The following is a 71,398-nucleotide window of genomic DNA, read 5'->3' on the forward strand; positions in this document are numbered from 1 at the left end:
AATGATTTAAAAAATAATAAAAATCAAATTCTGCCAAACTTAATAAGGATCACACTTAAGTCAGTGTTTCCTCATACACTCCTGTGCCCTCACTCTTGCATAAGAGCATATGTACAAGAGGCATCAGACTACTGCTTAGTGCAGAGGACTATGTTCAGTAGTTAACCTCTCCTGGAACCATGTGTAGTTTCTACTTTCATTTACCACTCTAGTATGTGTGGACAGGCAGGGGGAAAGCCCAGTTAGTGCTGTTCCAGCTCTGCATCACCTCTAAGATGCACCAAGTACATCTCACAAAGGAGTGAATTCAGCTTAAAAAAAGTTTTAGGCCTAGGGTACCACAGATTTGGACTGCTGCCTTGAGCTTAGCTAAAACATAAGATGTTATTCCACCCTTTCGGTGTTATAACTAATGAGAAGCAGCCTCCTCAGATGTGAAGCCTCTATGGAGATGGATGTATTTCTACATATTGTACAGGGCCTGTAGGACCAAAACGACTCCACAAAATATTCCTTCTGAACAGCATGAAGTACTTATACAGCTCCTAGGATGTAGTGCACATACTAGGAAATGTGATGGGTCCAGTGGTGATTAAAGGGCTTAATTCTGCAAAGTGATGAGCAATTTGGCCTCAGACCAGCACCGCACTTAAGGACCTGCTTAACTTTAAGCACCTAAGTAGTCCCACTCACTTCAGTGGGGCTTCTCATATGTTTATAGCTAAGCATGTGGTTGAGTGGTCAGTACCTTGCGGGTCCAGTCCCATGAGAACCAAGAGACCTAAGTGTTCAGAGATCACTCAAGTACCTTTCTTTGCAGGAGAGAATCGCTGAAGAACATTTCAGTGAATAGCCTTCTAGAAATGTGTTCTTAAAACATATTTTAGTTGGATTGAAGACTATGAAGCCAATAAATCCTGTGTAGACAAAGAGAACTTTTTTTTTAACCACAGTTCATTTCTTCCAAATGAAGTTTCAATCAGCTGGGGTTAATTTTAAGATGCCTGTCAATCTCTTTACATCTATGGACAGTGTATGGCAGAAACCCACCTAATGAGCTAATTTCTTCAGCATGAAGCTTGTAGAAAAGTAAACAGTATAACTGAGAAAAGAGGAACTAGATATGTGCTCATCTGAAAGATTTCACCATCTTGGATTTAACTGAAAAAAACTGAGGCAAGCATAATGCGGAGTAGGCTAATTGTTGTCTGTCTGCACAGCACCTTGCTTAATGAGGCTCTGGCCCTAACCTAATAATAATAATGAAATGTGTTAACAAAAAAAAAGCTGATGGGAAAGCTGAATAATTTAATGGAATGGAGATGGAATTATTGTGGCTTGAAGCTAGGGGCTTTAAAAGCAATAAGTTAATATAACAGTGTACCCATAGGTTATGAGTCTGCTTTTTCAGAAGTGGCTAGTGATTTGGGGAACTTTAATTTGTAGGTGACGAGCTTGAGACAACTTAAAATGCTGAGCACCTGCTCTCTGAAAAGTAGGCCTCTATAAATTGTCTGAAATTGGGGCACCTAAAAACAGAGGCATGTGAAATCACTGGTCACTCTTGAAAATTCAGGTCATGTGTACCACTAGGAAACTATGGAGCCAAAAGTTTGATTACATATGGAAAAAAAAAAATAAAGGATCAACTATAAGAAGGGACTGGAAAAGCTTCAAAATAGAACTAAAGAAGTAAAACTCACCCTAAAACTAAGGTGGAGAACGAAAGGTGACACTTTTAATAAGCTATTACATTTGTAAAATATCCCCAAATACTGAAAAAATAGATCTGTCTCCAGAACAAATGCGGAGGGTAATTCTGAAAGACAAGCTCTGTTGGAGCAGCTCGGAGAAAAAGGATACTATGAACAAATATTCTAGAGTTGCCCAAGAACAAATACGTTATTGATATGATAATAAAAATCATACATTTCAATCCTATCTATCTAGAAAAATCAATGACTAGACAGTTCACATACAGAGGCTAAACAGGTCTTTGGCTGCAAAAGATTGTATTTAAGCATTCTAAGTAGTGGATATGTCAGGGCGATCAGGGAAAGAGTGGACATCAGATCTACTCTAATCGTGAGCTATTACTGAGACACAGAGGTGGTTGCCCCTGTAAAACGCTGTAAGCTGTTGCTGGAATGTCTAATGCTCACTTTCACACGTGTGATTGTTTTAGTACAATATGGGACAGATCTCTGGCTGGCGTAAAGTGGTATAGTTCCAGAGACTGCAGTGGAGTTACAATTTACACCAGCTCAAGATCTAGTCCTAGAATATAAATGTGTTGGAAATAAATTTTAAATGCTTGGGATCAGATTCTGCTCTCAGATAAGTATGTGGCACTCCTTAAAGTTAATGGAACCTTTGAAATGTGTCCCATAACAAATTTAAAATGCAGAGGAACTATGTGGTTTTTTTGTGCTGACCACTATCTTCAGTGCAGCTGTATTGTGAAAGCATTAGCTGCCAAAGGAAGGAAATAGTGGACAGATGTTAATTGTGATAGGTTGACATTTTTTCATATTGAGATGAAATTCTTCAATGCTTTCTTCCTTCTCGCCTTAGGGAAAACCAGAATCTAGACAGCAGTGGGTAAAAATTAGTCAGTCTATGGCAATGACCAACCTTCATTTTTCTCAAAATACATGTTGGGTAGGCAGACAGAGTTCCTACCAGCATCTCAACTACTGGTCTTGGTGTCCACCAAACATACAAGAAATCATCATGACTCCATGTAGCAAAATCAATAGACAACAGTGGATTAGATAGCTTGTTTCCTAGCTGCCAGTTCACCATTCTTATGCTGCACTTTTCTGGGGGTGTTAAGAAAGCTAGTGAATGCCTTGCAAGTGTCATTCTGACAAATACCAGTGTTAAAGACCATGAGGCAAAATATAATCTGTCATATCTTTGATCTTACTATAATCATCTTTACAACTAGTTTGTTACCCATACATTCACTTGGTTATTCAATATTAAAAAGCAAAAATTAGCTGTATGGACAATAATAAATTTAATAATCAATTTCAGAATGGCTGCCTACAGGTATCAGCCCCAGAAACTTGTGAGGATAAGGGACGAGGAGCCATTCAAAAAAGCTAAGAACTTAAGTTGAGAAAAAAATGACTCAAGGTGCCAGAAAGTTAAGGTACAAGTGGAGTATAAGGAATGCAGAGCTCATAGTTATCCTCACATTAAACTTTTCATGTGAACAGATTTCAAGAAAAAGAGTTTCAGGAGAACCAAAATGGAATTTGACAGATTCCTAGCTGCCTGCCTGGAAGACTCTTGTTAGTTTCATTTTCTGCCCCTCTGTCCCACTTCAGGATGAAAGTTTTTTCAAAAAATGCGAAATTTTTCTCAGGAGGGGACTTCAATTTTTCAGCCAGCTCCAATCACATTGTTTATTCACCCAAACTGCATGAGTAGTGAAACTCATAAGTGTTCCTACTACTGTAGACACAATAAGAAGCTTGCTGCAGGGACCACCTTTCCTGTGTGTCTTGGATGGAATTTACTCCTGGGCAGAGGGCCAGCACATGATATAGGCACTACTTAAATTCCATTTTGAGAATTGAAGCATTGTGTGTGTATCTTATACTAGGGCACTGCATAGGAATAAATTTCATCCCCAAGGCGTTTTGCAGCTAGGGAATGGAGATATACATGCAATCATTACTGTGGTATGTCTTAACTTGAATGCTGAACTGTGCAACCATGATAGCATCTTAATGTCTGTCACTTTTGGTACAGAATAATTTGTTTAGCACTCCTAATTCAGGCAAATTAATTGGGGTGGGGGTGGCAAATTATATTTTCAATGATGATCTGGTGGCTGGGTCTATAAAGTTAAGACAATATATTAGCCTACTTCACAGATCTCCTTGTAGAAAGGTTACTTACATCTTATGGGGGAATCTTTTTAATATTCTCATGCTCAAAATAACTGAACCATTTTTGCTCAAATTCATCTTCAGATAGAAAAAAATCATGGAAAAATTCAGCTCAAAAAGAGTTTCAGAAAACAAGCAAATTAAAATTGGGCTTGTCACTTACGAGCTCCCGCAAAATCCACACAACTCCTGGTTTCATGTATGTCTTTGATCACAAGAGATGACTGGGAAACTGTCTTCCCCTCCCACTAATATGTGAGAGTTTGATTACCCTCCCTCCCCCCCACATTTGAATGGGACAAAAATCAATCTCAAAAATATTTATGAACTAAACAAAATGAAATTTTGTTTTGGGTCAATAGAAACATTTTGTTTCAATTTTGATTTCAACTTTTTTCAGTCTATTTAGCTGAAAATTTCTAAACAATCATTTTGATCCAGAGAACGGAAATCTTTTATTTTGAAAATACCAAAACATTTCAACAATTTAAACTTTTTTCTCAACACTTTTTTATTTGGGAAATTTGTCTAACTGACCCGGTTTTATGAACAGTTTTGATTTGTGACTAATCAGTATTTTTCAATGAAAAATTACTCGTTTAAAAAAATCTGGACCAACTCTACTGGTCACCTACCTTTCAAAGGTGTTATATATACTATGGACTTGTCTCTGGAGAAGTCTGTCGTGAGGGTACTAAATGCAAATTTAACATGGCACATCGAGATTCATTTCAAGTCTATATAAAGCCTAACTTACACCTTCTTAGATAAACCCTCCCTAAGGTCTAATTCAGGTGCAGTTTTGTATTAAAAACAGAAAGTGGCCTGTTAATCATAAATAGGTAGAGTGGACATCCTGGCCTAGAAGGCAGTTAGAATCCTGATTACTTGTCGCACAAGTTCCTTTCGAATTCAGTCAATATACTTGTATTACTATGACTTTGGGGAACAGTCTTTATAATTTAAGTTCTATCTTAAATAATTAAGGTTGAGTTCTATCTTAAGGCTCCTTTTCTCAGTCACTCATAACTGCCCCAAAGATTCCTTTTGGGCTGAAATTTTCCAAGCTTGGTTTCAGGCAAAAGGCAAATGTTTCTGGAAAGTTTAACTAAAACTTATTCAGCTGTCTGTTATTTAGATACAAAAATACTTTCCCTCTATTTTCCTCCAGTTCAGCAGCTGAGCTTGGTAAATTCCTGAAGCTACAAAATGAACTATCTGTGCACACCAATCAATCTTAAAGTAGGCCGCTAAATTTTAACCTTTTCTTCTGTGCACACTTAACCCCCCATTTCCAAACCTTTGTTATATGTATATTTAAAAAAAAAAAATCTGTATTCAGACATTTACTGCTAGTGATCTATCATGTTAGAGGTTTTTAAGTTCAGCTTTTCTGAGGTACCCTCCTGGGGGAAGGGGGCAAGCGTGGTTTGAAGAGAAAAAAACCTGAACTCTCAAAAAAGTCTAAAAATCTCCCTTTGAGCAGGCAGGAAAGAAAGTGGAATTTCAGTCCTATGGGGTATGTGAAGCAGGGGGTTGGGTTTGGAACTGAACAGGGCAGCGAACCTGATAAGGGAGCCCTGCTGTTGGGCGAGGTACAGCGCCAAGCACCGGGCCCGTGCCCAGCCCGTAACTAGAAGCCAGGTTAGGTGGCTGAGCGCTGCGCTTAGCAGGAGCGATCATCAGCCTCAGCCAAGTCGCTGCATCCGATCCTGGTTGCTTCGCTGCCTCTGGTTTCATGGGCGAGGGCGCTGCCAGAGCCAGCGCGCGGGACGACTGTCCCGCCCCGCGCTGCTAACAGGGCGGGGGGCAGCTTTGCAGGACACAGCCCGTGCGCTGCACAGCTGGGGATCGGGGCCTTACTGGCTAATGGGCCACCGGCTCCGGGCCTCCAGGGGAAAAAAATGACACCTCCCCGTCGGGGAATCGAACCCCGGTCTCCCGCGTGACAGGCGGGGATACTTACCACTATACTAACGAGGAGCTATATAACACCCGCTGCGCGTTCAACCGCTAAATCCTTTTCTACTCACCCCTAGTGGGTGGAGCCCTTAAGTCGTCCCTAGTATCCAACCAAAACTTCCCCAGGAGGCGTTGGGCGCGGCTTCTCGCAAAGCACCACGGGCATTATTGTCCTCCAAGGCCCTTCCTCAGCCCCTTTTCCAGCAGTGCGGAACTACCCTTCCCAGGGGGCCTCGCGCAGCCCCTCGCCGGGCGCGGCCCCGCCCCTGACTCTACCCGCCAGCGCTGCCCCGCCGCCACAGCGAGTTCGAGCCTGAGCCATGGCGGAGTCGGATCCGAGCTCCTTCGCCTCCCCCGCCGACCATCTCACGCAGCACCTCTACCTGCGCTGCCGCGTGGACTTCGGCAGCCGGACGCTGCGGGGCACGGCGGCCCTCACCGTGCGGGCCGGGCGGGACGGGCTGCGGTGCCTGGTAACGGCCCGGCCTGGGGGCTGGGGTCCTGGCGCCGGGCGGGCTGCCCGGGAATGGCGGGGAATGGCATTGCCCCCCCCACCCCCCCCGATGGACGGCGCGGGGCTGGGAGCCTGGGGCGGGGGTTAACCCCCCCGGCTGGGCTGTGAGCGGAGGGTGAGGAGTCCGGGCAGTGCCCGCGCCCTGTGGGGCGGGGCCGCGGGCGGGCTGGATGCGAGAGGGTCCGCGTGTCCATCCCTCTCCCCCGCCCCCACGGCGGGGCCCCTCTGCGGGCAGCGCTTTGCCCCCCGCGCCCCGGTCTCCTGTCCGGCCTGGGCCGCCTCCAGGCGCCGGGCGGGGCCCGCGTTCCCTGGGCGCCCCCGGGGATCGCTCTCGCCGCGCCTGGTGCCTCCGGGACCGATGTGCTCTGGGCCCTTGGGAGGATAACGCTGGCCTCGGGCTGAGAAATCACCGCTAGGTGGGCAGGGCTCTCGATCCCGAGGTGAGACTGAGTGAATGTGCAGCGAGAACCAGGGGGGATAAAAATCAGATTTTTTTTTTTTAAAAAAAAATCAAAAAAAGCGGCTGTTGGGGTTTTTTGTTTAAATCGGATTTTTTGCATAAAAGGCTTTCTGAGGAAAAAGCCTGTCTAAAGGTAGTTTTAATTCAGATACGTTATAGCTCAAAGGTATCTCATTATGGAATAGGGATTATACATTATAATTCTGTAGCGTGAGGCAATATATTCGTGTCATGTTTAAGAAAAGTTGTGCAAATGAGTTCCGTAAAAGAGACCCAATTTAGGAATAGTACCATAGAATAACAACTATATTTTTTGCTCAAACATGAGAAATTCAAGAGTAGTCCAGAAGGAAGACAGGCAGTCCTTAAGAAAGAAGTATATGAAATAAAAAAGTTGACCAACCAAAAAAACCTGCCTGTGCAGACATGTTCCTTTCATCATTTTCAATGCAGCTTCCTCCTGAGAAGGAACACTTCTCATGATGATGTTTCATTCAGGCAGCCAGGCCTTGGATTTCTTTGTTGCGCTGTTTGCATTTTGTACGCATGCTGGTCTTAACCACAGGTAGAGGAACTTCATTAAAATACTCCCAAACTGGGTCTCTTTTGTGGCCTCCTACCATTCTAGGTTTTCTCTTCTTGTGAGCGAATGGTATGGTAGATCTCAAATCAATGAAGGCTACACTCAGAAAGACCTCAAGACTTCTGGAATATGCTGCTCAAACAGTTTAACTTTTGTTTCTGCTGCCTGTCTCTCCCGTCTCACATTTATCTCCAGACTTCTTTTCCTTGTCCAGATCTATTCCGCCCCCAACAATCTTCTATTCCTTGAACTTCTTGAAATTTTGCACTTTTAGAGAGAGGTAAGGGATTGACTGTGTGTACACAAATTTGCAGAGGGACAATAGGGTTGCGGTCTTTTCTATTTTTTTTTATTTACATTTTTGCTGTTAACAAGCATGTTATCTCTGGAGACACAAATCCACAGTTTCAGAACTGCAAAACTAAGCATCTCTGATGGTATCTTCTAGACTGAGCACTGAGTCCCATTGGATAGATAGAAAGATTAACCTAAATAATCTGTACAGAAGCTCCTGGAACCCCATAAAATTGGGTCCCTAATCCATGAACTATTGAAACTCATTTACAAATTTTTTCTTAAACATGACATGAATATATTGTCTCATACTATAGAATTAGAATTTATAATCTCTATTCCGTGATGAGATACATTATAGCTCAAAGGTATCTTAATTAAAACTATCTTTAGATAGGCTTTTTCCTCAAAAAAGCATTTTATCCAAAAAATCTGATTTCTTTTTTTTTAAAATCGGATTTTTAAAATTTAAATTTTTTAAAAAATCATTGATTTTTATCCACTGTGATCAAATTGATTTAAATCACTAGTCAGGAAGACTCAATTTACTTTAAATCAAATCCATCCTGATTGTTGGTGCACATTTTATGCAGTATAAGCCATACACTCATAGGTTAGCATCCCTTAACTAGCATATGATGGCAACCATTATTTCAGGCATTGTCTTTGAGTGCATTAAGAACAAGATAAAGGAAAATGTAGGTCCTAGAATGGAAGGTGAGCTGATGACCTCAATATATGGCTGAGGTGTTTAATGCCTATTTTCTTTCAGTCTTCCCTAAAGAGGTTAATAGTGACCAAATACTCAACATTATTAATATTAACAAGGGGGGAGGGTAAGAAATGCAAGCCAAAACAGGCAAAGAACAGGTTATAGACTATTTAGATAACCTAGGGATGTCTCTAAATCTAGCTTACGGCAAATTGGGGCCCCCCTACCAACATCTCCCCCCCCACATGCCTCCTGCCTTGCCGATCAGTGCCTTCCCTTTCCTCCCAGTGCCTACCGCTTCAATGTGTCTGGAGGTCCTGGGAGGAAGGAAGGAGGGTGCAGCACACTCGGGGAGAGGGTGGAACTGGGTGGAGAAGAAGCGGGGTGGGGGCCTTGGGGCAAAGGATGGAGTGAGGGCGGGACCTGAGCAGAGCTAGGGGAAGCACCCCTCCCCCGCCCCCCAGCAGATAGAAACTCGGTGCCTATGCCCCGGGCCCTGCACCCTCCTAGGGACAGCCCTGGCTTGATGTATTCAAGTCAAAAGGGCCTGATGAAATTAATCCTAGGGTACTTACAGACTAGCAGAAGCCATCTAAGAACCATTAGCAATGATATTTGAGAACTTCTAGAGGACTGGTCACATTCCAGAGGCCTGAAGAAGGGAAAATATAGAATCTATCTTTAAAAAGGGGAACAAAGAGGACCCAGGGAATTATAGGTCAGATACTGGAACAAACTATTAAATCATCAATTTGTAAGTTACCTAGAGGATAATAATGGTATAAGAAATAGCCAGCATAGATTTGTCAAAAACATGTCACGTCAAACCAATCTAATTTTCTTACTTGATAGGGTTACTGGCCTAGTGGATGGGGGAAGCAATAGATGAGCTGTATCTTGATTTTAGTAAGGCTTTTGACACCGTCCCACATGATATTCTCAAAAGCACAGTAGAGAAATGTGGCTTAGATAAAACTACTATAAGGTGGGTGCACAACTGGTGAAAGACCATAGTTAAAGAGTAGTTAACGCTGGATTACTGTCAAAGTGGGAGGGTGTATCCAGTGGGGTTCCACAGGAGTCAGTCCTGGGTCTCATGCTAGTCAATATTTTCATTACTGATTTGGATAAAGAAGTGGATAGTATGCTTATAAAATTTGCAGATGACACCAAGGTGGGAAGGGTTGCAAGCACTTTGAAGGACAGGATTAGAATTCAAAATGATCTTGACAAATTAGAGAACTGGTCTGATATCAACCGGATGAAATTCAGTAAAGATAAGTGCAAAGTACTGCTCTTAAGGTGAAAAAAATCAAATGCCCAACTACAAAATGGGGACTAACTGGCTAGGTGGTAGTACTGCTAGAAATGATCTGGGGGCTTATAGTGGATCACACATTGAATAGGAGTCAGCAATGTGATGCAGTTGAGAAAAAGGCTAATATTCTGGGGTGTATTAAGAGGAGGGTTATATGTAAGTTATGGGAGGTAATTCTGCTCTGCTCTGAACTGATGGGTCCTCCGCTGGGTATGTCTGCACTGAAATGTCTAGCCATATCCATAGTCTTTCAGTCACAGATGTGATGAAATTAAATTAATGCATTCCGGGGGGGGAAAAAAACAGGAACAGCATTAAATGCAGAGCTAAGAAATTGTGCTGTTGACTTCAACAAATCCTTTTCCACTCTAGATTTAACATGGTTACTAGATGTTTGAACTAATTCATTAGGCAGAGACACTTTCAAGAACACCGAGCTGCCCTGGAAAGATATATTTTATTTATGAGTTTAAAGTGTTACTTAGGTATTTTGTAGTCAGCACCTAACATTTGTTTGGTTACAGGCTTTGGATACAAAGGACCTTCAAATATCTAAAGTGGCAGTTAATGGACAGGAAACAAAATTTGCTCTTGGACAAAGACACAGTTTCAAAGGGACACCATTGGAAATCACTCTTCCTTTTGAACTGAGAAGGTATGCGTACCTGTTTGTGTCCTCCTCCTCTTTGTACAGACCTGCTAGGGATAGTCTATCTACAAAAGTGGCATGCTAAAGTATTTACTGAAAAAGTGCCAAGTATTTCAAACAGTCTAGCACTTCCCATAAGTGATCACATTTGTAGTCTGGCTGGTTTGTGCAAGTTTGCTTTTGTTCAGAATTGTGCTGATGAGTTTCTTTTATAGTTAACCCTAACCCTAAGTGTTTTCACTCATCAAGGCCTGAATTCTAGCCCTGATGTGTTTCTGCTGCAAGCTTGGTAAGAAGGGGGACTGCCCAAGATTTTCTGCCAACATCACTAATGCCTAAAGTGGTGTATAGAGTTGCAGTCTTTGTATTCTTTGCTCTTTATAGGGGCCTCTTCTTGCATTCCTGGCAAACCCCAAGTTGCCATTGTAGTCAGTTGGGAATATGAGAATACAAAGAATGCAAGTTCAGCTCATCAATTACAGCTGTGCAAATGCAAAACCCTAAGAATCTGAACTCCTCAGGTTTTGGCAGCTCAGTTGAGAATGAATTAGTTTTCAGAAAGCTTCTTTAAAATGTTAAGTGAAAAAGCCACTGCCAAACAACTGTTGCAATGTCTTTAACAACTGAGACCCTACCATATTTGCTGTGTGATGTACCCAAGCTGAAAGCTGTATTTTGTATATTGCACTTGCCTGGTTTGAATTAGACTGGTTACTGAAATTGTCTGTTTTACGTCATCAAAACTGGCCACTATTTCTAGAAACACAAGTTTGGGTCATGGTAATCACTAGGGGCTGTTGATTTAATTGCAGTTAACTCTCACGATTAACTCAAAAAAATTAATTGTGATTAATCACACTGTTAAGCAATAGACTACCAGTTTAAATGTATTAAGTAATTTTGGATGTTTTTCTTCTTTTTCAAATATATTGATTTCAATTACAACACAGAATACAAAGTGTACAGTGCTCACTTCATATTTTTTATTACAAATATTTGCACTGTTAAAATGATAAACAAAAGAGTATATTTCAATTCACATCATGCAAGTACTGTAGTGCAATCTCTTTATCATGAAAATGCAACTTACAAATGTAGGGTTTTTTGTTACATAACTGCACTCAAACAAAACAATATAAAACTTTATAGAGCCTACAAGTCCACCCAGTTCTACTTCTTGTTCAGCCAATCGGTAAGAGAAACAAGGTTGTTTTTTCTTTTTTTCTTTTTCTTTTTTTCTTTTTCTTTTTTTCTTTTTCAGGAGATAATGCTACCTACTTCTTATTTACAGTGTCACCTGAAAGTGAGAACAGGCATTTGCATGGCACTGTTTTAGGTGGTGTCCCAAGATATTTACGTGCCAGATGCGCTAAAGATTCATATGCCTCTTCATGCTTTGGCCATTGTTCCAGAGAACATGCATCCATGCTGATGACGCTCGTTAAGAAAATAATGTGTTAGTTAAATTAGCGACTGAACTTCTTGGGGGAGAATTGTATGTCTCCTACTCTGTTTTACCCACATTCTGCCATATATTTCATGTTATAGCAGTCTCAAATGATGACCCAGCACACGTTGTTCATTTTAAAAAGAATTTCACTGCAAATTTAACAAAATGCAAAGAACCCACCAATGTGAAATTTCTAAAGATAGCTACAGCACTCCACCCAAAATTTTAGAATCTGAAATGTCTTCCAAAATCTGAGAGGGCTCAGGTATGGAGCATGCTTTCAGAAGTCTTAAAAGAGCAACACTTTGATGAGGAAACTACAGAACCCAAACCACCAAAAAAGGAAATTAGCCTTCTGCTGGTGACATCTGACTCAGATGATGAAAATGAACATGCGTCTGTCCACGCTGCTTTGGATCATTATCAAGCAGAACCCATCATCCACATGGATACATGTCCTCTGGAATAGTGGTTGAAGCATGAAGGGACATATGAATCTTCAGCGCATCTGGCATGTAAATATCTTGCGATGCTGGCTACAACAGTGCCATGCAAAGGCCTGTTCTCCCTTTCAAGTGACATTGTAAACAAGAAGCAGGCAGCATTATCTTCCGCAAACGTAAACAAACTTGTTTGTCTGAGCGATTGGCTGGACATGGACTTGTAGGCTCTAAAGTTTTTTACATTGTTTTATTTTTGAAGGTAGGTTTTTATTGTACGTAATTCTATATTTGTAAGTTGAGCTTTCATGATTGCATCACAGTACTTTTAGTAGGTCAATTAAATACTATTTTTGTCTTTTACAGTGCAAATATTTGTAATTAAAAATAAAGTGAACACTGTATACTTTGTATTCTGTGTTGTAATTGAAATCAATATATTTGAAAATGTAGAAAACATCCAAAAATACTTAAATAAATGGTATTCTATTATTGTTTAACAGTGTGATCCATCACGCAATTAATTTTTTTGACAGCCTTAGTAATCACCTCTCACTCCCTGAGCCAGTGGGTACTGGGCAGATTGTGGAAGTAATGGTCTCATCTTTATTTTTGTGGGTAAAATGGGAGAGAAAGGAGTTGCACAGCAGTGACTCCTTTGGCTAAACATAAACATTATTGATAAGCTTCGAAGGAAGTCTCCTCTGGCTCATACTTCTTGGAAAGCTGGTAGCTGTGGCTTTGGGCTAGACTCTTATAAGAGAAACAAGCAGCTGTCCCAGCCCAGCTGTGCACTTTACAGCACCTATAGAAAGAAATTGGTTTTAGATACAATCTGGTTTGGGTGTGGGTGGTGGGGGTATAACAAAACAGTGATATGGAAGAATGAGCTATAGCTATAAGCAGAAGCATTTAGTTGCATGGTGGGTTTGATTTAAATCAAATTGATGAGGAAGACTGGGTTTTAATCATGGATTTCTAGATAAAAGTGCATTCTGGAATATGCTGCTCAAACAGTTTCACTGTTGTTTCTGCTGCCTGTCACTCCCTTATCACATTTATCTCCAGACTTCTTCTCCTTGTCCAGATCTATTCCGCCCCCACCAATCTTCTGTTCATTGAACTTTTTGAAACTTTGTGCTTTTAGAGAGAAGTAAGGGATTGACTGACTGTGTACACAAATTTGCAGGGGGACAATAGGGTTGAGGTCTGTTGTTTCTCACCTTGATATATGCTTTATTGATTTTAAAACATTTTTGCTGTTAACCAGCATGTTATCTCTGGTGACACAAAGCCACAGTTTGAGAACTGCAAAACTTAGCCTCTCTGATGGTATCTTCTAGACTGAGCACTGAGTCCTGTTTGGTAGATAGAAAGATTAACTTAAATAATCTATATAGAAGCCCCTGGAGCCCCATAAGATTGGGTCCCTAATCCATGGACTATTGGAACTCATTTACAAAACTTTTCTTAAACATGACATGAATATATTTTCTCATATTATAGAATTAGAATTTATAATCCCTATTCCATGATGAGATATCTTTAAGCTATAATGTATCTTAATTAAAATTTATCTTTAGAGAGGCTTTTTCCTCAAAAAGCATTTTATCAAAAAAATCCAATTTAAATAAAATCTGTTTTTTGTTTTTGCTTTTTTTTAAAAATTATTGATTTTTATCCACCCTGCTTAGTCATAACCATGTCTACAATATAATGATTCAAATGAATTTTTGGGTTACTAAATAATAGTAGTCTATTTGTTCTGATAATACTGCAAACTATTTGGCTGATCTATCTAAAATGTTTGACTAGTTGCTTCAACGTCTCTGAGTTTAACTACCATTCATTTTAATTTATTATTAGGGTTGATTTCAAAGAGATTCACATTTGTGAACCTAGGAACTTTCATAAAATGGGGTAATGATCAAGTACTTCAGTATAACCACTAACAGCAGTGATTTTTATTTATTTATTTTTAAAAGCTAGCATGCAGAAATTGTTCTTTGTATCTTAGATCTCTTGTTAGTATATCAGCATTTGCGTTATCCACTGCTCTTTGCCTTCATTGATTATGAACTGTTGAATCATGAGTTCTGAATAAAATTGGGGCATGTCATATTTTCTCTTTAATGGCATTAATCAAATGGGATTGTTCATATGCCAGTCTTTCTTCTTCCACCATTCTTTTGCTTATATTTAGTACTTAGTCTAAATCCAGTCGGGAATGCAGTATTTTTCATTCCGAAGTGCACAAAGCCCACTTTTTTTAAGATAGATGCTGCTTGAATGTGTGATGATACATAACAGGCTTTATTAACTTCTGCCTGGCTCACTACTGTGTTTCCATACTGAAGTGGTAAGTAGCTTTTGATGGTAGGCCATTAAACAGTTGTGGAAACCTTTGTGAGGCTTCTCGAAGGAAAATCCAATTTCTAGCTCCTTTTCGGTTGGGGAGAGGAGAAATTTCTCACTAGAGGATGAAAGAGAACCCCTCCTGGGAGGGTATTAACATTCGAAACCTAATGGGTAGTTGTTGGTACATTTGTATCCTAGCCACAAGCAAAAAGTGGCTTCCGTACACAACTTCATAGCTTCACTTCAGCTGAGACAGTGTTACGAAACTCTCTGTTGTACAATATCTTCTGGAAGACTTTGCCTTACAGTTCACCTCTCTGACACACAGGGCATGTCAGAAAACGCTTACCTGTTTAATTTGTGCAGGGGACAAGATGTGATTGTGGAAAGTTCTTTTGAAACCTCTCCAAAATCTTCAGCTCTCCAGTGGCTTACTCCAGAACAGACTTCGGGGAAGAAACATCCATTTCTCTTCAGCCAATGTCAGGTTAGGAGGATTTTCTGAAATTAGATGTTGTCTAGATACCTTAATAATCCTTCATAGTTTAAAAAAGGGCAACAGAGGGGAAGACACAAATTGTAGGTTTATTTAGTATAGGCTCTAAGTACTTTGTTCCTAGATGTTCGTTATCTAAAGGGTAGTAAGTGAAAGTACAGCAGTCCACAATTTTTAGTTATTGCCAAAGGCCAAGGATAAAACAGTATGCAAATGGTGGCATTTATTAGTGCTGAGGCTATAAAACTTAATAATTGCAAACTTACTGTCATATTTCCAAACTATTTTCATTATTCAGTTCTTGCAATCAGTACATGATGGCGGTTAACTTTTTTCCTATAGCATTGTCTTCTAGGAAGTTTTTAGCTATGAAAACTAGCATAGACCATCAAAAAGTAGGAAGTATGGATTCCTATTACAGTTAAACAAGCTACCCCTGAAGAGTGTAAACAGTGGAAGAAGTGTGCTTTAAAATATTGGGGTGGGGGGTCAAACCTTCTTATACAGAGAGCTATAGTCCAGGGGAACAGATTTAACTGAAAGCTAGAATGGTAGAACCACACACTTACAGCAGGAGGATGATCTCAAGATACACATCTGAGAACCATCCTATAGAACTCGTGGTAGAATTTGGCCCTTGGATAATAAAACTAAAATAGCACAAAACCGTTCACCCCGGAACAGTTTACAACACTTGTATTATTTTGGCTTTGAACCTTTGCAATTTGAACCTTTGCAATTAAAATAGCTAGTCAGTTAAAAGCTTTACACTTTTATCACCTGATGGGCAGCCTCTAGTAAGGGATGTGGAAATAGCATGAGAATTCAATCTGTAGGTATATTGGCAGGCAAAGATTTCTTTGGGGGATTTCATATACAGACTGCAGAATATGGCCTATTATGAAACCACCGAATGGGGATTTACCTTACTATATGTCTGTAACAACTAAGTACTTTTTTACTGTACATACGTCTTTAACAACTAAGTCTTCAAGATCCATGTTTCAATTTTTTAAACATCTCAAACTAGCTCTAAAGTGGCACTGGTTCTTGCTCACATGCTCAGGGTCTAACTGGTTGTTATATGTGGGATTAGGAAGGAGTTTTCCCCTGGATCAGATTGGCAGTGATTTTGGGCTTTTTCACGTTCCTCTGCAGCATGTTGGTATGGTCACTTATCAGGATTATCTGGAAGATCTCATTTAATCATTTCTCTTGCTATTTTGGGGGTATTGGGCACTGGTGCACCTCGATTACTTGTATGCTCTGCCTGTTGCATGAAATAGTCTAGTCTCCTGTGGGCTGTAATACTTTGGTCTAATTTTTGGTGATTGGGTTCACTGTGTGGGTCTTGGGTCATGGTAGTGCTGCAGGTCAGATTAGATGATCTGGTGGTTCCCTCTGGCCTTAAATTATAAAACTGAGAAATTGTGCTTCCCTTCTTTGTCATTGAGAGTTTTTTCTGTAATGCTGAAGATGCATTAATAGCATATGTGTAGTTCAAAACATACTCCTTTCCCAGTATGTCCTTCCGTATCACTTGATGCTTCTGCAGTTGCAGTGAAAGTTGCCCTATACCTAGAAACATTTGCTAGACAGGCTTCCTTTTCTGTATGGGAAAGGAGCAGAACTGGCCCTTGAGGAAGGAACTTTTAACAGCAGTCTGATATACAATGTTACAATTTTGCTGGTGATATTACATTGCCCTTCTGTTTGGCGCCTATTCTTCTGTCACTGTACACCATATGTTTGTGTAATGTAATGCAAAAGCTGCATATAAGAAATATCTGTAATTTGTCTTTTTCCAGGCTATCCACTGCAGAGCCATCCTTCCTTGCCAGGACACACCTTCTGTGAAACTAACCTACTATGCAGAGGTAGATGAACACAAATCATGCATATCTGAATGAAGAGCACAACTAGAGTGAGAGAGCCTCTTCTAGCTGGCAGGTTTTTCTGTGAACAAGACTGCTTGCAAGAAATTTATTAGAGCATTCAGATTTCACTGCCAGATAGCAACTTGCTTATGTAAATTTTCACACTACCCTGCAATTAAAATAGTTAGTCAATTAAAAGCTTTACACTTTTATCACCTGATGGGCAGCCTCTAGTAAGGGATGTGGAAATAGTGTGAGAATTCAGTCTGTAGGTATATTGGCAGGCAGAGATTTCTTTGGGGGATTTCATATACAGACTGCAGAATATGGCCTATTATGAAACCACCGAATCGGGATTTACCTTACTATAACTCAGAACTGCCTGTCTACCTGGTGGCATTTCTCTAACTTGTAAGGGGAAGGGATGTCCCTCCTGGGGCACAAGCGGTGCTGTGCTGAACCCCCCTCATATGAAAAGTAGACCATGTTGTTCAGATCAGTGGAGGCCCTTGTTGGTGTGCAGAGTAATCTGTTGAGGCTGCAGTGGGAGCACAGGTTTTCAAAGACCACAAATCAGCAGTCATTTTACCTGAAGTTGAGTTGGGGAAGGTGAGGATGCTGCAGCCACAGAGATTTCATTTTATGTGAGATGTTGAAAAGGGGCTCTTTGCTCTCAAACCATCTGGGGAACTCTGAATATGGAGATCAAGCTACATATTTTGTTCATACACAGAAACCTATCATAAGTCTGCTTACTCCCTAGGACAGTGGTTTTCAAACTTTTTTTTTTCTGGTAACCCAGTTGAAGAATATTGTTGATGCCTGCGACCTGACGGAGCTGGGGATGAGGAGTTTGGAGTGTGGGAGGGGCTCAGGGCTGGGGCAGAGGATTGAGGAGCCAGGGGTGAGGGTTGTGGGGTGGGGCTGGGAATGAGGGGTTCAGGGTGTGGGGAGGGGGTTCTGGGCTGGAGCAGGGAGTTGGGGTGTGGGAGGGGGTCAGGGTTCTGGGCTGGGGGTGCAGGCTCTGGGGTGGGGCTGGGGGTGAGTTTGGGGGTGCAGAAAGGGGCTTTGGGGTGGGGTGCAGAAAGGGGATTGGGGTACAGGCTTATCTCCGGTGGCTCCCGGTCAACAGTGCAGCTGGGGTACAGAGGCAGGCTTCCTGTCTGTCCTCGGACCACACTTCACCCCAGAAGCTGCCAGCAGCAGGTCTAGCTCCTAGACGGAGGCGTGCAAGCGGCTCTGCACATCTCTCGCCCGCAGGCACCGCTCCTAGCCAATGGGGGTGCAGAGCCAGTGCTCGGGGCAGGGGCAGCATGTGGAGCCCCGTGGGGGGAACCCTCACCTAGGAGCTGGACCTGAGGGAGACATTGGGGGAGATTCTGAAAGTTTACTGAATAAATGTGGCCATGCAGGCTTCCTAATCTTTTTCTAAGCAATAATTTTGCCTGCAGAAAGAGCACTTATCTGGCATTTGTACACACAGCATTCCATCTTGAATCTTAGTTGACTTTATAGATAAACTTCCCTTTGGTTTTCCATGAGAGCCTCTTGATTTAGGTAGACAGCTGAACAATGTGGGAACAGTTCTGTGGCCTGGTCGAGCACATTGGGCCTTTCACCAGTTTATGGAAGCCACATTTGCAGAATCCACTGATCTTTTATGATGACTGTGGCCCTAAATATTGGATGGGTGATGGCAATAGAGATTCAGTCCCAAAAAATATTGAATGCTTATAAACTGCATCAGTGACGTGTCAAACTCTCTCTAAAAGGAATGAAGAGGTAGTAGGGACTTTTTAAAATAAACACAATTATGAAGTCTTCACAGCCTTACAAATCCTGCGCAATAAGGAAGGTTTGACCTGTGGTACAGACTGATTGCTGAGTAATTCTAAACTAAAAATGTGGAAATGTTTCAAAATATGGGAATGTTTAAAGCTATAGAGTCAACTTAAAGTCACATTGTGAAAAATCTATTTACAAATAATGCCTAAGATTACCATAGCTGAAAAGTTGAAATAAAAATAATTTCCTCTGTTGATTTCAGCTTGTTTACTTGTGCATTTGACAGCACTCTGTGTACAGTTTTTCAATCTTACCCTGTATATTCAGTCATTTCCCTCTATTCATGTATATTTTTATTTTCACACAGCAACAGGCGGGAGATTATTCAAATCAGGAAAATCTGATTGTAATACCACAAAACTTGGCATGGAGGAGATATTTGAAACTACTCTTAACTCATCTTATGGAGGGGTTAAATTTTCAGTTAACTGTCCCTTAAATTCATTAATATTTTTTTTTTTTTTTTTTAAGTCAACATATGAACAAAATGGTCTTGGTGTGCTGGTAGTGGTGGTTTTTTTTTTCCCCCCTTTTTCTCCTTTTTGAGATAGTAAAAGCTGGGAATCCATTGAGACAGTGAGTTGGGAATCTAAAAAGGAGAAAGAAACATGCATCATCTAAAGCAACACTTCTGGCTGATAAAGCATTGCTGGTTTTAGAGGGAGGCCAAACTGTCTATTTCTACTTGACGTGAGATTCTAGTTGTGGCAGAGATCAAAGGGGGAGAGAAGCTAAATGTAAAATATTAGCTCCCACTACACTTAGGTTATGCTACTTGCTGTAGCAGTTTTGAGCATGTGGTATAATGTTTGAGGGTGGCTAATGCTGTCCAAAGATGACTGATACCATCTCAATTGTGCTGACTTAAACTCCCTCATAATTCAATATTTCCTCTGTCATTATTTAGGTGTCTGTTCCTAAAGAACTTGTGGCTCTCATGAGTGCCAATCGTGATGGAGAGATGCCAGACCCAGAAGACTGCAATAGGAAGATATATCGTTTCAGTCAAAAGGTAAGACCCATAGTCTTTGTAAATCAAAACTAGGAAACTCTATGAAGCCAGGCACAGATTTGTATTAATTTAAAGTATTGTGTGCATGAAACCTATGCAAGTACAGATTTGTGTGTGCGCTGTAATTTGTCCTCTTTAGGCTCATGGAAACTTTACTGCACATGTGAACAAGATGAGATTTGTTTTATTTTTTTTTAAAAAGCAACAGATTCCATAAAACAAATTCTAGTCTGATCATTGGCCCTAAGAAGTAGGCTTGCCAAACTTGTCTAAATATTTTCCCTAGCATTTACTTCCTTGGTCATGAGGGTAAGAGGTTGATCTTCATTGCACCTTTTTTTCTTTTTTAAGAAAGTTCATGTTCTGTTATCCACTGAGATCTGAAACTTTAAACCATTGGCGACATACCAACCTGCAGTTTAAAGACCTGTTAGAACACAAATAAATGGATTTGAGCATCTGTTCTTGAGTCCTTTGCAGTGAACATGTAAAACACCCACCCCAAAATCATGTGGTGATGTGATCCTTTCAATAGGTAACCATATGATCACAAATTATTTATTTAATGACAATTATAATTAGTTTGATAATAAATGAAGGATATAATCACAACATGGGAGGTTTTCCACAAGAAGAGAAACAAGAATTACAGCAGTTCATTTTGATCCCAAATACGGAAATTAACTTTGTTTCTGTGGTTGTCTTCTATATTCTTAAATCCCCTTCCTGCCAATGTGGTGGTTTATGAAGCCCGTGTGTAGACTAATCTCTCTGGTGTTGCTCAATGTACAAGATACCATACACTGAACAAAACACCTCTCTGAGGCTCCCTGGTGTATCTGGTATAACTTCAAACTGCTATGTTCCCATGAAACAGTGACACTTAAAAATGAATTGTTACAACAGTAAAGTATCCTAGCATGTCACTAACATGAATTAATGCGAATGTGCAATCAGACTTTGCAAGAAATTGTAGTAAATTTGGTATTTGTCAATATTGAATAGTGCATATTCCGTTTCAGAGACAGTATTCTTAGGTATGAATGTGGAAGAGGCAGGCGATTTAGGCTTGAAAAACTGAGGGAAGGTGTTTGCATCTTTTTGGAGTGGCTAGTTTGGGAAGGAGGAGCGTCCTGGAGAAGACCTACAGGAAGAAAGGGGAGGCTGGAAGAGTTTTCATATTGGAATCTGGAAGGAGAATGTTGACCCTTCCTATGAGGATAAGAGCCCCATGGTATGGTGGGGGATTTGTGCTGGTGTCTTTTGCAACCCTTTTTTTTTTTTTGAGATACTTTTGTTTCAGCAACTGTCCCATCTTCGCAGCTACTGCAGTGTAGTTTTCAAAATGACCACACTGCCATACCCTGAACTGTGGAAGCCTGAAGTTTTTATATACTCCGAGGGAAATTGTGCCTTAACAATTCTGCACATAATATTTTAAAATTCTGTACATTTTGTCAAATTGACACAATATAATCATTCCAGTTTCAATTTATTTTGGTAATTTATTTCAAAATACTTGTCAGCAAATTTGTCTGTAACAACACAGACGACAAAACAGATTCAGAAACTGCTGACCCCTAACCTCTCCCATTCAGTTAAGCACATCTCACATTCAGTTAGGCCCCTGTCCCAGTGTGTCCCTACACCTTCCGTCCTCCCTGCACCCTCCCTCAACCACCCCTTACCCCATCCCCATGTGTCCTTGCACCCCCCCCATGTGGCACTGGCTCAGTGCTGTCACCCCACTAGCTCCTGTGCCCCTACCCAAGTCTGTCCTCTCCAGATCCTGTGTCTCTCACTCCCAGACAGGGTGCTGTGAGAAAGCAGCCTCTCCCTCTCTGCACCCGGCTGCTCCGGCCCTGCACCCTCTCCTGGAACCACAGCAGCCCCTGGTGGGTGAAAGATGTAATTGCAGTGATTTGCTGGCAGAATTTATTTTCCGAGGAGGAGGAAAAAATCTGCAGGTGACATGTATGCACAGTGGTGCAGAATTTCCCCAGGAGTACTGTGCAAGAGAGTGGTCGTGAGGGTTAGGATTCCTTAGTTGCCTGTGGTACTGACCAAAGGAGGGAAGTCAAGGCAGGAAGAAATGGTGTTTTGTTAAACTGGGATTGAGATGCTTAATTGCAATACTATTGCTTTCAAGAGCCCGATGCCAGGTATGATATAAGCATGCTCCCCGAAGATAACATAGGACACACTGATCTCTCCTAAAGATAAGGTCAGGATGCCAGGGTGATGGATAGAAATGTTTTGATCAAACCAGCATGTACAAGATAAAGGGTGGTAACTAACCAAGTCAGAGGGGCAATTAGTAACTTGTTTGTGTATAAACTTTTTTCCAGTTTATAAAAGAGGGGTTGTAGAGGAGTTGTCTTTGTCCAGCCAAAGGGGGAATGGAAAGTCCCACCATTCATTGAGCTGAGTCCAGTGCAACAGGCATACATGTGGTAGTGTAACTGTAGACTTTGATCTGGGAATCTAGGACCGTGGTTTGACAATAAACCTGGCTGAGAGCCTTTGCTATGGAACCAAGTCTGTGGTCTTTTTGGGCTGTTCGATCGAGCTCTGCTGGGCCAGCAATCTGCGCACAACTGGCACAGCACACAGAAAAAACACACACACACACAGCCGATAACTGGCAACACGCTCTTGATCTACTTCTTTGGGCTGGGGTTGAAGATTAAGAAGTCTACAAGTAGGTCTGTCACAAACCAATCATTCTCTTTTGAGTTTGGGGCACAATTGTCTCTTGTCCTAACAGGATCCCTCGATGGCCCACAAAAGCAAATGGAACCAGGGTATTTATAGAAAGCCAGGAGGGAAGATGTGACACTTCTGTAACGCACATCAAAGGTTCCCAGGGTGGCTTTTGTATACTGCGAAGCAAGGAGATTCTTTTCCCATAGAATCAGGCAGGCACAGACAATACTGAAGGGGTTTATTCACAGTAGTGGGAAGACTGATAAACAGCTTCAAAAGTGTGGGATTGCAGTGACCAGTTATACCTTTTTCTTATCACTTCTTGTTCTTCCAGAGACAAACATTGTTTCAGAGACAGAGAAAGCACTTAACAGGATACTGACAGAAACAGAACGTACACATCAAAACTATTTTGATTACATAGTTTATCTATAACTGCCAGTTGGTTCCTTAACAATAGAATCATAGAATATCAGGGTTGGAAGGGACCTCAGGAGGTCATCTAGTCCAACCCCCTGCTTAAAACAGGACCAGTCCCCAACTAAATCATCCCAGCCAGGGCTTTGTCAAGCCTGACCTTGAAAACCATTAAGGAAGGAGAATCCACCAGCTCCCTAGGTAACCCATTCCGGTGCTTCACCACCCTCCTGGTGAAAAAGTTTTTCCTAATATCCAACCTAAACCTCCCCCACTGCAACTTGAGACCATTACTCCTTGTTCTGTCATCAGCTACCACTGAGAACAGTCTAGAACCATCCTCTTTGGAACCCCCCTTCAGATAGTTGAAAGCAGCTATCAAATCCCCCCTCATTCTTCTTTTCTGCAGACTAAACAATCCCAGTTTCGTCAGCCTCTCCTCATAAGTCCTGTGCTCCAGCCCCCTAATCATTTTTGTTGCCCTCCACTGGACGTTTTCCAATTTTTCCACATTCTTCTTGTGGTGTGGGGCCCAAAACTGGACACGGTACTCTAGGTGAGGCCTCACCAATGTCAAATAGAGGGGGACGATCACGTCCCTCGATCTGCTCGCTATGCCCCTACTTATACATCCCAAAATGCCATTGGCCTTCTTGGCAACAAGGGCACACTGTTGACTCATATCCAGCTTCTCATTCACTGTAACCCCTAGGTCCTTTTCTGCAGAACTGCTGCCTAGCCGTTCAGTCCCTACTCTGTAGCGGTGCATGGGATTCTTCCGTCCCAAGTGTAGGACTCTGCACTTGTCCTTGTTGGACCTCATCAGATTTCTTTTGGCCCAATCCTCTGATTTGTCTAGGTCCCTCTGTATCCTATCCCTACCCTCCAGCGTATCTACCTCTCCTCCCAGTTTAGTGTCATCTGCAAACTTGCTGAGGGTGCAGTCCACGTCATCCTCTGGATCATTAATGAAGATATTGAACAAAACTGGCCCCAGGACTGACCCGTGGGGCACTCCGCTCGATGCCAGCTAGACATGGAGCTGTTGATCACTACCCGTTCAGCCCGACATTCTAGCCAGCTATCTATCCACTTCATAGTCCATTCATCCAGCCCGTATTTCTTTAACTTACTGGCAAGAATACTGTGGGAGACTGTGTCAAAAGCTTTGCTAAAGTCAAGAAACCACACATCCACTGCTTTCCTCTCATCCACAGAGCCAGTTATCTCATCATAGAGGGCAATTAGATTAGTCAGGCATGACTTGCCCTTGATGAATCCATGCTGACTGTTCCTGATCACTTTCCTCTCCTCTAAGTGCTTCAGAATTGATTCCTTGAGGACCTGCTCCATGATTTTTCCAGGGACTGAGGTGAAGCTGACTGGCCTGTAGGTCCCAGGATCCTCCTTCTTCCCTTTTTTAAAGATGGGCACTACATTAGCCTTTTTCTAGTTGTCTGGGACTTCCCCCAATCGCCATGATTTTTCAAAGATAATAGCTAATGGCTCTGCAATCACATCTGCCAACTCCTTTTATAACTCTCGGATGCAGCACATCCAGCCCCATGGACTTGTGCACGTTCAGCTTTTCCAAATAGTCTCGAACCACTTCTTTCTCCACAGAGGGCTGGTCACCTCCTCCCCATGCTGTGCTGCCTAGTGCAGCAGTCTGGGAGCTGACCTTGTTCGTGAAGACAGAGGCAAAAAAAGCATTGAGTAAATTAGCTTTTTCCACATTCTCTGTCACTAGGTTGCCTCCCCTCATTCAGTAAGGGGCCCACATTTTCCTTGGCTTTCTTCTTGTTGCTGACATACCTGAAGAAACCCTTCTTGTTACTATCACTGGCTGATAAATCTGTTACCCCACATCAGGCAGAAGAAAAACAAGGTCCATGGGCTAATGCCAGGCAGAAGGTTTTGAAGAATATGAATTTACAACTATGCTTATATAACTTTTTTCTTTGATTAACTTGGTGGGTGGTAGTTCTGATATTACAACTAGGATTTTAAATAGATAATTTTAATATCTTCCATTAGGTTCCAATACCCTGCTACTTGATTGCATTCGTGGTTGGGGCTTTGGAAAGCAGGTAAGTGTGTATGATACACATTGGCTAAATTTTATCAATTACAGAAAGTTTGAGAGTGTCTTGACGTTAGTTGGACTCCTGATCCTAATTTGAAAACTCTTGGTCAGTGGAAGAGTGTTAAGATGCTCCTTCATATAACATTCAAGTATGTACTCCCCCAACCTGGAACACTGCTGAGTGTATTAGCTAGTCCATAAGTCTTCATTTATTATTCTCATCTCAAGGAGTATCTAGCCACAACACAAGAAAGAGAATGCTACTGAGCCTGCTCTCTCACTGTAAGGGTAAGAAATGGAATAGAATCTAGCCACTGAGTCTTTGTTCCTCTCTTCCCAACCTTTTAGTCCCGAGAATAATCTAGAAACTAATCACTCACTAGATGAGCCTTTGTCTCCTCCATAAGTCCTAATATACTAGCGTCAACCCCATCACTCATTTGCACAAAGGTATGTTAATCAGGCCCAGAACGGTGGTGGAGGTGGTGCTGTATTAACACTGTAAAAGCACGAACTTCAGTTTATCCCCCATCTAGATAGTCAATCCAAAAAATATTATTTCCTGTGGATTTTTTTTTTTTAAACTGCACTTGCACCTCTCCTCTACCTGTCCTCCTGTGGAGGACTAGAACATTAAGTCTAGAAGCAAAGACGTGTGTCTAAAATTAAATTAGTCATTCCTTCTTTCCTCTCCAATCCCCCTTCAAACATAGCAGTGAAACGAGGGTGGCGGAGGTTTCTCCAGAACCTCTCCTCAGTAATATGGGCTACTGTGAGTATATTAAACCCATCATGCACTATGCTCTGGCTTCCCATAGAACATCAATTCAAGTTAAGTATCTAACTGAAATCTGTACTTCTACAGACAGATTGGCCCCAGGACACTGGTGTGGGCTGAGAAGGAGCTGGTTGATAAATCTGCATATGAATTTGCGGAGGTTAGTTACAAAGAGTTTGCTCACTATTCACTCACTTTACATAGTATTAAAAATAAACAGCCAATACTACAATTGCTCTCATTTTAATTTTTTCCCCTCTCCTCCCTTCCACCAAAGAGTGTTCTGTTTTTCTAAAGGAACATCAAATAACTGCTGATCTCGCTACACAAATGACAAGGCACAATCTTGCCATTGGTCTGCATGTGGAACTTAAGATGTCTGAGAGATTTGCGTGTGGATCATTAGGATCATACTGATAACCTGTACTTACTAATTATAATTACAAATCTCATTAAAAATCAATGTTAACTTTTGTTTCAGACTGAAGCCATGTTGAAAACAGCAGAAGATCTGGCAGGGCCTTATGTGTGGGGACAGTACGACTTGCTAGTCTTGCCTCCCTCTTTTCCTTATGGAGGTATGGAGAACCCCTGCCTTACTTTTGTGACACCTACTTTATTGGTAAGTGTGAAACTTATGCACTTTATTCTTCAGCTTTCCATCAGAACCTATTCTAAAATCTATCCAGGTGTGTGCATAGAACTCTGGACTTATGTTCCTTAAAGAACGATAAAATGATCCTTAGACTATCAGAGCCATAGAACTTACATGAAACAGATGTGTATAGTGCATGAATTTTGAGTTTAACTTGAGCCAACAAGGTAATTTGATTTTTGTCTATTCTAGGCAGGTGACAGATCACTGTCAAATGTAAGTATAAACTTTATTCAGGTCTTCAAACCAAATACCGTATAACTTTAAGTTAAATCTTAAATCATTCATAGCAGTGAAAATGTGAGAAATTTCTAAATCTTAAGTCTTCATTTAGACATCCTACTTATTTTCTGTTAACTAGTTACAAAATGGAAAAATACATAGCAGGTCCGTTTAATACCAAGTTGTATTGCAAAAATTTCAGGTTCAGGGAAATCTTGTCCCTGTCATTTTTGCAGAACAATACTATCTTTATAGAAGGAATCTCCTTCTTCCCATTTAACGATATTGACAAATGACCCTTTAAAACAGTGTTTCTCAAATGTAGCCACCAGGAGCTTTTCTTGCGGCCATAGCCTCCTGGACTGTGTGCGTGTGTGCTCAAAATAGTGACCCCTCCCATTTCCTGTTGCTCCTGGATGCACCACCTTGTTCTTGCTTGCTGGGGCCACCAGCAGGGGTTAGGCCTTGCTCCTTTCTGGAGACACCTGGGGCACGACGCTGGAGGAGCAGGCAGCTGGTGAGTTCCCCACCTTCCCAGGGATGGTGGGGCTCAGGCTTTGGCCTTCAGACCTGGAGTGGCGGGGGGCAGCAGGCTCTGGCCATGGGGCTTTGTGCTCTGATCGTGAAGCTTCAGGCTCTAGCCCCCCTCCAACCTCCCCAGTGTGTCTCCCAGCCTTCCATCCGGGGCTTAATTTGTCCCCAGGCTTGGCAGAGCTGAGCAAGTCTGCTGTGAAACGTGATACTTGTATGTTCGTTAATATCACGTTTCACAACAGACTTATAAATAAATTATAATGATTTGGATGTGTATATGTGTTTTTCCTAAAACTAATTAAGTATTTTCAGAAAGTGTGAGAGTGGCCACCAGCAAGAGTTGGTGGCTGCACTCTGAGAAAAAATATATGCTGACAACTCCTGCATAAAATCTACAGCTCAGCCATTTAAAGCCTTTGAAAGTTCACAGCCATAATAACACTACATCTTATGAGAAATCTACATTACTACTATACGGAACTCCCAGCCACTGTTCTCAGTTGGTCTTCCTTCTGGGCCATACTAGCATGTATGTTGCTATTGATGTAGTTTAATCAGATATGAGGCAGCAAAGTTGAAAGCTTCTGTCTCTGACCCAGTGTAAGAACTGAGGGCTACAGATAATTAATCACAAGAATGTTAAAGGGGAGCAGTTTTTAGTTCTAAATAAATCCCACATATTGGAGTTAGGAATAGCCTAGCCGCTGGCAAAGCCATGTTAAAAAAATGTAACTAAATTGTTTCTGGAGAAAAAGGTGGGATTCTTCAGGCTCTTATGCTAATGGTATTTATTGGTCACCTGTTTCTCTGGTATCGAGCCACTAAAACTGGTTGTAGTAAGTTGTGCATAATTTTTTAATTGGAAATTGTACTTCAGTGCTTGTCCTAGTTATATTTTAATGTTTGTCTGGAGAGAGGAGTCTGGATGTCAATTCATCTAATTATTAAATCTTTCCAGTAGAGGAATATAGTCCCTTAAATGAACGTAAGTATTGTAATGCCTTCCAACAGGAGTTCTAAAATTTTCAGTGTGGACCACATTTTTAGTATCTCGTATGATTCAGCACCCTATTCATGATCACATGAATCATATCTCCTCCCATTTGTAATGAAATAACATCCCTGCACTACAGCAGTTGCATACCTGAAAAAGCAATATCAGGAAAGCACTAAAACACCTTAAATAATCTTTCTTTTAATGTGACTTAGCAGTTTAAAACAAGAACAGCCGTCACAGCGCCAACCAGATCAGCGCTGCTAACCAGGGAAGACTCTGTTCACAGACCACAATTTGAAAACTACTTTTTCAAGGGGTGTGTGGTGTGGGACATTGTAACACCTGAGTGAATCTGATACCTAGAGGCTTACTTACAATAAATGGCAATCTGCTTTTGTATATATAATTGTTAGCCCATTGTGATTCCTGCTGCTGCCCCTCTCTCCACCAGTTGGCTTTGACAGTGTATTCTCTGGGATAATCTAATGAAATCTACTTCTGACATGGGATGGGTGGCTTTTTTTTTTGTTTTTTGTTTTTTAGGTTATTGCTCATGAAATCTCTCATAGCTGGACAGGAAACTTGGTGACAAACAAAACATGGGAGCATTTTTGGTAGGTGTAATACTGAGTGCATTACGAAAAATTGGCTCTTATCTACCGTATAAAAGTTCTGAGGAAATGTTTTGCCATCTCACATGAATTAATGTTCTTGATAATTCTCTAGGCTAAATGAGGGACACACCGTTTACTTGGAACGTAGAATTGGTGGACGGCTGTTTGGTGAACAGTTCAGGCACTTCCAAGCTTTGGGAGGTTGGAGAGAGTTGCAAAATACGGTAAACTAGTTTTGGTAGAAGTTTATTGTATGTGTATGTTTAAACTTAACTCATCAAAATTAAGTTGTCATAACGTTTCCCTGAAATACGCAACAGAAAACGATAATAGTAATGCTCCTGAAAATCTTTGTGTTGGTAGCGGAGTACCAGTGTTCTCTCAGGTTTGTTTATGAACAAGAAGTTATTGTTCAATGTAAACATGACACTGCTAGATTACGGATGATGGTAACATTTTCAAAAAGACCTTAAGTCTCAAGGATCTTTTAAAGATTACAGGATCTTCTGAAAGGCTGAATTTCATCCCAAACTACTCCTGAATATTGCAACAGCTAGTGAATAATAGTGAAACCTTAATGTACAGGAAATACTGCAATAGTATAAGCTTTTAAAGCAATTAGCAATTTAAAGTATAAGCCTTTAAAAACCCTTTAAAGCAAGTAGCTTACCAGTGAGCAGCTAAAAGTTGCCTTTTTGTGATAGCCATAGCCAAGGCCACCCTTCTCAAACTTCAGACGTTCTGGAGTGTGATACAAGCAATTGAAATGTCTGAGAGAGAACTGAAATACACAACAAAGCCCGGGTATTCCACATTGCACCAAACTGAGTGCTGAAGATCAGGAATCCTGATACTCAGTTTCTGCCTCTAGGAGGAGAATTTAAGCGGTTGTGGTAGTTGCCTTTTCAAAGACTTTGTCTCTGGCTTTACTTCTTAAAAATTGTCTATTTTTCCCCTTCCTCCAGTGCCTCCCAAGAGAAATGCCTCACCCCTTTGGGATTAATAGTTTTGTTGTTCATCCTGTCAGTGGTAACTTCTGTTGTTGTTTTTTTGTGTTTTTGTTTTTTGGTTTTTTTGAAGGACTAAATAAACAGTCTGTGATTTCTCTAGGAGGAAAGAAGCTATTGCCATGGCTACCCATCCTTTAATGGGAACAATGGCACAAATGGGAACAAACTAAACATGGGAGCATGATCACAAGGCCAGCATAGCTATGTCAGTTAAGAATGATATCTCACCCCCAACTAACACAGCTATGCAGGCAAAATCTTTCAAGTGGATGCAGCCAGTTTAGCATCTGATGTTCAGGGAGGTGGTTTAGCTGTATTGGCAAAAGGACTCTCTTTTTAAACTGGTATAAGCTAAGTCTTCACTAGTGGGCTTTGCCAGTATAGCTATACTGGCAAAGCCTTTGTAGTATAGACCAGCCCTAAGATGAAAAGTTGGGCTTGTAATGTGTACTAATTCGGGAACTTCAGCAAGGGGGATGAGCTAGAGCCATGTGCACCAAAGCATGGTAATCTTAGTCTGGGATGGAAGATGGCTGTATAAGATGGCTGCAAATCCGTGCGAATTGTGGAGCCTTTCTGGGTGAGTATTTGTGTATAATATTGTTACAGATAAATACTCTTGGAGACACAAACCCTTTCACTAACCTGATCCCTAATCTGAATGAAGTAGATCCTGATGTTGCATATTCTACTGTTCCATACGAGAAAGGCTTTGCTTTGCTTTTCCACCTTGAACAGCTTCTTGGAGGACCAGGTGAGCATTAATAGTTCTATTTTAAATAGGATTTTTATTTTACTTTGAAACATTGGCTTTATTAATTGATACTTTTTTAACTTAGATGTCTTCATTGGCTTCTTGAAGGCTTATATTCAGCAGTTTGCCTATAAGAGTGCTGTGACTGAAGATTGGAAGAAGCTCTTGTATTCCTACTTCAAGGATAAGGTTGGATGGTGCTTCGGGCTATTTGAGATCCTACAATTGTGTGAAACTGGCAGAATGTATTCTACTTGTGGCATAGCTCAGGAACCTGAAGATACTCCATATGGTCAGAGTAAAATAGGCTGATAAATAAAGTATTACTGCCTTTTTAAAAAGAGATGGCGCTTATGCCTCTTCACCCTCATTCCTATGTAGAGAATATGTAAAGATGTAGCATAAAATCTTACAAACATGGGTTTGGGTTACAGTGCATGTGTTCAAAATAGTTATTCAGAAGTAAACTACATAGGAATCAGCACTTTAGTTTTGGTTTGTAAGACCAGCTTGAGCTAAAGATTTAAACTAAATTTCAAATTGCAAACTCTTTAGAGAAAAAAACGCGTAGATGGTAAACTGAATAAAGATCTGTTGTTTGTAGGTGGATGTTCTCAACAAAGTTGACTGGAATGCATGGATGCACACCCCTGGCATGCCACCAGTAAAACCAACGTAATTGTGCTTTCTTCTCTTGTCTTTCTCGCCTAAAATTTTTGCGTTCTTCCCAAACATCAATTAACTATTTGAAAAACTTGTACTAGAGCTGGTCAGAAAACTTCTACAAAACCTTATTTTCTGAAAATATTTGGAAGTTTTTTTGTGTGGTGCGTGAGTGTGTTTGTTTATCTTGGAGGGAATATGATTCTGATATTTTTCCAAACTGAGAGATGTTGGAGAAAGGTATGTTTTTGTTTGGAAAATTGCCACAGAAAATGGAAAAATTTCAAAGTGTGATTTTTCCCCTCCTCTCCAATCATCATCTCCCCTCCCCCCCGTAGAAATCTCTGCAAGAAACATCCCTCTTCCCCCCGCCGCCCTCTTCATGCTGTCCAACCAGCTGGAGAGTGTACAACTTCTGAATGTGTTTACGTTCTGAGGTTGACTAAAACATATTGCTCCATCTGTGGTCAGTAGTGCATTGGGCTATCAATGAGCAATAGCAATATTCACAACAGAGATCACAAATACCATGAAGAGTGGAATTACTGTGAAAAAGGAGAGCATGGAAATACATTTGTGGTGACTTTCATTGTAGAAGATTTTCCACATATTGCATTGCCGTGTGAGGCGCACACCTGTGTTATAAATAGGCTTGGCAGAATTTTAATTTTATTTTTTATAACTTCAACAGACAATATTGATGATTTTGTTCTTAGATTTTTATTGATTTTTAAATTTTCACAGTTGTGGAAAATTGAGGGTTTTTTAAGCATTTTTTCCAATTTTTGTTGGTTTATATTTTCACAATTGTAGTAAATTATGGGAGGAATCAGACAATTATTTAGTGACACTTTGAGATTCAAAAAGTTAAAGCCTTATAAACTGTTAAATGCAAATTGTCAAAATAACATGTCAAAATAAAATATTCTTAAGTCAACAAGTCATATCATACTATTAATTTCCTAGTCTATTTGTAACAAGCCGCATTCCAAAATTTAAATCACTAGTTTTGACTCTTGAGTTCTCAAACATCATTTTTGCTTACTTTGCCTATCTGTAAGTTTCAGTTATTGATGGAAATGTATTTCCATTTGGTTTGTTCGTGTACGGTGAAATCTGTTTACCAACACTTACCGATAAAAATCTAATCCTTCCGAGCCCAATTATAGGCCATCTTGCCACTTTTACACAGCCTGTGCTACAATGCCTGTCAAATGCACTTGGAGTTATTCACATTTCTAAAATATAATCCTTTGTTTTTCAATCCTTTTTAGATATGATATGACACTATCAAATGCTTGTGTTGCCTTGAGCCAAAGATGGAGCAAAGTGAGTTGTTAAAGAATTCTGCAGACGTCTTACAGATATTTTAACTATGACAAACTAGTTCTGTATAATAAGAGAAGGGCTCACATTAAAGAAAGTATATGTCTGGTGAAGGAAATGCTGCCATGAATTTTTGCATTATTTCATCGGCTAAACTTTCAAAAAGAGTCTGTAGAGGTGCTGCAACTTCTTGAAACGAGAAACTGCATTGTACCTGTAAACTAAGTACTTACACCGCTAACTATCTAGTGCATGCGGATAATGTGCAAATTGAGAATCCCATTGTGCATAGTTTACCCTATGCCTTAGGAGTGCAATTTCAAAACTTTTTGATAGGCACAGATATGGAAGTAAGTCTCCATTACTGATTATATCCTCATACTAACACTGCCCCATCTTTTATAAAGCAGGCAGTATGTACTCCTTGGTAAAATTAAGCAAAGCCAATTACAACAAATCATTGCTAATTTGTAGTAATGTGTTTTTAGTTTTGCCAATGAGTGTAGCATCCTTATTTTTGTCAATTTTGTGTGTTTTGGCCCTACTGCGCATTTGCTTCACCTTAATTCTTCTCTTGCCAAAGATTCTTTTTATGAAAAAGTACACATTGCAATTGTTGTACTCAACTTTTGATATTTTTTTAATAAGAATCTCTTAAACTTACTTTGCACTTTTTATTTCATTATCTTTAATAGAAAATGAAATGGTGAAAACAAAAAACCACTCAACAAGCCCCATGGCTTTCCCATTTTTGGATTCTTTTTTGTTTTCTGTAACTGCGGAACTTAAACCCTAACAGCAGTATTTTTACATAAAGTAGCTTGAAATTAAATGCAGGTGTCCATTTAAAAAAAAAGCAGACAGATGATGTCTTTGCTGAAAAAGCCAAGTATAAACTATTTGTTTTTTATTTGCTTATTTAGGCCAAAGAAAGCGATTTGTGCTCATTCAGCTCAGCAGATATAAAGGATTTGTCATCCCATCAGTTGATTGAGTTTCTGGCACTGTTACTACTGGACGTAAGTGCAGGCTAGGAGTAGTTTGATCTCCTAAGAATGCAAGCAAAGGCACAAATCTATTTTGTAAAACCAGGGAGCTCATACGTTGCCCACACTTCTGAAGATCCTTATTCATCCTACTTAAAATCATTTGCTGTTCTTTGGGACAGCCAGTAAGAGGTCTCCGAAACCCATTCTTTCTTAATTATTCACCTGATGAGTAACATCCAGAGACTTTCAGTCAAGGAGGTATAAACAAAATTTGAGAAGTGGTTGGGTTTGTTTGAATTTTAGCTTTTATGTATTGTGTGACTAAGCTTTAAATAAAATTTGTAACCAGTTTGGAGTGCTTCAGTGATACTGGGGCTGTACTAAAGTTTCACAGACTTAAGCTATGTCTATACTACAGAACTTGGTCTCCTGTGTAGCCACTCTGTATTTTAAATCACCCCCCAGCAAGCAGTGAGAGCGTCTCCCACTGACATAGCACTGTCCACTCCAGCACTTTTTGTCAGTGAACCTTATGTTGGTCAGGGGTGTGATTATTTTTCAACCCCCAACCAACAAAAGTTTTGCCAACAAAAGTGCTAGTTTAGACAAAGCCTTAGTAACTATCATGTTATCTGTTTCCCCTTCCTTAGTTAGGTGGAGTGGAGCAAAGGGAGGGAATATGCAAGCACTTACCCGTAGCCATCAGTTTTTTGTTAAATATTCTCTCCCTTGTAGTGAAAGTTGTCTTTCTAGGTTTTGCCTCCTCTCAGAGAACATCGGTTGAAATATACCTCTTACTCATTCTTCTAATTTTGCAACTTTTTTTTAGGCACCACTTCCTCTGTCACATGTAAAGCAAATGCAGGAAGTTTATAACTTCAATGCTGTAAACAATTCTGAAATAAGATTCAGGTTAGTAATAGTATGGAAATTGCTTCATGAAAAGTGTTTGTGTATAAGATAGTATTTTCCCTTATCAATCTGAGAAGTTCCATTCTACAGAAATATAATAGGACACGCATGAATAGTAATGACCTCTGATAAATGTAATTTTTACATGTGCAGTGTTTCTATGTACGAATTAATGATGAAATGGGAAAATGTATTCCAGTCTGAGCATCCGAAATTAACGATAACACCTAGGTCATCTAGTCTATTCCCTTGCCAGTGTGATTGTACCCTGTAGTAAAAGTCCTAAGGCTTTGTCCACTTAACTTTAGATCTGGCTTTGCCCACAGGGTTTATGCTCTATTTAAAGTAAACAATTATTAAAACTTAAATGGAAATTTAGGAAAAGCATCAGAGGAAAATATTCCTTTCCTCCCATTAATTCTAGTTTATTCCTATCACTGTAAATTCCTTTGTATCTCATATTTATACACCCTTAAAACATGTCTGAACCCCAAATTATGTTGTTGGAACTCTAAAAGAATATTTATATTGGGAGGTATTATAATATAACTTTTTAAAACGGGCAAAATTGCCCAGTTTGCCATTGTAATAAACTTGCCACAAAGCGTTTTATTGGTTAGGGATTTTGTGTCTTGTCTCAATGTACAGTAATCCTTTGCTATTTACCATTGACAAACCTATATTGTTTAAGTTTAGAATGTAGTTCCCAGTTCATATAATGTTGAGTTCTATTACTTTTGCTTTGTTTTTGTATTTATAACAAAATAGATGAGCTTGTGCAAATAGATGCTTACTGCTATGTAATGACTTCTCCCAAACATACAGCACCCTGATCAATAGGGCCCTAATCAGTGCCTTTGGGCATTTATCATAAAACAAATATATACATCATTATAAGAGAAATAATTGCAAAAGTCAGTGTGGGGAAACCCAGTTCAACCTCATTATGAACTTAAAGTACTTAGTATCTGAATGTCATGTTGCGTGTTTGGTAGCATGACCTCTTCATTCTTAGGGTGAAGTTAGGGAACACGATATTAGATATTAGTGGAAGATCACAAATTTGAAAACTACTACAAATAAAAATTGGCAACCAACTTGGCGGAGAAATTCATGTTTAACTACATTTTTTCAGATGGTTACGTGTCTGCATCCAAGCCAAGTGGGAAGAAGCCATTCCTCTGGCTCTAAAAATGGCTACAGAACAAGGCAGGATGAAGTTTACTCGTCCCTTGTTTAGGTAAGACTTACCTACAGAACTTAAAAATGCACTTCTTTTTTTAATAATTGTGGACACTCCTGTATAACACAGGCCATAGGACTCCTTTGAATTAATTCGTTTTTGAACTAGAGCAGGAAGTGACTCACTGTAGAACTTCCAGAGCACTTTGAACATGAATATCTCTACGTTTGCAAGATAAATTGAAGTTCTTATATTTTATTAATATTTTTAACATAAAAACCGAGCAAACTTAAATTGCAGGGTGGAAAACCATTATATAAAGCAGGGTTCGGCAACCTATGGCACCCGTGCCAAAGGCGGCATGTTAGCTGATTTTCAGTGGCACTCACACTGCCCAGGTCCTTGCCACCGGTCCAGGGGGCTCTGCATTTTAATTGAATTTTAAATGAAGCTTCTTAAACATTTTAAAAACCTTATTTACTTTACATACAACAATAGTTTAGTTATGTAATAAAGACTTATAAAAAGAGACCTTCTAAAAACGTTAATGTATTACTGGCACGCAAAACCTTAAATTTGAATGAATAAATGGAGACTTGACACACCACTTCTTAAAGGTTGCCGACCCCTGATATGAAGGATAATCTTAATATAAAATCTTCAAAGTAAGAATAAAACTTTTAGGTGAAAATCTATATTTAGACTAGTTTCTTATTTGTACTTATATTATGGAATTTTTTGCAGGGACCTCTACAACTTTGAGAAGTCTCGTGATCAAGTTGTCAGCTCGTTCATGCAGCACAGAGCGCGCATGCATCCAGTGGCTGCAATGCTGGTGGCCAAAGACTTGAAAGTGGGTCAAGGACAGACTACTTAATTTCTTTAAAAAGTTATGGCAAATTACTAAAACAGAACTGTAACTCTGCACATTATGCTAACATGCATGCTTGATTATCTGTCTGACTTCGTGTTCTGCTACTGTGGCAATAATTTGGCTTAAATGGATCTTCAAGATGACGTTTAAAAACTTCAGTCTTGTACATGGAATGAAATTTTGGAAAACTGATAAATCCTTTGAGAGATGAATGAATGGCTCTAGTACAAACAAATTATAAAGTACTTAAAGGAAAAGATGACTTTTCTGAGATGCATTTGTGTTTATCAGTCGTGTGGACTTTTTTACAAATTTTGAACAAAGTCAAATCTTTTTTTCATACGAGCTTTCATACAGCAATGCACAGTTGAAGTCCTCAGTCTTTAAATATTTGGGGAACAAAATCTTTTAAATAAAACAGCTAACTTGTCTGGTCTTGTACAATCAACAAGTGTAGAAAGTAAAAATAAAAATGTCATAATAAATAGCTTTTCCTTGCTGACTTCAAATATTCTGATTTCTATAATAAACCTGGAAGAAAAGTTGAATGCGCTTGGAACTTAAAAATCATGTTTGTATAAAAACTGTTTTTACTTGTGTGGCCTACGTTACTTTAGTATCTGAACAATTTTGTTTCTCCTTCCAACCCTGATTTTTGATGGTTTTGTTAACATGAGTTAAAGTATGACATGATTCAGAGTAACAGCCGTGTTAGTCTGTATTCGCAAAAAGAAAAGGAGTACTTGTGGCACCTTAGAGACTAACCAATTTATTTGAGCATGAGCTTTCGTGAGCTACAGCTCACTTCATCGGATGCATCCGATGAAATAGCTCAGTGGTTTGAGCATTGGCCTGCTAAACCTAGGGTTGTGAGTTCAATCCTTGAGGGGGCCACTTAGAAATCTGGGGCAAAAATTGGAGATTGGTCCTGCTTTGAGCAGGGGGTTGGACTAGATGACCTCCTGAGGTCCCTTCCAACCTTGATATTCTATGATTCTAAGTGAGCTGTAGCTCACGAAAGCTCATGCTCAAATAAATTGGTTAGTCTCTAAGGTGCCACAAGTACTCCTTTCCTTAGTGTGACATGAGTTACAGAACATACTGTATGTAACAGCTGGAGCTGATTGTCAAAATTCAGTTTTTTGACAAAAAAGTTAATCACAATATTTCAAGCTGAAATTTCAGTACTAAACTTTCAGGCTTTGTCCTGTGTTCTGTTGGCTCACTGTATTTTTATGTAAACAGTCCTGATATGGGCCCTTAATCAGTCAGGCATTTAAGTAAATGGGTAGCCCCTTGACTTTACCTGGCTGACTCAGGGGCTGTCTGATAGCAGCCTTCAACTACCTCAAGGGGAGGTTTCAAAGAGGATGGAGCTCGGCTGTTCTCAGTGGTGGCAGATCACAGAACAAGAAGGAATGGTCTTAAGTTTCAGTAGATGAGATCTAGGGGCACTCGATTTGATACCGGCTTCCAACTAGCCATCAACCCTTTGATCACTACCGTTGAGCCTGACAATCTAGCCAGATTTCTATCCACCTTATAGTCAATGTTCCCTCTAATTTCTGAAGGCTGTGTGTGCAAAAAAATTTCCTCTGTGCAAATCTTTGTGCGTGTGGTGTTTTGCCATGTGCGCAGGGTTTAGGATCTGCGTGCATGCGCACAGCTTAGAGGGAACAGTGCTTATAGTCCATTCATCCAATCCATACTACTGTAACTTGCTGGCAAGAATACCGTGGGAGACTGTATCAAAAGCTTTGCTAAAGTCAAGGTATATCATGTCCACAGAGCCAGTTATCTCATCGTAGAAGGCAATCAGGTTGTTCAGGCATGACTTTCCCTTGGTGAATCCATGTTGACTGTTCCTGATAATCTATTCAAGTTCTAGTTAGAAACTGTTGAATTAACTTGATAGAAAGCTCTCAAACGGAAAGTGATCCCTTCTGAGGGAGCTGCACTAAATCATTATAGTTTTCTGTGGATAAAGCTTTACTGAGGGTATGTCTTCACTACCCCCTGGATTGGCAGGCAGCGATCGATCCAGCGGGGATCGATTTTTATTGCATCTAGTTTAGATGCAATAAATTGACCCCCAAGCAGTCTCCCCTTGACTCCGTACTTCAGCGCTGCGAGAGGTGCAGGCAGAGTCGACAGGAGCGGCAGCGATCTACTCACTATGGTGAAGACACCATGGTAAGTCAATCTAAGTACATCATTCACATAGCTGAAGTTGCGTAATGTAGATAGATTTCCTTCACACCTCTCTTCTCCCCCCCCCCCCCCCCCCCGGTAGACCAGGGTTAAGCCACCCTTTCCCATCTTATTCCTCAGCGTAGAATATTAATGTCTGGTTGAGTCAGAGGTGAAAGTAAGCAGGTACGCCCTGGTATGGCATACTGGTAAGAGCCAGTGCGCCGTACTGGGATCGGCTTTCCCAGGCGGCAGTTTAAAGCCCTGGGGTAGCTGCAGCGGGGATTTAAAGGCCCCGGAGCTCCAGCCCTTGCTACTGCCCTGACCCTTTAAATCACCGCTGCCCCAGGGCTTGGGCAGCAGGGCTCAGGTGGGGATTCAAAGGGCCCCAGAGCTCCAGCTGCTGCTACCCTCCACCCCCTACCCCTCCCCCGGCGCCCTTTAAATCCCTGTCTGAGCACTGCTGCCCAAGCCCTGGGGTAGCAGCAGTGGCGGGGATTTAAAGGGCGCTGGAGCTCCAGCCCCCACTACTTCCCCACGGCCCTTTAAATCACTGCCTGAGCCCTGCTGCCAAAGCCCTGGGGTAGCGGTGGTGGGGCTCTGGCGTGGATTTAAAGGGCCCCAGTGCTCCAGCCACTGCTACTGCCATGGGCCTTTAAATCCCCACTGGAGCCCTGCTGCCAAAACCCTGGGGTAGCAGCGGTGGGGCTCTGGAGTGGATTTAAAGGGCCAGGGCAGTAGTGGCAGCTGGAGCCCTGGGGCCCTTTAAATCACCGACGGAGCGTGGCTGCCGCTACCCCAGGTCTCTGGCAGCAGGGCTCAGGTGGGGATTTAAAGGGCTCAGGGCTCCGGCAGCTGCTACCACAGTGGAGCTCCAGGTGCTTTAAAGCTCTGCCAGAGCCCCAGAGTAGCAGTGGCAGCTGGGAGCCCCCAGGGCTCCTCAGAGATTTAAAGGGCCCGGGGCTCTGCTGCGGTAGCGGCAGCTGGAGCCCTGGGCCCTTTAAATCGCCCCTGAGCTCTGGGGTTAAAGAGCCCCGGACTCCCAGCTGCCACTACCCCAGCTGGAGCCCTGGTTCTTTTTAAATCAAGATGTAAAGGGCCTGGGGATTTAAGGCCCTGCCTCTTCTGGTTAAGGCCACGCCCCCTGCTCAGGACTCCGGGGTACTGGTAAGTCCTCTAACTTACTTTCACCCCTGGGTTGAGATCATGGCATTTGAAAAAGGATTCTTCCTTTTTCATTGTATATGTTAACTTATGGGGGGGGAGGGGGGGAGAAACACTTTCCCCTATTCCTGAGACAGACACACACACACACCCCACTCCCCAAAATATGGGTATTCTGTGATAGTGAGGATTTTGCTACTATTTCTTTTAGCCCTATGTCTGCCTTGGTTTCCCTATGCACTTGGTACTGCTGTGCACTGAGTGTAAAAGGGAAGGCACTAAGTGTTTGAAACATGTAGCTGTCTGGTTGGATACTAGACACATTCACGTGTGTGTGTCCTGTTCCATTTGTTGATGGATGATCAGGAAGAGACCATGGAAGCCACAAGGACTGGGAAGCAGAGGCACACTGGACATGTGAATGCCATAAAGGACAGGTGTGAACAGACTGCTCTTAGGGCTGTTGCTGTGAACAGAGGACAGATTGGGAGAGAGTGTCAAAATGGATCTCAGAGAATCAGGGTCTGGCAAAGCCATTGCTTCCACCAATGTGGTGTCTGTCTTAAGCTTACCTTTCCAATGTTACCCTAAAGACTTGAAGATGTTATATTGCGGGTGACTAATAAATGCTACCTTGGTTTGAGAAGTCTGCCTTACCTCACTGCGGATATCTGCTGTTTGCATTGCTGTCTAAGGTGGAAAAGCCTCTCTCTCTCGAGTGATCTCAGTTGTGTAGGGAATCACCACTGGCTTTGGGAAGTTTGCTGCAACTGTTGTTCCAACTAGTAAACTCAAGTATGTTGTATCTGTATCCTTCTTTAACCTAGAAAATGGGTATAGAAAGTAGATCCATATGATTTCTACAGTGTCCATTTTTAGCCCATTTTCTTCCTAAACAGCGAGGGATATGTTCTCAGATTTGTGAAAAACATTTTCTCTTTTTGAACACTGTAAATTGTTTGGTTTTATGATTTTCCTTGGAGGAAACTTCAAGTGAATTTAATTTAGTCACATTCCACAGATAGTGGGAAATTGACTTCAAATTTTTCTCTTCCACAAATTCCTACAAGTCTATACTAATTAAATGTGATTTGTAATCGCTTCCTAATGGCTTGAAACTATCTGCCTTTCCTCATGCTAACACTGATACAATAGGTAGTGTAGAGTAAACGTGTTAATATATCTTACGCAAGGCAGGTGAGGTAATATTTTATTGGAGCAGTTTCTGTTGGTGAAAGAAGCATTTGAGCTACATAGAGTTCTTCAGGTCTGGAAAAGTAATCACTGTCAGGGTTACATACAAGGTGAAACAGATTGTTTAGCATAAGTAGTAAATATGTTGCAAGAGACCATTTAAGATGAAGAGGGTGTGTCTTCCTCTTTAAAGGTGAAGCTATCCAAGATTCCTATGCTGAAACAGACATTATACCTAGTATATATTTTACTTGGTGCTCATCAAGCTGGCATTTTTCTACACTGTATTTTAATCCCTTCCTGCTTCCTGAGTCTACAAAGAAAGCTCAGTACAGCAGTGGTCTAGGGGTATTCCTAGTATGTCTTCCTGTTCATAGTAACTCCAGTTGCAGGGGAGCCCTCTAGTGATTGATATGGACATGACCAAGGGAGGAAAGGCGCGCTCGCTCGCTCTCTCTCCATTCCCGTGAACAATTTGTGCTGACTCGGAGTGTACACATGTGTAAAGGGGAGCTGGGAACAGTTTCCAGCCATATCTGGGCAATGATCGTCAAATCCTAAGGTTTAGCTCCTTATTTAGGCAAAATCTCATTGATGTTTGGACTCTGTGTAAGAAGGGTCACTTATACAATTTCAGAGCTAAGGGCTGCCCGGGCTGGGATTCTCTCTTCCCTCTTTCCACCGTGCCCCCCACTCCCCCCCCCCCCCCCCGAAATAAATATAATATACTTTGTAAACTACTCATGAATCCTGCCATCTGTAGGTTGTTTTCTTCAATGTGGATTTGGAAAGAACGGCACACCAGTAGGTCACGAAAGATATTTTCTGCTTGTTCACAGTTTATGAAAATGGCCAAATAGTATGGATTGAAATAAGCTGAAATGCAGATGCTGACTGGACTAGTAGAAATTTACACCTGTATGAGGAGCAGAAAAGAAAGCAAAAACAAGTAACTATTGTATTTTGTACGAGGAGAAAACTGAATACCCGATAGAGTGTTTGGAAAGGAGTGAGAATGGCTACTGTTCTGCAAATATTTCTAGATTAAACACAGTTGAGAACAACTTAAAACTGACAGCTAAAAAGATCTTTCTCCAGTACATGCTTCCAAAGTTTTAAACAGGGTTTTGATAGGTTCAGCAGAATACACTGTCTTGTCCTAAAATGTTTGGATTTGGGTTGCTATTGTGTAACTGTCTAGCTATTAAATCATTTCAGACAAAACTATCGTAGCCAGAGGCATCATCTCCTACATGTTCACACTGGCCCTGCTCTACTCTGTAGTTTGATTGGGAGCTAGAATCTGTTAGAGGCCTAAGAGAGAATGAACAGCTGTTGGTATATCACAGTCTGGGTCAGAGAGAATGTGAGCATTGATGATGGCCATGTCTTTTATCAGCTGCTTTGGAAAATCTTTTCTGCAGCAGATTAAGAAAAGTATCAAAGTAAAAGGGAATTCCTGTAACAAGACCATACTAATTTAATGTGGTCTGTAATAGCCTCCTGGTGGCTTGAAAATATCTGCCTTTCTACATACTCGCACTGATTCAACAGAGTAGAGTAAATTTGTTGGTATATCTTACGCAAGGTAGGTGAGGTAATATTTTATTGACTCAGCTTCTGTTGGTGAAAGACAATCATTTGAGCTACATAGAGTACTTTTTCAGAATGGAAGAAATCAGTGTCATGGCTAAATACAGGGTGAAACAGATTGTTGAGCATAAATGGTAAATGTTACCCATTTCATCTTAAATGGTCCATTGCATGTCTTCCTCTTTAAAGGTGAAGCTATCCACAATTCCTGTGGTGAAATAGACATTCTAGTATATTTTACTTGGTGCTCTTCAAGTTGGTAATTTTCTACACCATATTTTAATTCCTTCCTGCTTACTAGGTCTACAAAGAAAGCTCAGTACAGCAGTGCTCTGTGGTCTATGGATATTTCTAGTATGTCCTGCTGTTCGCAGTCACTCCGGTTGCTGGGGAGCCCTCCAGCGATTGATATGGACATGATCAAGGGAGAAAGTCTCTCTCTCTCTCTCCCATCTGATTGGATGGTGAAATCTAAATTCCCCAACGTAATTTCCACTGACTTGGAGTGTACGCATGTGTACAGGGGAGCTGGGAACAAGTACCAGCAATGCATGGGCAGTGATCATCAAATCCGAAGGTTTTGCTCTTTATTCAGGCAAAATCCTGTTGATGTTTGTTTGGACTCTGTAAGAAGGGTCACTTATACAGTTCCAGAGCCAAGGGCTGCCCTGGCTGGGATTCCACCCCCAAGTGCTCAGTGCTGTTCAGCTTTGCAACTTGCAGAGTTGGGCCTGCAAGGAAATTTGTGTCTAAAGAGGTAGCAGAGAAGCTGGTTTCACCATTTTTACATTAAAAGGTAACGTACTCTTCTGGGATGTGCCAGTGTCCATTTGTGTGCTGCGAGTCTGCAGTAAATATTCCCTTTTAATGAGTGGTTGTAGTGCTTGTAAAAGGGGCCCGGATGCCAACACCAGGAACCAAAGTTCTTTTGTAGGATGCAATGTTACATATTCTCCAAAATACACCAGCATGAAGATCAGCAATGCAAGCTTCCTCTTGCTGGCCTGCTAATCTACCTTCTTTGAATGATTGCTCATATGTATTCCACAATAGGTGTGCATGCTCGCCACGTGCACCGGTGCCGGAAGTTTTTCCCATAGCAGTACCCGTAGGGAGGAGCGTGCCTCCCCCGCAGTGCCTGTCTGGCATGGTAGAAGAGGCGCTGCGCTCTCCCCTATCCTCGGTTCCTTCTTGCTGCCAGTGAAGGTGCATCAGAACTGCTCAGGTCCAGCTTTGCTGCAGCTCGCCCCAGAACTCTTCGTTTGTTCAGTAGTACCTGTAGTCAGTTAGTTAGTTTAGTCAGTCATTGAGCCTGGGCCGGGACATGCCTTGCACCCCAGGCTTTAAGTCATGCGGCTCTTCTATGCCAAGGAGCGACCCGCACGTGGATTGTCTGTGCTGCTTGGGAGAAACCCATATCAGCGAAAGGTGCAAGATCTGCAAGTATTTCAAGCCCCGGACTAAAAAAGAAAGGGACATTAGGCTCTGGGCCATCCTGATGGAGTCGGCGCTGGCCCCAACCCCAGCATGCCACTCCGAACCGGTACCCAGCACCGTGGCCTCAGTATGCAGAGACCCTCTGGTACCATCGTGCAGTCGGCACAGCTCCCCATCCACGGGGCACGCCAAGAGGACCGGAAAAACTCCCTCTTTGCAATGGAACCAAGGGTAGTCTGGGACAGAGGCTAGGCCCATGTCGGGTAGTCCTCAATCCCCATTGGGCCCTAGGCTTCTGACTCACATTGAGCAGAGTAGCCCAGCCCTTTCGGAGCAGGCCTCTTCGGATGCCATCTACACCTGAAGCCCTCCAGGCAGCCAAGAACGTCATGTCCATGCTGGTGCCCAGAGTTCCGCTGATGTCGGCCCCACGCTCCAGGGGCAAACCACCGCTGGGATCACCGCAGTCACCACCGGCCCGGTACCGGTCTCGGTCAAGGGAAGGTTCCTGACACCGCTCACCTCCCAGTGACCATTCAGGGCTCAGTCCATGTGGATTGCCCTCGACGCCGACCAGACTGTCCGGATGGGTGCTATCCGACCAGGACTTCTGGTACCGCTCGTCTTCACGAAGCCAATATCCACGGGACTGTGGCAGACGTTGCCAATGGTCCTCATCTTGCAGGAGATACCGCAGTCGGTCGCGGCACGATCGTCGATGCCGTTCCCTCTCGGACTCCCGCTCCAAGTCTCCACCAAGGCACTGTAGCCCTGGGCATCAATCACCGGCATCTCGCTGACGTGAGTCCGCCTATCGAGGCCGTTCGCAGAGCAGCTACTGCTGTCGGTGCCGTTCCTCCGCGTCAAGATCGCTGTCCCATGGCTGATGTAGGTCCCGGCACCGCGGATACTCCCAGTCCAGAGGCAGCAGTGGATCATACGCACTTACGGGGCGGGCGCAGAGAGTGCCAACCAAGCTGGAGCGCAGCGGTGGAATAGCGCTATGACTGATGTAAGTCAACAAAGGTCATGTGTAGCTCTGGGAAGGCAGCGATTGGCTAGGTGGGCCCGGGCATGCTGGGGGCTAAGGGGGGTCACAGTAACAGCATAGGGTTCGCTGTGTGATGCAATTACAACAACTTTGTGCAGCTGCTGGGGAAGTTTGTACAGGCAACAAATACACCCTGTGCGGGCGGGTGGGGGGGACCCTGTCACCAGGGGTGGCAGGTTTGTAGAAATTTTGGTGGCGCCCAGAACCCACCCCCACCGAAACTCCTCCCCAACAAACTCCGCCCCCATCTGCCCAAGGCTCTGGGGAGGTCTGGAGTGCAGGCCCTAGGCTGGGGCAGGGGATTGGGGTGCAGGGTGCAGGCTTTGGGGATGGGAGGGGGTGGTGAGGGCTGTGGGGTGTGGCTGCAGATGAGGGGTTTGGGGTATGGGGGGAGCTCAGGGCAAGAGTAGGAGTGTGGGGGGTGAGGGCTCTGTCTGGGGCTGGGAGGTTTGAGGGGTTAGAGAGGCTCAGGGCTGGGACAGAGGGTTGGGGTGTGGGGGGATGAGGGCTCTGGCTGGGTCTGGAGATGAGGGCTTTGTGGTGTTGGAGAGGCTCAGGGCTAAGGCAGGGTGTTGGAGTGCAGGGGGATGAGGGCTCTGGCTGGGACTGTGGATAAGGTGTTTGGGGTGTTGGAGGGGCTCAGGGCTAGGGTGGAGGGCGGTGAAAGCTCTGGCTGGGGGTGTGGGCTCTGGGATGGGGTGGGGCTGGGGATGAGTTTGGGATGCAGGCAGGCTGCTCCAGGATAGGGGCTGGAGAGGAGGACTCCCCCCAGCCCTTTCCCTGCCGGCAGCAGCGAGCTCTGGGGGAGGAGCCCCCCTTTCGCCCCCCCCCCAGCAGCACACTCACCCCCACCACTGTCGCGGCATGTGCTCCTAGGTCCCCTTTCAGATCCGTGGGGGGTGAGGGATGGGACTGCCTCCTTGTCCAGCGTGGGGCAGGAGTGGTGACTGTGGGCGGTGGGGGGTGGCCCTGTGCTGGGAGCAGGTCCCGCCGGAAAAGGGAAGGGTCTGAGGTGGAAGGGCAGTCTGCCCTGGCGGTGGAGCTGGGGGGCGCTAGGACCCTGCGGCAGCAGTTGCTGCAGGGAGGCAGCATGGAGCAGCACAGAGGTGTATGGGGGCAGCAAGAGGGGGCTGGGGGATCTGCGGTGGTGATCTGTCCCAAAGAACATGCTCCAAGGGGTCTCATTCAGGGACAGGGACCCGTCATTGGAGCTGGTGTCCGACACGTCGGACCTGGGTTGGGGGGCCCATATGGGGAACTTTCAGACCCAAAGCCTGTGGTCTCTACAAGACCTACCCCTTCATATAAACGTCAAGGAACTGAGGGCGGTGCGACTGGCATGTGTGGCCTTCCCCTTGCACCTGGAGGGCAAGGTAGTCAGGGTCCTCACGGACAACATGGCCGCGATGTTCTATATCAACAGGCAAGGCGGGGCCCGAACCTCTGCCCTCTGCCACGAAGCCCTCAGGCTGTGGAACTTCTGTATAGCTGATGACATCTACCTAAAAGCCTTCCACCTGCCAGCTCCCAGAATGTGAGGGTGGATCGCTTGAGCAGGGATTTTTCCTCTCAGCACAAGTGATCTCTACACCCGGAAGTGACTCACCAGCTCTTCTGAAAGTGAGGTACTCCCCAGGTGGACCTATTTGCAACCCGGCAGAACTGATGATGCCCCCAGTTCTGCTCCAGGGGGGCCTAGGGAGGGGCACTACCTCTGATGCCTTTACCCTGTCCTGGTCAGGCCAGCTCCCCTACACTTTTTCCCCATTCCCTCTGATCAGCAGGGCCATGGAGAAAATAAAGACGGACAAAGCCAGGGTCCTCCTCATTGCCCCGGCAACACTGGCAGTAGCTCCGCCATGGCAGTTGCCATTCCGCCTGGACCTGTTCTCTCAGGACTGGGGCCGCTGTCTCCATCCCAACCTAGCAATGCTTCATCTCACGGCATGGCTGCTCAGTGGCTAGGTGGTGAGGAAAGGACACTCTGGGAACAGGTTCAGCACGTCCTCCTCGAAAGTAGACGGCCCTCCACTCGCCATTCCTATGTGGCGGAGTGGTCTCGGTTTTTGATATGGGTGGCAGGCCAGGGTGTTTCCCCGATGGCCGCCCCAACCCAGCTTATCCTTGATTACCTCCACCACCTGAGGGCCCAGGGACTGGTGCCCTCATCAGTCAGGGTGCATTTGGCGGCCACATCGGCCTTTCATACCACAGTGCAAGGGCACATGGTGTTTTCCCATGCTATGACCGGCTGATTCCTTAAGAGTTTGGACCATCTCTGTCCATATTCCAAGCCCCTGGTACCACAGTGGGACCTAAACCTGGTGCTGGTTCGTCTCACAGGGGTCCTGTTTGAACCACTGGCCACGTGTTCCTGGTCTCACCTCTCGTGGAAGGTGGTGTTCCTGGTAGCTATCACATCGGCTAGGCGGGTCTCGGAGCTCGGGGCCCTAACCTCCGAACCGCCATATATGGTTTTTCATAAGGACAAGGTCCAGCTCCGCCCACACCCTGCGTTCCTCCCAAAGGTGGTCTCTGCCTACCATGTGGGTCAGGACATTTTTCTGCTCATCCTCTGCCCCAAGCCTTACACAACTAGTGAGGAACGCTGTCTCCAGATGCTTGACGTGAGGTGAACTCTGGCTTTCTACCTCGTGCGGACCAAGCCCAGTAAGTCTTCGCAACTATTCGTTGCCTTGGCTGAGTGTGCGAAGGGTCAGCCGATTTCCACTCAACGGCTTTCTAAGTGGATCACTTCGTGCATCCGCTCCTGTTATGAGCTGGCGGGGGTTCCCCCGCCACCCATTGTGAGGGCACACTCGACTCGGGCGCAGGCCTTGTCGGCTGCCTTCATGGCCCATTTCCCCATCCAGGACATTTGTAGGGCCGCCAGATGGTCTTCGGTTCACATGTTCACCTCGCACTAAGAGATCATCTCCCAGGCCAGGGATGACGCCAGGTTCTGCAGGTCCGTATTCCATCCCTAGAACTTGTGAACTCCTAGTGACCTCCAACAGATATAGCTTGGAATCACCTATTGTGGAATACACATGAGCAATCACTCGAAGAAGAAAAGACAGTTACCTTTTCTGTAACTGGTGTTCTTCGAGATGTGTTACTCATATCTATTCCACATCCCACCCTCCTTCCCCTCTGTCGGAGTTGTCTGGCAAGAAGGAACTGAGGGTGGGGGGAGCGCAGCCCCCTTTATACCGTGCCAGGCAGGCGCTCCCCCCTACGGGTACTGCTAGGGGAAAAACTTCCGGCACCGGTGCACGTGGTGAGCACGCACACCTATTGTGGAATAGAGATGAACAACACATCTCGAAGAACACCAGTTACAGAAAAGGTAACTGTCTTTTACCCTGCTCTGGAGAGACTGCATCTTTAGAGGTGAGTTCATAGTTCAGTGTTCCTTCGGTCCTACCAAGAGATCCATTTAGTGTCAATTCATACTGGTGCGTGTTATGATGTGGGTATCACTCCACTTTGTCCTGTGTGGGTTTTTCATAAAAGGGTGGAATCTGTTGCCATTTAGCCAGAACTTTTTAAAAACACAAAGTTTTTAAAACACACAACCAAACGCCCATAAAAACATATTCCAGAATCCTTTGGAAATATCTGTTTGGAAATTCTTGATCTACAAACAGAGCTAGCCTTGGATTTAGACTCTACAGTCCAGACCCTCAAAGTTATAGAGGCGCCTAAATACCTTTAAGGAGCTGGTGCTACATCCTTGGCACAATCTCAAAAGGTAACTCCTGTGTCAGCAGTTTCCCATCTCCTGTCTAGGAAAAGGTTTGCTTCCAGGGTTGGCTTTTTAGTAGATAAAGTTTGTTAAATACACTAACTTATTTGTGAAGGCGGGGGTCTGGGGGTGGAGGGAGGATTTTTGCCCTTTTCTGATTGGGACGTTGGAATCCAGTCAGGTGCTGTTCTTCAGGCAATAGTGTGGTAAACACAAGGCTGATTCACACCACAGCTGCCTTTAGTGGCGGGACAACCGTAGACAGAGGAGAAGTATGCCAAAGTACACAGTGCATGTCCGAGGGGAATGGCTGGCAGTGCCTTGCCAAATGGGCACTAACACAGTGAGATGGCTGGGGAAGGAAGCTGTGAGACGTTACATGAAAAACAAGCCTGATAATGGGGGCTTTGCCTCAGTGGAAGAAGTGAAATTCTGTGTTCGGAGGTGCAAAGGCCTTGGCTTGCTGGATCATGATGATACTTTGGAGGACACACTAGAGGACAATGAGTTTGTTGAAGTTGGTAAGCAAACCTGCAATGACAAATTATATGGTGATTGCACTTGCATAGGAGACCCAAAGTGTGTATTTTCTGTTTACCTTGAAACTTTATATTTCTGTGATATAGCAAATCTAAGATTTAAGAAAAAATACTAAATTGCAAACTCAGTTTTGAGAAGGCTTTTTAGGTCTTCTGTTGTGTCATGCAGTTGATATGAAGTGGGATATGAAGTGTTTGGCTGTAAGTTTTGGATTTTGGGGTATGGTAACTTCATTTTTACTGTACGTTTGTTAAGACATTTAAATGCATTTGGCTGCAAATTAGAATTCTTGTCACTAATTTTTTTCTAGCTAATGAAGAATTCTCAGTAGCAACAAACTATGGGCAATAAGTTTTCATTTTGTTTCTTTTGTTTTTCCCATTCTTCATTGTAGTTATAGAAGGAGATGTAATGTCTCCGGATTTCATTGCATCTAAGCTAGAAGGAGTTTATTTGTATCCTTTATTGAGCATTGTTTTGGTTAATTTTTACAATTCTTAGATTTGCTAAAGTTGAAAATGCTTAGTACCTTTTCCCCCTTCAAAGGTCTTCCTTCAAAAACTCTAATTAAATGGCAGCTATTTGTGTGGGTTTTGAATGTCCTTTATTTTCCTTTACGTGGCTTCAGATATAGCAAATATCCAGAACCAGAAAAGGTATGGCTCAATAATGATCTTAATAAAATGTGCCCCAATTCCAATAGTTTTTCATGTTAGAAGGTGACGTAGGGTGAAATCCTCTTATCATGGTGGGGGAAATGGCAGTATTCAAAGAAAACCTATTTTCTCTATTTGCCCATGACATAGAGAGGGACCCCACAGAACATTTCAAATGGAATTGCTGTTTGTGACACATACTATTTGTTTTCAGTAGGACTCAGTAAGTTCCTGCAAACATTTACTACCAAGTGTAGTGCTTTCTATTACTGTGGGTAACCTCACGGAAGCTACAGAAGAAGCACTTTGCTCTGCACTGTTTGCAGGATCATCCATGATAACTGCTTAGCTTGTTACCTCTCGTAAAATAACCTGTTCTTTGCTAATGCTTCTCTGAGAGAGTTCTTACTGTATGAATGAGAATGGGGCTGAACTCTGTTGTAACCAAGTTCACTATTAAGCTTTCACTGTATTTATTTAGTTATGATGGTTTAGAAATTGCTGACATATACACGACACTCACTAAAATGCAGTTCTTTTGCGTAGTATATTTATTTAGATGGGAACAGCTTAACAACAGAGGACCTGGTCAATTTAGGAAAGGGGCTCTACAAGATCAAGGTAAAGATTTTGAAAGAATCGAACTCTAAATACATTTTATTTAGTTAGTTTTTAAATAGTAATAGAGGAATGAATATTGACAATATTGTTTTTCTAGCTCACACCTGAAGCTGAAGCTAAAGTCAGACAATCAAGAGAAGTGATTGAAAGAATTGTAAAAGAACAGACTGGTATTTTTTTTTCTTTTCTAACTTAATTTTGTTGTCTGTTTTAGATTAGTTTAGTTAGATTCTCTTCTTTATCTGAAATATCTGTTTCTTTCAGTTGTTTATGGAATCACCACTGGCTTTGGGAAGTTTGCTCGAACTGTTATTCCAACTAGTAAACTCAAGTATGTTGTATCTACTTCCTTCTTTAATTTAGAAAATGTGTATAGAAAGTAGATCCATATTATTTCTATGGTGTACATTTTTAGTCCATTTCTCTTCCTAAAAGGAGAAGGATATTTTTGCTCAGTTTTGTGAAAAAAAATTTCTATTTTTGAACACTGCAAGTTGGTTTTTAAATGACTTTTCTTTCTTTGTAGGGAACTTCAAGTGAACTTAGTTCGGTCACATTCTGCAGGTAGTGGGAAATTGATTTCAAATTTGTTTCTCTTCCACAACTGTTAGAATTAGGGTTTGTAACCTTGAAATTGTTGTCATTGCAGGTGTCGGGAAGCCTTTGATCCCAGAGAGATCTCGCATGCTTTTAGCTCTCAGGATCAATATCTTAGCAAAAGGATACAGTGGGATTTCACTGGAAACTCTCCAGCAAGTTATTGAAGCATTTAATGGTAAAGATATTTAGAAATGAATACAGCTGTTTTATCCTTTGTATTACAACGGTGCCTAGATCACAGGCCCATTGTGCTAGGCACTGCACAAGTACATAGAGTCCCTGTCCCAAGGAGTCTAAGTAGGCAAGATGGGACAAAGGTATACAGCACGCAGAAGATTGGGAACTGAAGCACAGAGAGTTTAGTTGACTTGCCAACATTACCCAGGGAGGCTGTGGCAGAACCAGGAATTGAACCCAGGTCTCCCAAGTCCCAGTCAAGTGTCTTAACTAGAACCCCTACTTTCTTTATTGATTTGTTTTCATTAAGTGTTCATGGTTTTATTAATTCCACGGCAGAATTTGGGGTGGAGGAACAGTGCTGTAGTTTGGGAGGGGAGAAAAAGGCAGCACTTCAGATTACCTTTTGCAATTGTATTACTTTTGTCCCTTTGGGTCATTAGACTATGGTAACACTTCGGCATGAAAATAAACTTCATTGTGTGCATTTAACAGACAATGAAAGCATAATTAAGAATGTTTGCTCAGGGCTGATTACCTGAGAAGACACTAGATTGCCATTTCAAAAGCAGCTGAAGGCTAATAGTGAGTGAAAGCTGTTACTTTATCAGTTATTTGAAAAGTGGCCTATGTGAAATATTACACTTTCTAGGTATTTATACCTCATCTATCACCATAGTGACTGCCTGTCTGCTAAGGGCTTGATTCTCGAACTGCTAGGCTTCTGTTAGGGGTTCAGTTCTGCAACAGTTGCTCTTTGATCTGGCTAACACTCATGTGAGCATCTTTGAGTTCAATGGCACTACTTCCTGGAAAAAAAACGATCACATAGGTGTTTCCAGGCCCATTGGGACACGTTTACTCGTGTGAGTAGCTCCACTGAAATCAATAGGAGGGCTCATAGGAATAATTCGCTCTGAGTAAGACTTGCAGAAATGGGCCCTAACTGAGTAGCTGGCCTGAGGCTGGTTGCTAGTAGGCAGTTAATCATGTTAACAACACCATCAAAACAGTCAGTGCCACTTCTATCATTGCTGGCAGGCTCACAGGGAAGTTAAGGGTGACCTTGGAAACTAGCTACCTTTCATTCCTAGAAATGGTCCCGCCAATGAGAGACGGTGAGAGGAGTTTGCAGTTGTTCTGTCTGTGCTATTATACTCATTCTGCAAATAAACTTCAGTTTAGAGGGTTTTCTTTCAATCCATCATCTATCCTGAGCACAAGATTCAGTGTTTATTTGTTTTTTAATCTGTTTATATGAATGAAAGGTTTTTGCATTGCTGGGGACATGAGGCTAATAGAGGCGCTATGGTTATACACATCAGGGTGAACTTACGAAGGGGGGGGAAGGAATGAGGGGAATGGTTGGTTTCAAATCCAAACTTTTTAAAATTTTGTCTCACAAAAATGAAAACAAAAAAAGAAAAAATCACTTGGGATGAAACATTTCTCATGTCGAATTGAAATGACATTTGACATTTTTTATTTTGCTTTGACATTTCATTTTGAAAATGTCATTTTGATTTGATAGTTTCAAAATGGCTGATTTCAATTTTTTCTTCAATAAACTGATTTGACATTTCCAAAATTTTCGTTTTCAGGTTTTTTTCAGCTGAAAAAAATCTGCCAAATTTGCCCTGAATTTGCACATCATTTCGGTGCCCTGAAAAATGCATTTTTTGATGAATTTACTCTTTACCAAAAAAAATTTCAACCTACTCTACATCCAGTGGCAGCTTGTCACATAAGGGAGCCATGCTGCCTTGGAGAAGGGGGCCTGCAAAGCAGGAAAAACCAGTGCGGTCTTCAGGGTGGCTCTGGCTTCCTGTTGGATTCTGAGGCTTTGCAGTGGTTACTCTTCCTCCCAAATAGGAGAATAATTCCAGGTATCTGTGGCTTCAAAATGGTGGTTCTTCTAACTTAGTTTTCACCTAGAGCTGTGGGTCTGATGTCAGTAGAACCCTTTTTTTTCAGATTGAAAAGTTCAAATATATTTGAATTGAAAAGTTCAAATATATTTTAAACATTGGAGAAGGAGCCAGGAGTGTGACGTAAACCATGTACCACTGGTAATATAATACTCCAGTGTTAGTGGAGTGAATTTACTCGGAGATTTTACGTGCCCAATTTAAGATTCCTTAAAGGGGCCTGATTTTATTTTTTCTTTTCAGAAAGCGTAGTGAAAATCAGATCTCTTCAATTTGTCTTGGGCACCCAAAAGTGGGGTACTGAAAATCACTAATCACTTCTGAAAATTGTGGCCAATGTAATTATAGTGGCTGTGGATCCAGTTGTTGTTGTATTAACAGGCTGGTGTACCTTTGCATTATAAACCCCTATGCCGAGGGTTTATGAAACCCTACTGGAGACAACAGTTTAGGGCTAAAATTTGACATACAAAGTTCTGTCCAGTAAGCAAGTTTTTATCAGCCATTTTTAAACTGTAAGCAATTTTAAAAAAATGTAATTGTTGAATTTCAGGATGATTTTTAATTGAAACTTCTATCCCAGACTGAAGTGACTTCACTGAGAAATGTACAGTAAAACCTCAGAGCTACGAACACCACACACCTCATTTTGAACTGGAAGAACACAATCAGAAAGCAGCAGAGACAAAAAAAAAAAAAAAGAAGCAAATATAGTACAGTGCTGTGTTAAACGTAAACTACTAAAAACAAAAGCAGGGGAAAGCAGCATTTTTCGTCTGCATAGTAAAGTTTCAAAGCTGTTTTAAGTCAATGTTCAGTTGTAAACTTTGGAAAGAACAACCATAATGTTTTGTTCCGTTATGAACATTTCAGAGTTACGAAACTGCCCAATCATTCCTAGCATATGTGTGTATATGGGCTGAAGGAGCCAAAATTTCAGACTTGGTGCATAAGTAGCCACTAAATAAGCATTTCCTGAAGTGTGGGGTGCGCCCTCCAGGACTAGTGGGGAGATGGAGGGCCCAGATGATCTATACATGAGTATGGGTAGGCCTTTTTACAAAATGTAGAAGTGTTGAAAGTGGGGGGTGTGTGATTGCTTTCATTTTCCTGAATGGGGTTCAGTGTCCAAAGGTCTGGGAAATAGTGCTTTAATTTGATCTGAGGAACTTGAGTCTCCAAATATTTAGTAACATCAACAACAACTGCAGTAGCTTAGGGGCTAACTTCAGGGCTGGCCTTGGGGAAAATAGCTCCCTGGCTGAACTTGTATTTTGGCATCTCTGGCCCCTGTTGCCTCCCCAGGTTCCCCATCCACCTCCTCATTGCCCTGGCCCCGCTGCCCCTCTGGGCTCCCCACAACGGGTCAGCAGTCCAAGCGGAGGGGCAGTGACAGGAGGGCACCAAAGGGCTGTGGTGGTGGCAGGGAAGCACGGTGACCTGAGAACAGGGGAGGGAACCAGAGTAGTACACAGTGAGTCTCATTTGTGTGGGGCTGCAGGGGGACAGTGACATGGGGACTCCAGAAGGGCAGATCTCTCCCCACACCCCACTACTGAGCATCCCCAATATTCAAGTGCCCCTTCCCAGTCCCAGGGAAGGTGGGTTATGGGTGAGGGAGGTTAAAATGCAAATGCTCCAGTGCACTGGAGGTAGCTAGGGTGGGTGGTGATGGTGGAAAGTTCACTCCTGAAATATTCCAAATGCCCTGCACTGACACCTCCCTTTGGGATAAGCAAGAAAAAGGGGGAGCCCCTGAGAGCTGGGAGGCTGGGACCTGGAGACACAGTGAGGGAGGCCCCGGGAGCTGGTTGGGCATGGGGTCAGGACCCACCAGACTGACTTGTCTCTTTTCCTTGCAATTTCAGCTCCCTTCCCCTCCCAACCCTGAAGATGCTGGCATCTTCCAGCTCCCATTTCCATTGGGCAGCATCGCTCTCATTCAGGCTGCCCATGGAAGGAGTAATGGCTGGGCTGGGACAGTCCCAGAGGGTGTGGGGGGAGGAGGGCAGGAAGAGCCTGCCAGCTCTCCGAGTATGGAGGCAGGATTAGGAGTTGGGCTGGGAAACCAGGTGGAGTGGTGAGCAGGGGCCCTCTGCTCAGGAGCAGTGAGGCAGGTGCTCCTGCCACGCCAGGCTGCATCCCGCAGGCACCGAGGGGGAGCCAGAGCCCCTTGCCTCTTCACCCCAGCGCCCCCTGACTACAACGCCCTGGGTGGTCAGCCACGTCGCCCACCCCTAACGTCAGCCCTGGCCAAATCTTACTCTACTTGGGGATGAGCAAAGATGCTGTCTCCTGCATCCTCTTCGATAGGGTTTGTGTCCCTCAAAGGCTGAAACTCATCCCAGTTTTGCTGAGGCAGTGCAAATATATGATGCCAAAGTGAAGACCTGTAGTTGGACCTATATTTCCAGTCAGCTGCTCAAAGGCAACAAACTGTTCAGTGGGTTCCATACTTTTAAAGGGTCCTTTTAGGAGTGAGCCCGTTAGATTTTCTTGGTCCTGCCTCAGTGCAGGACTTGGTGACTTCTCGAGGTCCCTTCCAGCCCTACATTTCTATGATTCTATTCTATGCTATGATGAGCTGAGTAGAAGCCATTCTTGTGACACTAAAAATTTAATCCCGTATCAGGTTTGTTTTGTTATGATTTGTTGGCCAAAAACAACTGGTTTCTTTTTAAACTACAGGAGCTAATTTAGGAAAAATTAACAAATGCCACTTTGCAAGGGGGGTGATGCTTCTCCATTTCACTGCTATTCCAGTATGTCACTTCAAGACAACCAGGGCAGATTCACATGCTTGTGTCTCTGTTTCAAGGAGAGGCTGGATGGAGGCTCTAACCAAAGTCTGATTTCTGCTTTCTTCCTAGCATCCTGCCTGCCCTATATACCTGAGAAAGGGACAGTTGGAGCCAGTGGAGACTTAGCCCCTCTTTCTCATCTTGCTTTGGGGTTGATAGGAGAAGGAAAGATGTGGTCCCCAAAGAGTGGCTGGGCTGATGCTAAATATGTAAGATCAATGTGTCTGACTACTAGACTTCTTTGTCTCTCTCCTTCAGTTGGCTCTGGCTAGACTATGTCTATTATGAGAGCAAAGGGAACATTTTTCATCAGAACTGTGTGATGGATTCATAACATTTTATATCCTTTGGATTTTGTGTGTCACTTTCTTGTGATTGAAGTATTTGTTTCTGCACTGCTTTAACAGTTTGTCCTATAGGACCGGTACCATGGTGAAAAATGAGGCATAAGAATAGAAAAAAACAAACACCAGGCATCATGATATTGGGGTTTAGATGCCACCATGTCTGGCATATTAGTAATGCCTAGACAGACACTGTCACCTTGCAGTGAAGCAACATGATGCAAGATCCAACACTGATGAGTGCCAGAATCTGGATGGATGGACAAGATGTCATGTTGTACCAGCTCCAAAGATTTCTAAGTGCACCTTCTGTCCTGCAAACATCAGAACTGGCCCACCAAACCTGAGATGATCCCACAAAACTGAGGATTAATGGTGCGGTTTCAAATGCTAAAAGTAAATGGAGACTTTCAGGGGTTTTTCTCTCCTGAGGAGAGAAGGGTTACTAAGATTTCTGTTATGTATTATAATAGCAAGAAGCAGATGTATAAACTTCAGTAAAGCTGAAAACACATGACATAAATATATAACATTTTCAATAGATTAATTTGGGTTGAAAGGGACCTTTGTGGCATGATTTAGTCTACCCAGCTCTACCATGGCAGAATTGTTTTTTTTTTAAAATGTATTCCATCCCTAATAGATCAGTGTTTGAGCCAGCCATGGATCTCTCGAATGATGGAAAGTCCATAACCCGCCTTGGTAGCTTGTTCCATTCTTTATCTGCCTAGGTACTGACATGACTCCCGTCAACATCGTATCTGAGCACCTCCCAAGTATGTAGCCTCTCAGCATCCCTGTGAGATAGGGAAGTGCAGTTATCTCCATTTTACAGAAGGGAACTGAGGCACAAAGAGATTAAGGACATTAATCTCATTTAATGGTACATTCATTTAAATCAAGCAGTCTGTAGCGGAGTTGGAAATTGAACCCATCCTGCTGATTTCCAGTTATTTGCCCGAACCAAAAGCCATCCTTCCTCCATTCACTACCTGCATTTGCTGTTGGTGGAAAAGTCTTCTGCATCTCCTCTGGGGGCTGGAGCGTCTCTTTCCTGCCACTGTTCTTCCTGCTTCTCCCAGTCATCACTGCCTCAGCAGGTCTCTCTTTCAGATTTACCATCTGTCCAGCCGAGGAGGACTGGATACGATTCTAGTCAGAATCAAAGCACTATTTCTCCTTCATTTGCCATAAGAATCTCTGCTTCGTGGTGTGGAATAATACCACCACTCCTTAATGGGCTGCGACTGCGCCACCTCTCAAGCACTCCCAGACTGTGCTGACCCTGAGGAATGACAGCACTGGACTTGAAGCCTGGGTGTGTCATGTGACAGGACAGAGCATGCATTAGTTCAGGTAGCCAGGTCAAAAGAGGGTTCTCAATGTTAGTGCATAAAAAGCGTTTTTTCCCTCCCTTAACTGTGGAATATTCCAAAATGTTTATTAGCAAAAGATAAAAAAGAGGGTTGTATGCAATCAGCGAAGTCGTCCCATCAATATATTGAAAGACATTTTTCACTAATGCCCTGTTCAATAAACTGCTTTACAGGTGCTGCAAGCCCATGGCCTGAAGCCGATAACCTTGAAACCAAAGGAGGTAATGAAAACCAAGCCTCGCCAATCGGCTTTATGCATATGTTGCCTGTATTTTAAGAGTGAGATGAATTAATGATTATTTTAAATCCAGTTCCAGAAGGTTTTTAGACATCTATTTCAGGGAACCCATTAGAGACTCTTCAGTAAAGGGTATGTCAGCGTTTCCATTTCACCTCCCATTTATGTGTGATTTAGTTCAACCGCAATAATTTATAGAAGCTCTGTGTACAAAGCTTCAGACCAGGGTAAAACTTAGGTCCAGTCTACATATAAAAGTTCCTCTGGAACTGCCATTCATCCACACACGCACTTTTTACCGTCAGGGGTTTCCTGGACATCCAACAGTGGAAATTACCCCAATTCCTATCTAAAGTAAGTCTGCATCAGTGGAAATTAAATTGGTATAGTGCCTGTGTAGACGCATCCCACTTCCATGGCAACTAAACCAGTGCAAATAATCCTCCTCCTGCTGTTGCGTGCTGCGCTAATTACTGCAGAACTGACCTGTCTGCTCTCTGTTCTACATTTCAGTGCTCAGGGCTCATCTCAGCTGGCTGTCACCAGAAGTAGTGTGTTCAGACAAGCCCTTATTTTATGAGATGGGTTTTGTTTAAGAATGTAAAACCTTTAGTAATTCAGATGGCTTTTATCCTGCATTGTGGGGACCAGAAGGCTTTTTGTGTTGGTAGTTTAGAGAAAGAAACACATTTTATAACTTAAACATATTTTGTGATATTTAATAAGCAGTAACTAGCATTAGCATGGCATAAATGTTTGTTTATGTAAGCATATTCATCAATTTATTAAACAAAAACCCAGGCTGATGAAATCTTACCCACATAAACTGACATGCACATTCTTAGTATGTCAGATATTCCAGTGCTCTTGATCCCACTGATGGTGGACCATAGTAATTGTCATACCTACAGTACATGCAGCAAGATGCCTGATCCAAAGCCTACTGAAGCCAATGGGAAGACTGCCGTGGCTTCAGTGAGCTTTAGAACAGGCCCAAGGTGAGTTAAAACAGAATCTCCCCCTTAAGTCTAACGGCAAGTCTCCCACTGACATAGCACCAGTGTGGACAGAGTGAAACTTGTGCCGCTCGGACGGGAGAAGGGGGCTTTTTTACATCTCTGAGCAACATACATTAGATTGACTTAAGTGGTAGCATAGACCTGCCCTGAGTTTCCTTGCTTTGGTGGGTTTTTTCCACACCTCATCTTCTTCATGTCTAGAGCTGAATTAACGAGGAGTCCGATGGCACCTAAAAGACCTAACAGATTTATTAGGGCGTAAGCTTTCGTGGGTAAAAAACCCACTTTTTCAGATGCGGATACAGACTCACACAGCTAGCCATCTGATACTTAGAGCTGAATTGATTATTTTGTCAAAAAATCAGGAGAAGGGTTACTCTTACAAAGAAAAAGAAATTCTGCCATATTACATGAGGTTTATTTCCTGTTACTTCAAACGTTTTTTCAGGGTACAGGATCAGCTTTCTAAGGTACATATAGTGACCAACAGTTAAAAGTAAATTTTTGCTTTAGAGCAATGAAGTCACATCACCATACTGTTTTATTGTAGGAAAAGTACCTCCACTTTTACTGCAGTACTGTAAACGTTTAGTGTTCGCCACTGCATAATATAGTTTTCCTAGGACAGAGGGGACAAAGGGAAGTGTTTGTCATGCCCTTTCTGAGATCTCGAAGTGGATTGTTGCCAGTGATTTCTCCTGTAGTCCTAGTACATACACAACTCCCATTTACTTTAGACAGAGTCTTCTGCATGTTGGGATGACAGGAAGAGTCCCCAGGGCCTTAGCTGTATATCTGGCTTGCTAGGTTTCATCAAACCTATACCAGGAGCCCACTGAGCTGATCAGCGATCATGGCCAGATGGCTATAACTAGCTTGCTAGTGAAACTAGCTATTGGGAAACAACTCCTAGTGAGGAGACATGGGGATGTAACAGATTCAAAGTAGCTGGTGGCTTGTCTGTATCAAAAAATAACCAAATAGCTGAGAACATAGCATCTCTAGCCCTTTTTATGATTCATTTAATGACGATCCAGGAAGCTTAGAAAAGGCCTTTCTTTGACTGACACGTGTAATTATGAAAATTACAATGGCTGTGGCATGTGTAAGGCTGCAACAGATTCATTGAAAATAAACACCTGCGATCTCTCTGAAGGGTCTGGCTCTTATCAATGGAACCCAAATGATCTCCTCGCTGGGATGTGAAGCAGTGGAACGAGCCAGCGCTATTGCTAGGCAAGCGGACATAGTTGCTGCACTGACACTTGAAGTCCTGAAGGGTACAACTAGAGCCTTTGACACTGGTTGGTACTGAATTTTCTGTGTGCACTTTCTCTTAGCTTTTGGAGAGGGCAAAGCAAAAGTGTAACGCTCTTTCATTTGTTTTAACAGATATTCATGCAGTGCGTGCCCATCGGGGGCAGATTGAAGTGGCATTCCGATTTAGGTCACTTTTAGACTCTGACCATCATCCATCAGAAATAGCAGGTGAAACGTCTTTGCTTCCTGCCATGCAAGTCACCTATTTGATTTCCAGGACAGACAGGGAATTAAAACAGTGACGTATGGCCTTTTCTATAAGAATCTTTCTTTTGTTTTGCAGAGAGTCACAGATTTTGTGACAGAGTTCAGGATGCATATACGCTGCGCTGTTGCCCTCAGGTAAAATGAATTTCCCACTCCCTCATACAGGGATAGGCTAGTGGCAGTGAAATCCCAATCCTAGTGTAATGTCAGTTAAATGTTGGTTGTCTCCTTTAAAATAATGCAATTACATTATTTCCCACTCAGCTCAAATAGGGCTTAATTGAGACATAAGTAGTTCCTGGACCTTGTACACAGGAATGATTTTTAACTCTCGATAAACTCAATCCATATTAACGCAAGCAAAACTATTGAAATTGGTGGGAGCTTTGCCTATGTAAAAACTAAAGAGCTGGGGTTTCCCAAGTTTACTTATAATTCCTTAACAATTCCTAATGTACATTGACAAATTAGCTAAGCTTTGAGTACTTTCTTGTACATGTGGCTGAGGGACAAGGGGATGCCAACCCAAACACACAAAGAATTATACATTTATGTTGTCATCATCATATTATAATGTCATAATAATAGTAAGTCAAATCTTTAATAAGTACAGTATATCTAGCATTCCACAATAGCAATTTCCCTGGTTATCACATCGAATCAAAATCTGTATCCCTGTGAGTGAGTGCCAAGTCTGGGAGTGGGGGCAAGGCAGAAGTGTGCTCTCAGAAAGTAGAATTGGCTGGATCTATATCTTGAGGATGAACTACAAATAGACATGACCTGTGGCTAATTGCTATTGTTTCTTTTAGGTCCACGGCGTGGCAAATGACACAATAGCTTTTGTAAAGGACATAATCATGACTGAAATTAACAGTGCAACAGACAATCCTGTATCTTTCTGATGATTCAGTTTCTCTGTAAAATTTTGGTTGGTTACTTTTTCCCTTCTAAATGATTATTAGTTAATGAAGCAGAAATTATGGCCCTGATCCATCAAATCACTTACGTATGTGCTTAGTCAGTGGACTGCTCTTGCTTAAAGTTAAGCACACATTTAAGTGCTTTGCTGGATCAAGGCCTACATGGTTATAAGGGCAGCTGGGAACTTTGGCCACCAATTGGCCTTGAAGGTTGACGGTGACTTGTCAGTTGACACAAGGTTGGCAAAACTTGCATTCTAGAATGCACTTTGAGTTCTACAGAGGGTAACTACAAGAGCTATGCAACACTTTTAAGAGCTGTATGAGCTCATTTTGGGAAGCTCTGTGCATACGCCTTGTATTGGTGCTCTGAACAAGGGTGAATTCCACTTTTTAAGAATAAAGGTATGTACAAAAGATGCTCCTCTGTGTTAGCTGATAGCAGTGATGAGTGCCCATCTTGCTCACTATATATAAAATTTCACCTCCACTGGTGAGAGCATCACCGGCAATTGAAAATTACACTAGAAACTGTGCTCAAGTGTGGCTTTGCATTCCTTATAACCTTCACCTGCTGACCGTCCAGCCTATTTAATAAAATACACTATTCAGCTGTATCTGTATGGTGGGAGAACAGGGCATTGTTTTACATTTTTTCTTACAACTGCACATGCAGAAGTGTGAGCAACACTATATATGCATATGGATTTGCACATCAATTCTTCTTCCTTTCAGATAGGATATTCAGAGATGTGTGGTACTTCAGTAATTCTTCATTCATGTTCACACCTTAACTTGTCTTTAAAGATGGTTTTTGCTGAAAGGGGAGAGACCATTTCTGGAGGAAATTTTCATGGTGAATACCCTGCAAAGGTAATGAAGCATTTGGAGAAATATTAGCTTATTTTCTGACATTTTTTTAAAAAATCAGCTGATTCCATCAAGAGCTTCTCTTGTAGGCTCTGGACTACCTGTCAATTGGTGTCCATGAACTTGCTGCAATTAGTGAAAGAAGGATTGAGAGACTATGCAACCCATCTCTCAGTGAGCTGCCTGCATTTCTAGTCACCGAAGGCGGTCTGAACTCTGGTTTCATGATTGCGCACTGCACAGCAGCGGCCCTGGGTGAGTACACAAAGGCCGAAGCAAGAACGGCAAGAGAACAAAATTAGAAAGATCAACCTACATTAGCATTGTGGTAGTTTGATACTACTGATAAAAGAACCCCCAAAAAACAGCTCTCAGCTCCAACTGTAAATTCTCCTTTTCTCCCCATGTCCAGCTGAGCTATCTGATATAGTTGCAGTTCGTTAGACTCAGAGGCCCTGAACCTGTAAAGATTTATGTTATGTGTTTAGCTCTAAGCCTGCGAACAGTCAAGCTAGGGTTGCCAACAGTCCCTTATTATAAGGGATGTCCCTTATTTTTTCCTCTCTGTCCAACAAGATCAGGCATTGCTGAATGCTGCAAAAAGCAGCAAGAAATCCCCCTGGTGAATGTAGGTGAGTAGTGTTCATTTATTTATTAATGATAATATTGGGAGTGAGGTGGGGCAGGAGCGCTAAGAAAACAATCCCTTATTTTTTTAATACAATGTTGGCAACAGTAGGATTACTCAAGTGCTTAAATCTTCGTAGGTTTGGAGTCTGAGTTTTGGAAGGGTTAAGTGCCGCAGCCCTACTTGAAATCAGTGGGAGCTACAAGTACCTAGCACCTCTGAAAATCAGGCCCTAATAGCACAACAAAGCTAAAAAGCAAATTGTTTATGTACAAACAATTGTATTTTTGATTCTACACAAAACATATCTCTGTCTGTAGCCCTCCCTTCTGGGGCACCCCGATCCCCAAGGGTGGTGTGGAGCCCCTTAAACTTTCCTTCTCAGGGACACAGCAATAGATGCTGGGTGCTTAGCGCACAGTGTCTCCAGCTAGTGGTTGGATGCATAAACCAATAACAAGCCCGAGCCCCAGGCTATCACAATGCACAGGTACAGTAAGTCAAACCCAACACACAGTCATTTTATTCACAGAAGGGATGGGGGTAAATTAAAAGAGGTAAAGAGAACAAGCAAAGGAATCAAGGCTGTTAAATAAATGATGCCTCAACCAATCCCACAACAATGATTCTGGTGCAGGGGAGGCCTACGGGCTGAGCTGGCTTTCATTTCTCAGGGGTGCAGCAGAATCTCAGGACCCATCTGTGTTGTGGAGCTGGGGGCTCCAGGGCAGGCTCACTCCTTCTCAGGGGGAGAATCAAAATGGCTGCCTGTCTCCCCTTCTGCTTCACAGAGCAAATCTGAGGCTGTTTCTCCTCCTCCGCCCTTCTTCTCCTCCTCCAGCCTGACTCCCTGCAGCCAACTCTCCCCCTGGTCACAGGTCCCTGCCAAGCTCAGCTCACATGACCCCACCCATGTGCAAGCTTTCCCAGGGTCTGCTCTTGGTATCTCAGGCATGTCTGTCAGACTCTGGCCCATCCTCCACAGGCTGACTTTCCCTCCGTCCCCACCCAGGACAGGCAGTCTCCACTGGAGTTCCAGGCTCTGAGTCTGTGCTGTGCTATGTGGGAGCTGCTGGGAGCTGTTTCTCTGAAGTCCCTAGCCTAGCAAGGGGGCTACACTCTCCCCTGTCTACAGACTTTGATGGCCTCATCAAGTTTAAAACAATCCACATGCAAACATACAAAATACAGAAAATACTCTCCTTGGCTATGTAATCTCAGACCTACATAACCCCTGATTCATACAGAGGTGCATACATGAGACTGGGATTTCTGGGACATACCGAGTGTTACACGCCCTATGCCCTGTCCCAGAGGTCATAACAACAAAGCCGCCTTGGGTGCTATCCATTTATGTACCATATCCGTAGGGACTCTCAATGAATCACAGGATAACTTTATGGTGGGTTTAACCTGTCTAGGCTCATCGTGTCGTGTTCTCCATCTTCAAAGCCAGAGTCATTGATTTCTTCTTGACCATGAATGGCCTGGACATTCTCTTCTCCACTGTAGGGTGACCCTATGGGGAGATCAGGCATGACATCATGAACTGGTGAGGCATACCATGGTTCTGGGGTATTTAACCTGATTGGCTCACACTAGAGTGCAAACAATCTGTTCAGACAGCTTGGGCTCAGGCACTTTAAAAGTAAATTGCTGGTGTTGATACCCAGTGTTGTCCTCTCCCTCTAAGCCAGAAAGAGCTACTGTGTAAGGTAATTGTGGTCTTCTGACCTCTCAGGAATAGCTGAAGGTTTGTAAAGGAGTAATACTATGAGGCCATTGCTGACCACTTGTCTGTCGAATGGTGTATGTTGGTGGTGAGGCAGTTCTGACAGGCCTCCTCACCACTTGTCCTGTTGGAAGGATGTGATTCCTGTGCAGGGCGTTGGAGGGGCCCACACCTTTTACTATCTTGAGTCAATTGACTGGCAGGCCTGGCACTTTGTGTAGGGCTCAGCTTTCCACCCATCTTCAGTATTGTGTGTCCCAAGAATGCCCAGGGTCCTGATGAGAACTGACTTCTATGTGCAATTCCTGGTCTCTGACCCTTTGTTTTGTAAAGCTTTGTTACTTTGATTGTTCTGTGTAGCATTAGTGGCTGTGCTGGGCAGTTTAGAATTGTTTTCCCAGATGGGTAGTATATTGAAGGTGTGTTTCAGGTTGGATTCTATCTACAGAAATGCTGAAACAAAGATCCGCAGGCAGTCAAACTTCTCGACCAAATATGAGAAAGTAAGATGAGTGTCCAGTGTTACAACTGGAGGCGTGTATCAGATGAGAGACTGCTGATTCCAGCTCTGTTTCTGATGAGACTCTCGCGTGCCTAACAGTGCGGGAGAGGAGGCCTTAACAGACTCAGCTGGCTTTCAGTCCTCCTTGGTGCAGCCTCATCTTGGACCTCAGACTCTCTGATTTGGAGCTAGGGATACTGGGTATCAGACCTTCTGAATGGGAGAGGCAAAATGGTTGTCGCCCCTTGTACTGCACAGAGTAACTCTGAGACTGCTTCTCTTCCAAGTCCTCCATCCTGATTCCCTGGTCACAGGTCAGGCTCCGCTCACATGCCCCAGCCATGTGAAGGCTCTCTGGAGTCTGCCATTGGTAGTCCCATCCCAGGCATGCTGATCAGTATATGGCCAATTTTCCATGAGCTGTGTGCGTCCCCCAAGCACAGGCAAGGGAGACAGCTGCTTTTTCAGTCTGATTCTGGGTTGTTTTATATGGGAGCTGCTTCTCTGTGGCAAGAGGGCTACAAGTGAATTTTATTTAGTCAGATTCACAGTGAAAGATCTAGGTCCAGATGAAGTTAGAATACTGTGAATAAGTGCTTCATTACCCCCCTGCTAGAGTAAGACTGCATTTTACAGACAGTCCTCCAAATAACTTCCTGCAATCCTTACTCTGACAAAACTCCATTACTTTCAAGGGAAGTTTTGCAAGGTCTGCAGATGTTGATTGTTGCATTGGTTCGCGGTCTCTAGGCCTCTCCTCTTAACACCACATTTTGGACAGTATTTATCATGAAAATAAAATTGGGCAAGCCAATCCCTTTTGAGATGTAAAATACCAATGGCCTTAAATAAAGCAATGGCAAGACTCCTTCCCGGCTTTGTACTTTCACTATGAAGCCCACTTTCTGGCTCTTCGGGGCTTTTTTCTTCCTCTGCTTTTATTGCTGTTGGAAGCTCTGTTAGAGCTAGAAGCAGCCAGACCACACATGGCATAAAAGCATTTAAGGTTAGGGGAAGGAGTTGTTCTTGAGTTAGAAACTTGTACAAGAAGATAAAAAGGTCCAAGGGCCACTGTAGAATATAGGACTGGAAAGGTCAAAACTGGGAAATGGAATTCTTTTGAGTATTAAAACATAGATATATGTAGTCCACATTTGAACCAGATATTTCGGTCTGGCCCTGCCAGGCTTGATGCTGGGGAAAGGGAAAGCAATTTTTACACTCCCTAGATCATGGGACCAGCTGGGGGCTGGTCTGACATAAGTTAAGGCATCCTCGGGGCTGCTTTAAGACTCCATTCCAGCAGCTCTGGATTTCAGGGGTGTTGGAATTGCCCAGACATACTGTCTTTCTCTTGGGAATGTTCTATGCTGGGGGAGCCCTCAGGAGGATGCCAAGAGCAGAGGAGGATATAGTGGGGGGGTTTTGCAGCTACTTTGCACCACCAGAGCTGGGCTGTTGAAGGGACCCTTGGTTTATTTTAAACAAGATCTTTTCTCTGGACATAATATTTACCTTTATATATTTGGGTTAATATCAGCATTGGTTGATCAATGTACAACATTACTGTCTTCAGAGGCAAAATGGCTTGAATGTTAGATGTTGCAGATGGCTCGGTCAAGCCATACCATGGGCATGCACTTACCATGGATGGGTCTGGATCCTTCATTGCAGCATTTTAGACTCAGCCATTGTTTCTAGCTCCTGTTTGTCCATACAGTACACCGTTTATTCACACTGGACTTTTGCAGTTTCTGAGAATAAAGCCTTGTGCCACCCCTCTTCTGTGGATTCTCTCTCAACCAGTGCTGCTACAGAGGACCATGTGTCCATGGGCGGATGGGCTGCACGAAAAGCACTGAAAGTTATTGAACATGTTGAACAAGGTAAAATTAAGACACTGATTTTTAGACAGATCTACTGTATTGTAGCTAAGTTAAAACTAAATGCCTTTCTTCTACGTAAAAAGAAAAGGAGCACTTGTGGCACCTTAGAGACTAACAAATTTATTTGAGCATAAGCTTTCGTGAGCTACAGCTCACATCCGATGAAGTGAGCTGTAGCTCACGAAAGCTTATGCTCAAATAAATTTGTTAGTCTCTAAGGTGCCACAAGTACTCCTGTTCTTTTTGCAGATACAGACTAACACGGCTGCTTCTCTGAAACCTTTCTTCTACGTGGCATCATTTTTTTTAAAATGGACCCTTCAGTCATTTTAAAGAAGTCTTTTAAGATACTGTCTTAAGTAGTTACTTTAATTTCTTTCTAGCAGAAATATTATTGAGATGAATGTAGATTAGTGTGTTCCACTGAAACAAAACCACTTATCAAAGAGACACTAAGCGAAAATTCTTCCATTGTCTCAAAAGATTAAAGTTGTAACTTTGAAAAAATACTAATTTCAGCTGCTGCTGGAAGAACACAACAATACATACCATGAAAACCAGTATGTACAATTTTCTCTTACATGGGTTGATACGTGAAGTGCTTTGAAGCTCTAGAGATCTCTAAAAATACTAAGTATTATCGTTTTGCACATTCAGCAAAGTGAACATGTACCTGGAGAAAACAATGTGTCTTAGATAACGTCTTCCTTAGGAGAATTTGGCCCTTGTGTAAGTGAGAGATAAATGCCATTAGACAGGTAGATACTGTGCAAGCTTTTCCAATACATATGTGTCAAGATCTTTTAGTTCTACCAGAGTTCTCATACTAACAAGAAGTGGGCCTGAACCAAACTCCATCTCTGGACACCCCAGCGCACCTGGGAGTTTCAAAACTGGATGTGAATTCTACAGTTTAGGCCCATCGCTACATCTAATTTAGTTCTGGGGAGGGCTGTGATTTAGGATGTCTCTGTTTTGGGGTGTACCTTGGAAGGGATTTTCATGCGTGCTGAGCAGCCCGCTTGCCAGTTGAAGACAACAGGCCTTCTGAGCGCTTAGCGCCTTGAAAGGTCAGGCTCAGCATGTCTGGACATCCAAAATCAGAGACTGTTTTTAAGTATCAGCCGGAACCTCCATCTGTTTCCCCATCTATTAAATGGGTCTTCTGTTTATCTGCTTCAATTAAACTTTTCATAGCACTTTGAAGTTGTGAGGTACTAAGTAACAGTAACAAACTCCTTTTAGAGGTTTTTCAAATGTAAACGTACAATGAGTTCTACATCCTAAAACCCGCTATCCAGCCTTTCACTGTTTGGTTTCCTAGTGTTGGCCATTGAACTTCTTGCAGCCTGCCAGGGCATTGAGTTCCTACGCCCCCTGAGAACAACCACCCCATTGGAGAAAGTCTATGACCTTGTGCGCTCTGTTGTAAGGTAAAATCAAATAACCTTTTCCCAAAAGTTACAGCTTTGAAGACCTGCTAACTACGGTGTTGGTTAATGTTTGGCTAATGTTCTCAATTTGTCTCCTTTCAGGCCTTGGCTAAAGGATCGCTTCATGGCCCCAGACATTGAGGCAGCTCACAGGCTGCTTGTGGAGCAGAAGGCAGGTGTTGACACTGGCATTTGTTCAGTAACTCATTCCTTATGAAGGGATCTGCAGTTCTTCTTTCAAAACAGCCCTTGATGCTTCAAGGGAAAAAGAGCTCTTCCTCTCGCATGCATGATTTAATTACCACCTTCTCTGAAGGAAGATGTGTGAAGATTTTAGTTTGTCATAGTCTTTTAAAGGGACGCTTTTAGTTTAAAAATAATATATTTTAAATGAGTCCCCCCATTGTGTTATTGATAAATGGCTTAGATTATTGAAACTGACAGGACTTGACAAATATCAGCCCAGTCCTGCAATGAGCAGGACTCCTGCATCCACATGGAGCCCCATTAAAGTCAAAAAAAAAAGGAGTACTTGTGGCACCTTAGAGACTAACCAACTGGCAGTTTCCACGGTATGCATCCGATGAAGTGAGCTGTAGCTCACGAAAGCTCATGCTCAAATAAATTGGTTAGTCTCTAAGGTGCCACAAGTACTCCTTTTCTTTTTGCGAATACAGACTAACACGGCTGCTACTCTGAAACCTGCCATTAAAGTCAGTACTTGCTGAGTACTATCCATGGGGAGCTCATTGCAGGACAGGGGCCAGGGAGTAGGAGGACAGTCCATATCCCAAAAAGCTTGTTACCCAATTCAAGACCAAATACAACAGAGGACCTGGCAAACCATAGGAGCACAAGGATGAGAGAGCAGCAATGAGGATGTGCATTAACACAGCCCTATTGTGTGCTCGGCTAGAGGGTTTGGAACCCACTTCGTTTTTTTACAGTTGTAAAATGTAACTAACAGAAGAATGAGCGAGAGAGAGATGAGGTCCCTACTGACCTATCAAACTATTTGCAGCCATATGGTCCCTAATAGACCACCTGTCTTACAACCCTGCTAGGGGGAACAACAAAGGAGAAAAAGGAAAACTTTCCAACCTTTAGGTTCCTTAGTAAATCTGAGCCCCAATGTCCAGTCAAATCTGCCACTCCTTGCCAGTGCTGCCAATCACTGACCTTTCTTGGCCATGCCAGTCTTCCATTCCATGCTACCCTGGCACCTGCATGACAAGATGCTTTCTATAAGACACCAGGGACCCATCCCTAGCAGCTCCTATCCCTCCCTAGGTCATCATCTGGGTAGTAGGAGATGCAATGTCTCCTCCCACCCGAGAAAACTCACCTTGCATCAGTCAGGACAGTAGCCATATCCCATTCCCTTGCAACTGCACCTAGATACCCCTTTACCCAGCAAAACTGTAACTTCCCAACAGATTCTTACGCTCAGTAGCAGTTTTGAGTAGCAGTGTCGCTCTTCAGCTACCAGCTCTGACCCTATGTCTATTTCAGATGGCCACATGCAATTTATTTCTGAATATCTATTAGATTCAGTTAGTTATGCCCTGCTACTGTCTGCACAGGGTGCTCTACTCTTGTGCATTGACATATGACTCAGTTTGAACATAAAATCTTTCAGCCTTCACGTCTGACTCTGCCGTTGCTCTTTCTGTCCTGTAGGTTTGGGAAGTAGCTGAACCTTACATTGAAAAATATAGACGGGAGCATATTCCTGAATCAAGACCTGTTTCACCCACAGCCTTTTCTCTGGATTCGTTGAGAATGAATAAATGTGTTGGGACTGATCACAGTGATCAGGAAGAACTTTAATGTGCTATGAAGTCTGGTACATAGAAAATCCTTTTTCAGTGCTTTGTTTGATGGAGATTGTTTTATTATGATACAACATGGTTTCTTTCTGGAATATAAAGGAAGCGTGTGTAGGTAGTTGTCTCACCTGTAAAAAGATCCTGTTGGATTGTAGAGTGGATTAGATTGAATTTGCTGATGGTCTAATTTAAACAATGGTCTAAATACAACCGTATTGGTACAACTCCATTGACTTCAGTGGACTTGCACCCGCTAATGCTGGCCCTGAATTTGGCCAAATGAGATCAAACATGAAATAATCAGTTACAAGAGAAATGCATCAAATCATACAGTCCTTAATCAGGCAAAACTTCCACTGAAGCCAATGGGAGTTTAGCCTAAGAACTGCTTGATTTGGCCTAATATCTTTATTTACTAAAAATATGTGGAATGGACACTTTACATAGTACAGAGTTTACTAACTGCAATGGCAGAATATTACTGGGGTTACCTTTTCCTTACTGATTTAAAAATCAAACCGTGATATTCCTATAAAAAGTAAATTCTTCATGTGAATAAACCTGGCTATTTATGCATATGTAATCCACCCACTCAGCAGGTGGTGAAATAATTTTGCATTAATGTCAGTTGGAGGGGACTGTGTTGCTAAAATCTACCCCCCTGAAAATTAAAGAGGGTACTTAAAGCTATTAATTGGATTGTATTTTTGATTCTGTTTCTATTTAAACATTGTTTTCACGTTGTGCCATCCTTTGGGTATGGATATGGCTTTTTATGTATCTCTAACTTTGTCAATGT

At 42.7% G+C, this 71,398-nt stretch overlaps 2 protein-coding genes and 1 non-coding gene across 3 annotated transcripts; 2 read left to right on the top strand and 1 right to left on the bottom strand.

The window, feature by feature from the left end:
* Positions 1-5,813: 5,813 nt before the first annotated feature.
* TRNAD-GUC (transfer RNA aspartic acid (anticodon GUC)) lies at positions 5,814-5,885 on the bottom strand. Its single transcript has one exon. It is a non-coding gene; the product is annotated as a tRNA-Asp (tRNA).
* Positions 5,886-6,146: 261 nt separating this feature from the next.
* Positions 6,147-37,101, top strand: LTA4H (leukotriene A4 hydrolase). The gene is made up of 19 exons (XM_077832009.1): positions 6,147-6,337; positions 10,270-10,400; positions 15,009-15,129; positions 16,947-17,015; positions 19,768-19,872; positions 25,033-25,085; positions 25,947-26,019; positions 26,341-26,481; positions 26,707-26,730; positions 28,811-28,881; positions 28,994-29,105; positions 30,501-30,645; positions 30,731-30,834; positions 31,250-31,320; positions 32,583-32,637; positions 33,558-33,653; positions 34,453-34,535; positions 35,671-35,775; positions 36,463-37,101. Exons 1-19 carry the CDS (start codon positions 6,185-6,187, stop codon positions 36,593-36,595), a joined length of 1,845 nt encoding a protein of 614 aa, XP_077688135.1. The 5' UTR covers positions 6,147-6,184; the 3' UTR covers positions 36,596-37,101.
* A 12,142-nt stretch (positions 37,102-49,243) lies between these two features.
* HAL (histidine ammonia-lyase) lies at positions 49,244-70,600 on the top strand. Its single transcript, XM_077836419.1, has 20 exons — positions 49,244-49,490; positions 49,904-49,964; positions 50,138-50,165; positions 50,712-50,786; positions 50,884-50,956; positions 51,051-51,117; positions 51,313-51,350; positions 51,436-51,561; positions 56,362-56,501; positions 58,186-58,233; positions 60,426-60,573; positions 60,662-60,757; positions 60,873-60,931; positions 61,609-61,689; positions 62,527-62,592; positions 62,679-62,844; positions 67,203-67,337; positions 68,662-68,770; positions 68,873-68,942; positions 70,451-70,600. The coding sequence occupies exons 1-20, from the start codon at positions 49,244-49,246 to the stop codon at positions 70,598-70,600; spliced, it is 1,983 nt and encodes a 660-aa protein (XP_077692545.1).
* Positions 70,601-71,398: the final 798 nt, after the last annotated feature.

This window comes from Eretmochelys imbricata, chromosome 1, assembly GCF_965152235.1.
Source record: "Eretmochelys imbricata isolate rEreImb1 chromosome 1, rEreImb1.hap1, whole genome shotgun sequence".
NCBI lineage: Eukaryota > Metazoa > Chordata > Testudines > Cheloniidae > Eretmochelys > Eretmochelys imbricata.

What these genes read in the sequence shown, in the direction of transcription:
- LTA4H (XM_077832009.1), top strand. Translation starts at nt 6,185, where the DNA reads ATGGCGGAGTCGGATCCGAGCTCCTTCGCCTCCCCCGCCGACCATCTC. An exon ending in TTCTCTTCAGCCAATGTCAG is followed by an intron (nt 15,130 to 16,946) that starts GTTAGGAGGATT and finishes GTCTTTTTCCAG; the next exon opens with GCTATCCACTGCAGAGCCAT. An exon ending in AAAACATGGGAGCATTTTTG is followed by an intron (nt 28,882 to 28,993) that starts GTAGGTGTAATA and finishes ATAATTCTCTAG; the next exon opens with GCTAAATGAGGGACACACCG.
- HAL (XM_077836419.1), top strand. Translation starts at nt 49,244, where the DNA reads ATGCCAAAGTACACAGTGCATGTCCGAGGGGAATGGCTGGCAGTGCCT. An exon ending in AGTTATTGAAGCATTTAATG is followed by an intron (nt 51,562 to 56,361) that starts GTAAAGATATTT and finishes CTTTCTTCCTAG; the next exon opens with CATCCTGCCTGCCCTATATA. An exon ending in TATTGAACATGTTGAACAAG is followed by an intron (nt 67,338 to 68,661) that starts GTAAAATTAAGA and finishes TTGGTTTCCTAG; the next exon opens with TGTTGGCCATTGAACTTCTT.